We start from the raw sequence: 72,089 nt of genomic DNA, 5'->3' as shown, positions 1-72,089 counted from the left end.
CCATAAAACCATAATTTAACACAATATTTATTTTATTTTTATATATGGATATATAATATTCATATATAAAAATAAATATATATTTTGGTAAATTGACATATACAGTGTGTGTGTGTGTGTGTATATATATATATATATATATATATAGCAATGCTTAACAAAAAAAGATATGTGGCCAAAGACTTCTCGACATGTTTCTCTGCATTCCATGGCTTTGTCAGGGAACTGGGTATCAGACACTAAAGGAAGCCACTGCTCCACTATTACTATATTTATGCTACATAATTTTAATAGTAGCCAATTGAGGTGCATTTCCATATATTGTGCATATTGGCACAACCAACAAATGCAATTCTGGCAATGGAGAGGTGTGTGATACCGGTGGTAGTCATTAAAATGGCACTTTAAATGCTGACACACTTTATAACTACAAAACAATACCGATTACCATTACACAGACAACCAGGAAATATGTACTTACCATATAAGAGACATGCACTGGATCCGTCATCTTCAATGGCATCCAAATGTAAAATGCAACTGAAATAAATATGTACAGTCACAAATGACGTTACTAAAAATGGACACAGTAAAAACGCGACTTTTAAAGTGGCAATGGCTGGCCCCACCGCCTGTATAATGTAATCCACGTGGGGCCAATCATTGCCGCTTTAAATCACTTTACATCACTTATGCCCTGCTATGTTGATCCTTACCAGTACTCCTGCTATTGTTATTTTTACTATAAATATGGGAGTTTTTGCACTGAAGATTTTTCACCTCATCCTTGGACATTGAAAGCATCAGAACACAGTGACCATTGACTCTCAGAACCTTTCAGGGTGTGGGGGTTCCCTGAGTTGTATGTTGGAGTTGATGAATTTACTGAAACCATCTTGCTAGGGCATGATGAGAGGATTCAGACTATGAGTGAAAGAATCAAAATTGATTCTTCTTGTTTGGGAAATTAGTTGATTTAGATATATATTGGACACAGAACTGGCAATTTTGGGGTTCAGACAATTTGTTTTAAAGTCCGCCAAGAACCAATGATTCACTTCTGTATTATGATAAAGGTGCTACCCAGAAAGTGTATAATATCTATTAGGAAATGGACAGAGGTTCATGAGGTCAATAATGAAGGGAATGGAAGGAAAGACAAACATTGTCTGTGAAGTATTCAAATATAGATGGAGCACAGTCATCTAAATAGAATATAAAATACAACTCCCTTAATCTCCTTGTCCTATGAAAATAGTTAAATTATGTTGTATCTTGTGAGAGAGGTATAGTAGCCACATCTGGTAGACTTATGAATAGATGGGGAACTTGCTTTTAGCACGTGTCACCAATAGTCACTAGAAATCACAAAGCTTTTATATTAATCAGGATAAATAAGTACATAATGTACAGGAAGGGGATTGTTGTACAGGGTTACAGTGGTTAGAGAGTAAGAAACAGCTGGTAATAAATACAGCAAGTAACATTCTTGTACTGTAGATTATAGAAGAGAATAAATGCTGTTAGAAACGAAATGCAAAAAAGTTGATGCATAATGAGCGCAATTTGTGTTTGTTTTAAAACGCTTGTAAATCGTCTCTGCTTACTCCAGAGCTCATCAAGGGGTGGATCTGAAGATATGTCTGGTGATGAATACGGTGTAGGTCTGTTCTACTGTACTACAGAAGCCACTGCAGGATACGTCCAACACCTATGTGGGATAAAAATTCTGAAAAGAACAAACAGAGAAAAAAAATTCTATTAAGGTCACTTGGTAATAATATAGGCATTAATGATAAAACATTAAAGTAATAAATAAAACTATAAAATAAACAATTTTTCTTGCAATAAATACATGTATTAGGATGTTTTGTAATGTCTATTGTACATGAAATACATTTTACAGTTGCTACTTATTGCATACACCTGTTATACCATGCATACGCAGCCGTCATCATTAGTAAGTTGCGCTTAGACTTGCCCTGTAACTGGAGCAAGAGATATGGCTGTAAAACGAGCACTTTTGAGATGCCCAAAGCTTGAATCGAATGTGGCTATGTGCACTCGAGCTTGGTATGTACATTGACTATGGCCAAATATCCCTTCCCCTCCCCATTCCCTTCCCGAAATCATAGGCTGTAGCAAGTGTCTTTTGCATTCAAAGATGAACTGAATGTTGCTGCTTCCTGTGGCATATGGTCAGGTTCTGGGCATGCACAGAGTGATTTAGTGCCCGATACGCACAAAATCGGCAGATACATGCCTTGATGAACAATAACAGCAACGTATAATAACATATAATGACGTATAATAACAGCAACATTATACGTTACAGTAAACAACATAAGTAAAACATGCCTCACATACCTGTACATGTCACAAATACCAAACTTAAAACATTTATTTTTTATATGTTTTCTTTTTCTTTTTGGGGTAAGGATTAAGATTATGGGGTTTCCTCTGCTAAAAGTACTAAGGTTCTTATCTGAAATTTATAAATATCTCATCTTTAGTGTTTCCCAATATTCGAATATTGGGACTTGTACTATATAGAGATCGCTCGTGTAGCTTGTAATTATTAACATTTTTTTGTGATTTTCTTCTTAGTTTATGGACTTTAAGCTCTGATTTCAGTAATTTTTATGTTTTGTGTTGGCTGCTGAGCTAGCATAACCAGGATAGAATTTAAGAAAACAAATGAAATAAGTGGGGTAAGAGGAAATCTGAGACTTTTTCAGAATTGGTATCCCTGTACTCCAAACAAATTGTACTCAACTTTCTGCTTGTGGCCTATTGTGCACTGCCCGTCATCGAATGCCATGACTTCACTGATGCATCAGCTACTGTAACTAACAATAAAACACAGACAATTTCTTATACCAAACCCTCTGACCTACAGTTTAGATTTAGTATGATATAAGCTGGCCCAGGAACAGTGGAGACAACACCAAAAACTTTTGTTGACTGTGCAGACATAGGGAAGAAAATTCTTTCTAAGTTTTGCTCTATGTTAGTTGGTATTGTGGCTACCTCCCATGGAGTAGACGCATATGAAGGGAGGATGCATGGCCATTACAGCATACCAGGTCAATACTTCAAGTCAAATGCTGAAAATGCAGAGAAAGTTGTACAAGAGGCAGAAAGGCAATGGTAGCAAAAAAATGGTATCCCATCATAAATGTGTACTGAGTCCTGTGACATTTGAGTAAGCTTTTCATCAGCCCATAAGCCATTAGTTGGCAATGAGCATGAGTGCATCAATTATGTCATTGTTACAGACGGTGACTCTCGAAAGAGAAAAAAAAGGTATTATGTAGCTAAATCTGCAGCCTAGAGCAGTCTCTTGTAAAACTAATGGACACTTTGGAGGTCATTTACGAAGAGCAAAATGATAACTTTGCAGCGCAAATACATCTTTGAACCCGCCGTATACATTTATTGCAAATTCATCAAGACATACGACAAGGTGCGTAGGTTTATTAAAAAAAGATGACTATATGTACTGAGGAACAGAAGGTTGAATATCTAGAGGGGAGGTTTTGGACAGAGGTTTTTTTTACAGATACCATCATATTGATACATTTAGTATTCACCTAAAAAAGGCACATGCTGATCACAAAAAATTGCTTATGTAACTTGTCTTTTGTTTTCAATTCTGCATTTCTACTTGGTAGGTGATGTAATTGTAAAGTATTGTTATTTTCCCTGTAGGCATTGTCTGAATGCTCTATAGAGATCTGTACAACATAAATTCTCAGCTCAATCATCTACCAACAATCCTCTCCCAACAAAATTTGCATCAGGAAACAGTGTATGTAATTCTAACATTGAGTCGTGTTCTATTGGCTTCTATCATCCCATAATATAAAGGGACGTTGTTAAGGTGGGTATTATTACTTTGCTAATTTTGTCTTATGTTTATCATGAACCAGATATGACAAAGAAAAATACATTATGGGCAAAATCTCAGAGAAGAAAACATTGGCCATTTCTTTACATATCTCTACAATTCATTCTCCAAAATGGATACAAAATTAGTAGATATTGTTTTGCTGTAAATTTTTCATGGCAAAAACATAATGTAACTCTCATAGTGGCACACTATATGCAGTCTAATATGAAGCTTTTAAAGTATATTGTGAACAATGATTATTGTTTGTGGCAGTGAAGATATCACTTCATAACTTGGCAGAGACACAACTATTTGCAAACTAGTAATAGTGACTTTGCCCTTGTCTAGTAGGCAATGTTAAGCATCCTCTATACTCACAATCAATTTAGATATGTTACATGTTCAATCTCTACAGCTACCATAACTGTTCTTTCCTGCAGTTCTGTAGTCAATAATTTAAATGTAGACATCCCATGCAGCCATTGTGTAAACAGGAAACAAATTAAATTTAAACTTAAAACTGACAACTAGAATATAATTATGAGATATGATAACTTGTTTACTATTTACAACTAATGATCAATGATTAGTACTGCAAATATATTAAGAAATGTTATATGTCCTAATTTATATTAAAATATATTTTATATATAAATTATATTGTGTGTGCACAATATTGTGGAGAATAAGAGTACTGGAAGTTATGCTAATGCTCATGATGAATTTGTTTTTATATTGAAATGTAACGTATCACCTTTAAGTTGGCTGAAATTTGTGAAAGCTTCAATATTATTGGAATCGTAGAGGACTGGAGGACTAGTCTCAAATAACAATGAGTAATAGAGGATGATGAAAAGAATAGACATTATTTATACTTCGCTATAAGCTTGTATTATACTCCATATACCTTGCAAGAGTCTGAAAGACAATGTATACCTTTGTGTTGTCAAGTCACTACTCTGGAGGTGATATAGAAGACCCAGTGTTCCAAGAGCGGTTACTGCCTTAAACTAGTTAATCATAGTATCAGGATTATATCAGCCATTAAATGAGAGGAGCCTTTGCGCTGCAGTGTTAGAAAGTAAGGGAACAAGAACGATCAGAACACGGTCCAGAGGAGTTATTTGGAGATTAAATCAACCTATTATCACTAGAAGGACAAAGTGAGTGTAGCACCTAATTGAACTTTCACTCAAGTGCAACATTCAGTCCAGATCTTTTGCCCTAGCAGAGCGAATCAGTTCTGTTGTAGATCTATCAGATGACAGTGGGGACTCCAACGTGTAAATGGTTAAGGTTCCTACTGAAAGCATGACATTTGTCCAAAATTAACCCCTTTATCTATGGGTGGTTCTTATTCTGTATTAAAAAAAACTACAAAAAAAAACAATAATCACATGCAATGCTTTTTTTTAGGAATAATACTAACCTCAATACATTTTGTGATTTGCTTTTTGTCAGCAATCAGTACAGTATACCAATTATCATCAGAGCCAAGGCTATTAGGCTCTTAATGCAGCACAGCGTGCCATGGAATAATTCAAACACCATTGTGAACAACACACACTTTGTCATCAGTCTGCATCATCACCTCTAGTTAAAGCCGCAGTGTATCTTATATTATTTATTTGCTTTATATTACTTGTAGTTATAAAAATGACCAGTGGAATAATATTCTCTTTTTAAATTGGACATAAAATTGTAATGGAGAATTGCACTATCAAATATTTTCACATTATGGCATTTTCCAGTAATTCAGAAGATAAACCGTTCATTACCAGTTTATTTTTCTTGTTGTACGTTAGTGGAGTGCTGGTGAATTCTGCTATTATCACAGTGATATATTCAGATCCTCACCTAAACACCCCTTTGTATCTCTTTCTCTGCAATTTGTCTGTTGTAGATATCTGTTATACAACAGTCACTGTCCCCAACCTGTTAGTAATGTTACTATCCGGAAATAACAAAATATCCTTAACACAGTGCTTTACCCAGATGTTTTTCCTTATATTTGTTGCCAGCACAGAGGATATGCTATTGACTGCTATGGCATATGACCGATTTGTTGCTATATGTAACCCTTTACACTATCATCATATTTTGTGTAGGAAAAACTGCACCCTACTCATGATTGGAATATTGGTAACATCATTTTTAAATTCATTATTATTCATAACTTCAGCTTTAAATATGTCCTTCTGTTATTCAAATACAATTCACAAATTTTTCTGTGATCCAAAAGCTCTTACTGAGCTCTCATACGCAGGTACTGAGTTATTTTATATTGTAGTGGTTTTAGAAACAGTGTTTCTGGGGTTTGGTCCATTTCTTTGCAGCTTGATGTCTTATGTAAAAATTATCTCCATTATCTTGTGCATCAAAACTAATGATGGAAGAAAAAAAGCCTTCTCCACCTGTTCATCCCACCTCATTGTCATCACCATGTACTATGGGACATCCGCGTCGGTTTATTTAAAGCCTCCATCGAACCACGCAGATGTCTTAGAGCAGGTCTTTACTGTGATGTATGCTACCATTGCGCCCATGCTAAACCCTCTAATATACAGTCTACAAAATAAAGACATAAAAATAGCACTAAAGAGATTATTTGGGGTTACATCAAGAATGTGAATATTTTGAAATGTTACTATCATTATATATGACTGTATGCCGAGCAGTAATAAAATAAAACTTATAAAGTGATGTATTTAATTATAGATATATATTTTAGTCATTGAGTCTCATGTTAAATATTAAAGTTTTATGAAATCCTTTAAATTTTGTTCACCATGAATCTGATTGATTTTTTTGAACCATTGTGAAATTCATTTAAAAAAACTCTACTAGTAAATTGGTGGTTTTGCTTAGTTATGTTTGTATTTAGAAAAATGTTTTGATTTTTTGTGCCGCCTTAATATGTTCAGTAACTCTTTTTTTGTTGGATTTTGGTAGCTTGTAATTTAAAGTGCATTTATTTTTATATTTATTACATAAGTTCTTATTTTGGGTAAGTGTATTTTTTTATGTATTCATCCAAAGGGAAAGAGAAAACAAAAAAGGAAAAGTAGGGAGAAGCAAAATAAATAGTAGAAAGTCAATTGTTTTTCCATAATGTGATGTGTTGTTGCTCAACTGTATAGAACAGGCAGTAATATATAGGACATGGTATCCCTTGAAGAATGAAAACACACAGGAGCAACTTGATTATAACATAGTAAAACTTTATATAAACAATTGCAAGATCACACTTACAGTGCAAATGCCAGCATTAAACATTGAATAAGAGTAGGTAAGAGGTTGTTATCAGATGAGCAGATATGGATCCAGAAAGTTAATGTCTGTCAGTGTCTGCAAGCAGAGTAGGACCAAGGCTCAAGCGTTTTTCAGAACAAAGACCAAATCTTCAGGCATTGTGAGAGTTAAAAATATGGATGCCTTTAAAATGCTCTCTAATTAATCAGATATCAATAGGAAAGTACATAGTTTTGAATATCCCTAATCAAAATTAATACATATGTAAATAGTAATGTGATTCAATATTATATAATCTTATAAAACATTATACAGTAAATCTACAAAAGTGAAATATTTACTTATAAATATACAAGGAACTTTTATTATATGAAACATTGCAGTAACATAATATTAGAGATTGGCATTGCATTACATCTCCAAGGTTCTTCAATCATTCTAACCAGCAACAACGGTCCTATAGCTCCCATAATCCTTGTATGTTGCTAATAGGAGTCAGACGGGTCCCCAAAGTCACTCAGTTGAGCAATTCAAGCAATTCTAGAAATCCACCAGGGCAGGTAGGGACATGGAAACAAGAAAACTTCTAATAATGTGTAACGTTCTTCAAATTTAAACCACAATCATACAGTAAAATCTTGCTCACCTATAGGCAACCTCATATGTGTGTATCGTGAAATCCTTTTTTGGATTGACGGCAATGCCTTAAAGTTTGGGAAAGAACATGGGCAAATTACAATCTCAGGGTGCAGTACTGTGGTATAATACTTTTATAAACAGAAAAACAAATGAATATAATAAAAATTAATTCAATGAAGCTTCATATGCTTCATATATTTTTTTCACTTGGTACGGAGTCACTTATATATTATTAGAGTATTTATTCTGCTAATATACTATACTAGTAGATACCTTTTCATCTGATTCACAGCACCTGACATACAACAGGTGCATGTGAGGATGACTGCCCCATTATTACACTGACAAGCTAGTGCACTAACTTGCAATTTTATTACACAATTTGTGCTTTAGTATAGCTCCACTACCATATTGCTTGTCTAATGTTAGGCAGACATGGTTATATTAAAAGAGATAAAACCACCAAAACCATATTATGTTAATGTTTTTCTCAAATCCAAACTAACCTATGAGCGAAAGGATTTTCACTGTCCAGATGTCAAAAAATGTAAAGGAAACTGTCATGCTGGAAATCTAAATTACTTATAGAACGTGAAAATTATGGGCAATAACTATTAAATCTGAATTTTGCACTATGTATATTGCAAATATTTCATGTTGTTTTCAATAATGGATTATATTTTATATCTTTTGGAATTTCTTGCAAATTAATGTAGATGCATATTTGAAAAAAATGGTTTTCATAGGTGGTGTATGCATAGAGGTCTTGGTTATGAAGCTAATCTTGTAAGTACCATAATAAAGTAGCATAGTCATACAATATTGTGTTAGAGAAAAAATATTATCTTCTCAAAATTTGCTTTCTTGTAATAACTAATTCTCTGTTTCTTATTGTACCAGAGAAAGGGGTATATTTACTATGTGGCGGTTTTGCAGAACTGCCGATTGATTTTTATAACAGCACTTTTATTAAAGACAAAGCCTATCAGGTTTTGTCTTTAATAAAATTGCCATTATAAAGAAATCACTTTAAAGTGCCGGAAATCGGGGGTTCTATGTAACTGCCGCATAGTCAATATACTCCAAAGGCTCTCAAATATGATAAAAGTACTTTTCCGGGGGCGTGGCTTGGTAGCCATTCTGGACGGACGTCTCCACGTCTAGCTCTCCACTAGAAGAGCCTTTGCCCTAATTTTCTGACCCCATTTGCTCACCTGTTTGCTCTCACCGTCAGTGTAGCCTGCCCCTCTACAACCGGGTGCCTCTCTTGCCCCTTTTACGGCCACGCAGCTCACGAAACGGCAGTGGGGCCTTCCTCTGGCTGGATCCCCGACCAGGGGCAGCGCGCGCCCTCCCCTCACGCGCCTACTTTCGGGGGACATAGAGACAAAAGAAAAGCCTCCCAACCGAAGTGCCTTGCCACCGCTTGACCAGCGATCCACCTGGCCAGCAATCCTGTACCCTTGAAGACCACGAGCTCTGCCGCGGGGTAAAAAGTGAAGTGCTGCTGTGCCGAACTTCCGGTCGGCTACGGAGAAGTCCTCAACGGAGGAGATTGGGGGAGTCAGGTCCCAGCGCTATCTGGAGCTTCCTCTGCCTTCCATCAGCCGCAGGCTGTGCTCCCCTTGTAACATCAGGTCAGTGCACGGGGGTCCGACGCTGAGCGGCCTGGGATACAAGGTGGGAGATAGCTGTTTACCCCTTCACTGCCTCCATAGCCGATAAACCTCTAGGCTGACCGCTGGTGACCCTGCATCTGTAGACCCCATTTGTTTAATGCCTTGAGGCTGCCCCGGCGGTGGATAAATCCGCGGGAACGCCATCTTAATTGCCTCTCTTAGTACCCCTGGAAATCCATCTCCTGATGGCGCCAGAGCCCTCTATGTAAAGAGGTCTGCGGTCTCTCCAAGGGTGGTTCTAGACCCAGAGATAAGAGGATCCAGATATTGGAGATTGATCCAAAAAGAGGGACAGCTCTAGCGGTGCAGAGCTCTGTGAAGACAGAGGACGAGTGCAGTGAGAGCTGCAGCTCTAGCTCAATTCAAGCTAAATAACCCACTTTATTTCCTCGGAGAAAGGATTAAAGATTGACACTTATATCATCAAAACACAGCAGCTTACTAATTCTACTACTTCAGTGTATTCTCTGATACTTAACCTGTGAGTCTCTGTCAATCAATATACCTTATATAAATCTTCTCCTCAGCAAATATAAAGATTTCCAGGGTCACGAGTAAACCAAACTCTATATGTATTTTTATGCAAGAGAAGATCAGCTCTCAATCTCCATCTAGTGGCCGCCTCTAATATTGCATTCCTCTATATTAAGTATACATACTAACAAAATAACTGAAAGTAGTGACTGTTATCCAATTTTAGCGGTGCTACCCTTACAAGATTAAGGAGCATGCAAAATGTGTAATTTACAGTAACAACGGCCCCGTCTTCATAGACATGGCTGAATAACATGACCCCCCCTGGGGTAAGGGGGATCGGGGTGCCTTAGAACCAGGATATCTAGAGCAACTTCTGAATGCAAATGGTAATTTAATGTTGATGTGGGAGGTCTAAATGGGGAAGGATAAGAAAACTCCTTTGAAGAAAAATCAAAAGAAAGTAAACGAACCCACGACACAAGTAGCTTTCCATCAACTTTTTTCTAGTAAAGCCTCTCTAGCTACCTCTCCTGACTCACCTCAACCATCCGCCTCCAACATGTCAGGCCCATCACGTGAGTCTCCTCCTAGACCAGTTTCATCCATCCATGACAAAAATGACCTGGAGGAAATCTTAGCACATTTAAAAACTATGCCTACTAAATCAGATTTCCAGGTATTTGAAAATAAAATCCAAGAAACCCTGCAGTCACAATTGGCCTTATTTAAAGCTGACCTCAACCAGGTGGCTGATAGGATGGTGTCGTTGGAGGAAAGCAAGGAGGCGATGGATTCTCGTATAGACAAACTCCAAGATCTGGTCTTACATCAAGCAAAAGATGCTACTGAGTTTCGTATGAGATTAGATGACATCGACAACAGAGGGAGAAGAAATTATCTTAGAATCAGAGGAGTACCAGAAGATGTACCCCCTCTGGGCATCATAGATGCGCTAACTAAGATCTTCAACGAACTCCTGGAAGCAGATCCAAATGAGCAGATCATCTTTGATAGGGCCCATAGAGCCTTGCGACCAAGAGGTGCACAGTCTGATAAGCCTAGGGACATCATTTGTAGACTCCACTACTACACATTGAAGGAAGCAATATTAAAGAAAGCCCGCGGTCTATCAAGCCTAATGTTCAATGGACATGAGATTCAAATTTTTCAAGACCTGTCGTGGTCCAGCCTGCAACAAAGGCGTCTATTGAAACCCCTAACTGATGAACTCAAGAAATGCTCCATAAGATTTCGATGGGGGTTCCCCTTAAGTATTCAAGTAAATCAAGAAGGTAAAGTCTTCGCTCTTCACAACCATGCGGACTTAGATTCATTTTGTGAAAATCTCAACCTTCCTAAAATATCCATTCCGGACTGGCAGAACCCAGCATCATTACTGCCTTCACTCCCTCCACGTGGTCAAAAAGTCTGGAATAAGGTCACGAGAAATAGAAGGAGATCCCGTCCATCGAACACCTCTGAGGATCAAGAGGGGACTTGAGAGGAGACTATAGCGATAACGCCACTTCTTGCAGCTCATACTCACTACACCACTTGATGTAGTTGCATAAATGTTGGCCTAGTCGTCAAGATAACAAACATAGACCATAACCTTTTTTCTTTCTAGACCACTACATAGATGACCTTAGGTCTATCCCTGAAAGTTACCCTTTTTTTTTGTTATAAGGTTAAGTTCTCTCCTCACATTACATGTTGGTATGGGTTAAACTTTACCTACATGCATCAGGTTAATATTTCTTGAAATGTTATAAATCTAGCCTTTAGCTGGAATAGAGAAAATAATTCTCTCCTTCTCTATACATTTCCTTCCACATTCTCAACTTCCCATATGTGCTTACCTTAGGCACTGGGTATAATTTAGAATTTTACACATAAAGTTGCTCAGTTCACATTGCACAAGCAGAGTGTTGAAATTATTTATCTGAATTTTTCACTTTTTATTCCCTGCTCTTTCAAACACACTCATACCTGGTTGGTGTTGCCCCGACACCCCCCCATACCCCATTTAAATCCGTCCTGTAAAATTTGTCCAGGGGTTCTTCCCCCCTGGTATATGAGACGGCTGTCTACAATTTTGATCAATGCAGATTTTCTGTACTTAATTGTAATTGTAATGATTTATGTGTTCTATATGTGTCATGTCTATCTTTGTTTTTACCCCTCCTTTCCCCTCTTTTCCTCCCCCTCATTCCTCCCCCCTCTACCTATTGAAGCTGTATTTCAGAAACACTATGAAGAAAAAAGATCGTCTTTACGTAGGATCTTCTACCAGAATCCTGGAAAGCATGAATTGATGTTGCTCTTTCCGAAAAGACTCGACAATGGATAAGTTAAAAATTATCTCCAAAAATGTTAGAGGTTTGAATGTCCCGCAGAAAAGATCTACCCTACTACACACTCTACACATAGATAGGGTGGATGTAGCTTTCATACAAGAAACCCATTTCAAAAAAGATATCGCTCCTAAACTATGTAATCACCATTATCCAACAGGGGTCTTTAATAACTATTCCTCCAGTAAGACGAGAGGAGTAGCGATCCTATTTGCTAAACGCCTTAGACTAACAGAACTCTCTAAAACCATTTTAGAAGATGGTAGGGTCCTAATGGTTAAAGTCAAAATCTCCAACCAATTGTTTACCTTCGTTAACATATACGCGCCAAATGATTCTCAGGCTTCCTTCATATCCAGAACCCTGTCGCGAGTCGGGGATCAGCTAGAAGGAGTAGTGGTGTTGGGTGGTGATTTGAATTGGGCTTTGACTCCCCAGATAGACTCGTCTACTGGTGCACCTAACATGTCCCTGAAGGATGCTCGTAGGGTTAGAAGGGAGTTTCATGACCACCAGCTGGCTGATGCTTGGCGTATCCTCCACCCCTCCGATAGGGATTATACCTTTTTCTCTCACCCCCATGCATCATACTCTCGGATTGATTATCTTTTTATCAATCATAAATCTCTCGACTGGGTTGATGACTCTTGGATAGGGCAAGTGACGGACTCTGATCATGCTCCAGTCTATATGACGATCAACATGTCTGTTCCCCCTCCCAGACAATGGATGTGGAAGTTTAACGAATTACTTTTACAAGATAATTATTGTAAAGCCCAATTAGAGTCCTCTCTTGATGAATTTATCTCTATAAATGATAACGGCGAGACCTCTAAATTGGTGGTGTGGGAGGCTCATAAATGCTTCATCCGGGGTAAATGCATACAGCTAGGTACTTTTCTTAAAAAACATAAGGTGGAGGTCAGGGATGCTCTCCTCTTAGACATTAAAAAATTGGAGACTAAACATAAGAAGTCCCTCTCTCCTGAGACTTTAGCGGAGCTACAAAATAAACGATCAACTTTAAATAAATTGTTAAATGACCGGATGAAATTAGCCTGGAGAAAATGTAGGAATAAATACTTCCAATGGGGTGATAAACCGGGACGTCTACTGGCAAGAGCTTTACGAGCCCAAAGATCCCTTACTTATATTCATTCGATCCAGAACACTAAGGGAATCCTGAAGCATACTGACAAAACTATAGCGAGAGCCTTCCGGGAATATTATTCTCATCTATATAACATTCGTTCCGCACACTTGGGAAATAATGAGGAATCTAGGGTAGAAGAGATAAATAAATATTTGAAAGATATTAGTTTCCCCAAGATCTCAAAAGAAATGAGGGATATGCTAGATTCGCCTTTCACGCTTGCGGAACTCTTGGAGGCCATTAAATCCTCTCCTCTAGGGAAAAGCCCTGGCCCAGATGGCTTTTCGATTTCCTACTACAAAGCGTTCATGGGAAAACTTGGCCCCATTCTCTTAAATGCTCTTAATGATGTTTCAAGTGTAAATGGTTTTTCACCCCAGTCATTAGAAGCTCACATCACGGTCATCCCCAAGGAAGGGAAAGATCCCGCCTTGTGCCCTAGCTATCGTCCGATTTCTCTATTAAATATAGATATCAAATTGTTTGCCAAATTAATCTCTAATCGGCTAAAAACACTTCTGCCAAATTTAATTTCCAATGACCAAGTGGGATTTATTCCTGGAAGGGAGGCGAGAGATAACACAACCAAATTAATTGATCTTATACACTTAGCCTCCATCTCCTCGGTCCCCACAGTTCTCTTGTCAACAGATGCCGAAAAAGCATTCGACAGGGTGGACTGGTGTTTCATGAGGGGGATTCTAGAACATATGGGAATGGGCTCCTCATGTTTAAACAGAATTCTAGCTTTATACAATTCTCCTACAGCTAAAGTCAGAATAAACGGTATGTTATCTGATTCCTTTTCAATTTCTAATGGAACTCGTCAGGGTTGTCTATTATCACCTCTAATCTTTGTTTTATGCATGGAGGCTCTGGCGAGGGCGATTAGATGTAATCCAGACATTTCGGGTCTGCAGTTAGGGAAAAAAGAATATCGTTTAGCTCTATTTGCTGATGATTTGCTGGCAATAGTCACCAACCCAGTTATTTCTCTCCCTAATTTGATGTCAGAATTCTTAAGATTTGGCCATCTTTCTAACTTTAAAATTAACTATTCCAAGTCAAATGCACTTAATATTTCAGCTCCAGAACAAATGATTGCAGGTCTTAAGGGAGCATTCCCTTTTAAATGGCAAACATCACACATACGCTACCTAGGAGTTTCCATTGCAAAAAATAATGAACATCTATTCCGATTGAACTACTCCCCGTTATTGTCCAAAATTAAAAGAGAACTAGATTCATGGTCTCTTCCAAAGTTTTCTTGGTTTGGTAGAATGAGTATCGTAAAAATGAACATATTGCCCAAAGTATTATATATTATGCAGGCTCTACCAATTAAGGTCCCGAAGAAATTTATTGATGATCTCCAGAAACTGGTCAGTAAATTTGTCTGGGGAGGGAGGAAACCTAGATTCAAACATTCTATCTTATACAGAAGAAAGCACCAAGGGGGCGTTCAGTTGCCCATGTTTCAAAGTTATCTCCAGGCAGTTTACTTGAGTAGAATTCTGGAGTGGACCAGAGGGGGTGATGCTAAGCAATGGGTAGAATTAGAGGGTAGTAGTAGTGGAAATTACCTGAGTGCTTTACCCTGGTTGTCTAAGATTCCTAGGATTAATCACCCTACGGTTGGTCCCACCTTGTTGGTTTGGAATAGACTTCGCACTTGGAGTAGCGTGGCGGCCTTCCCCTCCCCTTTGACTCCTATCCTGTATAACCCAGATTTTCCTCCTGGCTTGTCTAGAATCTCATTTGTTAGATGGTCTGAAGCTGGGATTCTTGGCCTCGGCCAGCTGGTGGTCAATGGGAAACTTTGCTCCTTCCAGGAACTCCAGTCTACATACTCATTACCTTCAAATGAGTACTGGAGATATTTGCAGGTAGCGCACTATGTCAAGTCAGTGGGAGGTTGCAGATCTTTGACTAGGGAGCCTTCTCCTTTTGAGGCTTTGTGTCTGTCCAGAGATGCACCCTCTCATACCATTTCAGGGATCTACAAAATTCTAATGAACGATATATTTCAAGTGGCTCCATCCTACACAGGTCCCTGGGAGCGAGATTTAGCACCTTATATAACGCAAACCTCGTGGCCTAAGATTTACCAAAATACCCATGGTTGTTCCTTGAGTGCCTCAGTTGTGGAAACTCAATATAAACTTCTAACAAGATGGTATAGATGCCCTTCCACACTACATAAATTCCACCCTCAGATGTCCTCACTATGCTGGAGATGTAATGGGGCCTTTGGATCATTGGTACATATATGGTGGGAATGTCCTCGTATTGCTCCCTTTTGGGAGGAAGTAATCAGGCTATCTAAGATCATCGTGGGTTACGAGGTTCCCAAAGATCCGGGTTTCTGGCTCTTATCTCTGTCTAAAATTCCCTCATCAACATATAAGAAATCACTTTTAAAACACTTAAACAATGCAGCTAGAGCGGTTATTCCAACGCACTGGAGATCCCGTGCTCCCCCTTCAGTCAAGGATTGGTTCACCAGAGTGGAGTTCTATATGTCAATGGACGATATTATTTTCTCTGTGAATGACAAATATTCAGATTACACAGCCATATGGTTTAGATGGTTGGAGTTTAAGGAAACAGAAGAATTTAAGACTCTCTCTTACACTCCCACCCTGGTTGATGGAGGGTCTCACACCTAAAAACTGCTTCCTTGAATTCCAAATTCCATATAAGGTAATGACATGTTTTCTCAGCTACTAGCATTCCCTGCAGAAGTAATTGAAAATAGTCTGAAGAGCTTCTCACACTCTCCCCCTCTTCCTGTTCCTTACCTTTATTACCTTTGTTTTATCCCTTGTCCAGTTTTTGTCTTACCCCTATTCCCCTTCTCTACCTTTGTCAAAGCTTGTTCATTTAGATTTAAAAAAAAAAAAAAAAAAAAAAAGAGGAAACAGTGAGTTTATTTGTTTGCTTTATTATAATTACCAATAGATTGACACTGTGTCATTATATCATTTGTAACGTTATGCTTACACACACTGTATAACTGGTATTATGTACTAATATATTTCCTCTTTCTAACAAATAAAGAATTTAAAAAAAAAAAAAAAGTACTTTTCCATCTTTCTTAGTAAGAATAATTAATGAAACTTGAAATGGGTATAATCATTTAGAATTGCATTTATTTTTATTACATTTGTCCATTCCAGTTAAGATAATTATATGTTGTCATGTCCTTTTCCTGGACTGTTTCCATTGTTTACCCCATATTAATGTGGTAAACAATGGTAATCCAAGTCATCCAATCCAAGTAATCCAAGTCATCGGTTCCATATGGACATATTAATGATAATATTAAGAGCCATTGCTACTAAGTTTTCCATTTTTATTAGGAACCCTGAGACTGCACCATCAATTGCGTTGCTTGTTGCTTGTTGCAATTTCCCTATTCTTTTACCCTTAAAAACCAACATATTGTTAATCTAAAATTGGGAAACCATGATGGTTTCCCACTTTCTGTTTAGCAATGTATTGGTTTTTAATTTTGAATGGAATGAGTGAAGATGAGACTCATTCCATTCACAATAAAATGGCAGTGGGTGTATTATAAAAGAATTGAGTTATGAGGATTCCCGACCACCAGCTTGGTCAGCAAAAATATCCAGCAATTGAGACCATGAAATCCTATAGAAGGTCTTAGACAAGCACAGTATTCAATGAGTAAGAGGTAGATAATAAGGTCACCTCTGCTGTTGTCGAAGTGTGAATTCCCTTAGACAAGTGCATACTGTGTATTAATCATAATTGGTGCAAAGACTTTGGAAGAATTAGCCTAGTAGCAATTAAAGATAATAGTTTGTTATCTTTTTAAACAAAATGTATAGGAAAATGTGATATTGATTCTAGACGTTTACATAGCTTGACAATAAAATAGTATGTGCATCAGCAGTTTGCAGTATTTTATTTTAACTGCCATTGGGTTCATCAGAGACCGAGGATTTATTGTTGTGCAAGTGTTCCCAATGAAACGAATGTTCAAATAATATCAGTGATTTATTAAGTGATTATAAGAAACTTACGATCTATAATAATAACCAACAACTAAGTGATTAAATAGTACATACTTAGCTGCAAACATTTTATTCCAGTCAGTGTGCCCCTCTGTCTCATTTCGGACACCTGATTTCTTTAGAGAGAAGACTTCTGGAGATCAATGAATTCAATCTGGTCCTTCTTGGCCATTCTTTCTTTGATTAACTCACTCTTACATAGATGTTATGTGAATGATATAAGGTAATAATACAAATGTACATATATGATTTTCTTAGCATGGCATGGTTACAGCATTCAAGCTGAAACAATAGCTTAGAGTATACATTGAAAGTATATAGCCACATAAAAAGCAATATTGCTGTTTAACCCTTATAATCCACTGTTGATTTATTTGGACTATTTACCATGTTGATTACATAAGGTGCAATCAGCATATGATCTCACTGTATTAAATGGCAACAACTCTACAAGTTTGATACAACACTTATCAAGAATACAAAAATAAGTTTAATCATAATCCAGATTACAAATATTGCCACTATAATATATTAAATACTGTGTAAAATTCCTCCTAACCATTAAATGAACCAATTGAAAGAGATTAATCAGCTGAACCAACTACCATCTAGATCTTGTTTAGGCTGATTACATTTCTCTTTAAATTCTTCTTTTAATTGTTTAACTTATGTCCTGCAATTAAATCAATAAAATGATCAGGGATCAAATTACAGCAGAAAGGGTCTACTATTTAGCATAAACCCCCTCATGCTGTTGTTAGTTAGTTCAGTACCAAATTAGGGTGGTTTAACACTTTTTCACAGAGTGTCACTTTAAACCTGTGTGATGTCCAACATCTCAGCAGTTACATTATCAAATAATTTGGCAAAAGCTTCTAATTGTTGCATATTTTTCACAGAACCCCAGATATTGACAAAAAGAATCCTATCTTACTATACCAAGGTTAATATATTAAATCATGACTGTGTTGTCATTTAACTGCTCTTTTTCATCATATGGTGTGGCCCAGCTCTTAAATCAATGGAGTCTTGCATCCATGTAGACATAGGCAATTGAGCTAGAGTACCTGTACTTCCTACAGGTAAAAATGGATATGCCTTATGACCACACACATACTAGAACCCTTTGGGTAGCTTATGTTGTCCCCCAAATACTATATCTTTTGTATATCATAATAAGCTTGATATGTTCGATGTCTGCATACCAATTGTACACTGAAGGTTTTGCTTTCATTATATTATGTCCACACCAGATACCATTACTATCAGTAACAGTAATTGTTTGATTAAACAACTTATACCATTAGGATTGTGTGATATTATATGTTAAATCCCACATTAAATCATTACTTTTATGCTGAAAATAAGTACAGGTAACAGATTTCAATTTACCACCCAAATCATTATCAATAATATTTACTCATATGCACTTAGTGGCTGAAGATTCTGTACTGCATGTCTGTACCGGCTAATCAGTTATTAATATGCTGTTTGTTTTCCACCATGAAAGAGCTGTCCAACCAACTACATATATAGACAATTTGGGATTATTAAAATGATTTGATATCAAGTTTGTTGGAAATGTCCTCATGCTCTGGTAATGACAATTTATTCTAGTTTACTGGTGTATCTAGCTGTGATAAAGTTCCTACAGATATTGGTGAATGTGTGCAAATCATCAATTGTTTAGGTTGGTGCCTTCAATCAGCCGATGATGCATTCGGATAAATGAACTATCCCACTCTCCATTCAACTCTTTTAGTTCTCTTGTTCCTCCTATCAGAGTATCATTCTTGGGATTATTCATGGAAGTATCTGAAGTCAGTTCAACAATTAAATATATTAAAGCAGTTAGGACAGGAAAGTGTAACAGAGCCCATAGCTTCTTGTCAGGATTGGTTCCGAACAAGGCACTGAGAAGATTTATCTGTATTCTATCCTTCTCTGGGATACAACCTAGAAGCAGGAACTTATACAGGGTTAGTTTCACCATCAATCAAAACATAATAGGTGTGTCCTAGCCCTGCAGTCACTACTTCCACTTTTTCTGACTGGATACCTCATAAACAACTTATTAAGATGCACTTGCTATGAGGAAGAACACCTTTTTTGTATTCATTTATCCCTTGAAAAACCATTATGGTACAAGTTTTGAAACGGGTGGGGCTAGAACAGCAAGTAGCCTATGAGATAATCATAATATTCACTGCTGCAGGTAATGAGTGTTATGATCTTGTGGACACTTACAATTCTACAAGCTTGTCACCATGCACAAGCAGCTAGGGGATGCTAGTTTTGTGACTTGCAGTTCCACACATATAATAAATGTCTTTCTATGTTTTAACCATTTGCTCATGGTCACCAGAGATATCCCCAGTGCTATTAAGCACAGGGTTGGTGTGCCCTGTGGTGGCTACTTGTTCTTTTGCTGGCACAATTCCCTTAAGGAATTATGGCCAGGCTGAAATTCCTTCCCTTAAGGAATTAGACAGGCGGACCCATGCAGCAGGTCTTTCTGCTGTAGTTTGATCTCCCCAGACTTTCATAACCTGATGATGGTTGCCACATTGCTAGTTGACCATACATTCTTTGTCACTCTGGGTAGCCGGCCCAGTTTATAAGATAAGATGGTGCTAGTTACTCTTTTATGGGGGGATAAATCACATCTTTGCAGCGAAACATCTGACTAAGAACACTCTGACAAACAAGAAGCATGTTTTTTTAGTCATCTATATAATATTATTGCTATTTCCTTTTCCATTCCTGTGAAATTTAATGTTTAATGTAAAAGTTAGCAAATTTGCTTATACAGTGTAAAAGTCATTGTATAAGTAAATCCCTTTCAACCTGCTCATTACAACTTGTTCCAAGTGCCACCATCAGAATAGTCCAATGTCCTGGAAACAGTCTTTGCTCTACCTAAGTCTCTCTGCACATCTTAATACCTTTGTGGTGGTATGACAGTAGGGCTTCTTTACACACACTATCTCTATTAAAATTAACTTTCCATTTTAGTGTCAGCCTGTAGCACTATTTATAAGACTGAGCTTAGTATTCTAATAAGATCACTTTACATAACCAACTAAGCTATTATCGAGTGAGTCTAAGGCAAATACCCATGGAAAGAAGAATGACACTTGATGGCTGAAGAATGTGGCAAATGACGGTTAGCTACAACATGCTACCCTTTCAGACTGGAATGTCCTATTCCTTTCAATTGTCTTCTGGGTGACTACAGATGACTGCAAATAGATTGGCATTAAAGACTACCTACCACCTACATACCTAAACAGACATCATGTGGAGAAACGTCCAGAGAAAAATCCCCCAGGACACTGCTATAGCCAGCAAAGGAGCTGAGATTTCTACTTGTACATAAAAATGCAAAAGTCTCAGTTGCACACATTTGCAAATGTATGTTAAAGCCACCCGCCACTCCACGGTGATTTTGCTAATAGGGTGGTCCTAACTCTAAACAGTAAGAGTCCCATATATTTGGGCCATACATATATGTGTTTTTAAATTGAGAGCTATCCTACCAAGAGGTACCCCAGAAGCCTCCAAATGGCAATACAGCGCCAGCACTCCCCCTCTGTATCATGTAGAATAAATAAGCAGACATTACTATGTATTATACCTCTATAGTTTCTGCAGTAGCCACCTTTTTACATATCTGCAAAAAGTTAGTCATCTTCTGGCCAGATGTATATATTAATGACTATTAATTTGGTAGTGTATTCACTGTGCTACTGAGAAATATTCCACAATATCATCAAACTATAGGAATTCTTCCTGATATCAGCACAAGTGAGTTTTGTACCAGTATTGATAAAGAAAACCGCATGGCAGATATTCTTTAACACTAGAAAGGGTCTATCCCATTTCAATTATCCCACATGTTATAACTATTTCTAAAAGTGATAGTGCTAAATGAAATGTTACATTTTATATAACATTTTATGGAATATACACTTTGTAAATGTTATTTCAAAACCCAAGAACTCAGTGGGGATGATGCAATTCCAAACATTATCATTTCTCAGAGGTAATGTTGTCTGATTATGTGAGTATTGTACAGAGATTAACAGAGTATAAATATTCTACTCAATTGCCTCTCAGTCCTGTAATAAGTAACACAGATGGATGGTGTGCCTTGTTGTAATTGTGCTTTAATTAAGGGAAAAATGTAATTAAATTTCACTTGAATGATATAACTTTATTTTAGTGGGAATTTTTATATCTTGTTGAAAAATTCCTGTTTGAAAATCCAATAATTTTTAAGACTACACTAAGGTAATAAAAATATCTTTCACGTTTTAGCATAGCAATTTTTGCCTTTTGCATAAAAAACTTTTTTTTTATTATGATTACAATGTATAATCAAAATTAGCATCACTATCAGGTTAATATGTATAATTGTCTTGTAACTCATTTAATTGAGCTAAGAGTACCAGTATATTACATTAGATACTAATGAAACACATTTCCTATAAACAGTTAAATGATATTTTGAACTGATAATGAACAATTAGATTTGTGTCAGTAATATTGTCGCTTAATTGAGCAGCAAACATAATGAAAATTAAATATACCAAACTTATGTTTTAACACAATTTGCAAAAGCAGATAGTCTATAGGGATTTTGTTTGGATAACATTTGGAACAGACAGACTCAAATGTAATTCTCATTGTTTGTGTCATTGCTGGACCTGCAGCTTTAATGCAACTTATCTCCCTCTGATATTTTACATATTCTAGGTCTATTTATTATTAGATCTCCAATGTCAGCAATAAGTCTTTTTTTATTATCTCTTATCACTGCACATTTCTGAAGAAATATTACTGTACTGGTATGTGGCAGTCTCTGCAGATGTTCTCATATGCAGTGGAACTGACAGCCCAGATTAAGGCTTTAGTTCCACTAATGCAAAATAATCTGTAATAATGATAAAAAAATAGATACATTTATTTTAAAAATATATATATATTTTTTAAAATATTATTAAATAAAAAAACGTCCTATTGCTGCAATTTACTATTGCTTAATTGCTGGGTCAGCTGAGTGATATTGGTAGGCAATGGTAAGATGACTCTTACCGCTTTTCCATCTAGTCTGGTTTGCTCACCTGGATTTGCTGGTTCGCACATGCAAAATGGAACTGGACTTCAATTTAAATTTAATTTAAAAAAACAAAAACCTTACAAAATACTTAAAAATTTAAAAATAATATTAGGAATATTAAAATAAATGCAAAAGAGAAAAAAAGCTTAATTGAAATAAAAAAGGTTAAATGGTTTGTATGGTAAGCCCTTGATATATGCGAAGAAACCCTAACTCTGTCAAAACAGGTGATAACTAGACACGTAAGTTTGTAAACATATTAATATTTATATCAACTATGTCTTCATCTTATTTCACCACCTTATTATCTTATTAGATGTGTTTTGGTCCATTCCTAATAACATATACTCATTAAGTTGTTCTGACGATCCAAGTTCTGTTAATGTCACTGAATATATTTGATTTAAATCAAGCACTGTATATGCAAACAATAAATGCAAAATAGATCACAAAACAATAACACTGGTTGTTCCTACTTATTTTTACACACACAGATACGTTTCATTGTTCATTTAAAACATCAGCTGTCATCTCAAACTTCTGAAAATTTATTGTGATATATTTATACATATTATATAATATTATTTACATGCTAATATACATACATAATTAAACACTACTGTTTATATATATATGCAAGTGCCAGGGGCAAACATTAGATTTCTAGAGTAGGGTGTGAGTTCCAAATGCTTGAGTTTGGAACAAAGCGGAAAAAACAAACAAAAAAACAACAACAACAAAAACTGCTTTATTAATAATAGTTAGAAAAGTACCTAAATGTATTAATGTAGGTTAAATAAGAGTCTTAAAGTAAGCTGCACATTAATTAGTTAGTTTCATATTAAAAATATCATTCTTTAGATAAATCTATATTGATCATGTTACCAAATTAATATAATAATTTGAAAATTAATGCAGCTCTACAACATTACTGCTAATCTACCATTACATCTAATGATAAAAACAGATTTTGGCCCTTTAGTTCCACTGTCCATGCACAGCCCTCTTAGTCAGCACCCCCTCTTACCGCACAACATTAAAACATTTTTTCAATAAATTGCATCAACAAGAGATTATTTATCACTGCAACCTGAGGGAATGTATGCAATATTAAAAAATAAAAACTCTTTTGGAACAGAAACTGCTACAGGACCTTTCAGTGGCTTTCTCTGTGTAGTATCTAAGGGGAAAAATCAATTAGCCACAAGGTGACATGATGATGTGACTCTGGAACAGTCTGCGGATATACATTGAATCAGAGATCTTGCTAAAATCTCCACTCATTTTCCTTCAGGTTCAATATAGACGCGAGGGAATCTGAGTGGAGATTTCTGACATTGAGGCAGTCTCAGGCATCACCTCGCGGCTAAGTGAATCTGCCACTAAATGTCTATAAACAGAATAAATCAGGATTTGATCTCAAATGTCGAGCTCCACTTTGCATTGGTTTAAAGTTTTGAAATACTAACTGTGGTGAGGTCTCAAAGATGTTGTGGGGAATAGGACGAGGATCGATGACAACTGATGTGGCATGCGACTGGATGCAATCCCGACGAATGAAGAACCTGGCGCAATGTAGCCATGTACAACTTACTTTAGAAAGCGTTGTACATTGTACATGGACACATACTTACATTACCCCCTTAACAGCAGTGAGAACAGCGTTGTGGATGTAAGCGACGTGAACAAGTTGCGCCAGGTTCTTCATTCATCGGGATTGCTTCCAGTCGCATGCCCCATCAGTCGTCATCGAACCTCGTTGGGATCAGGGGCGCACGCAGGATTCCCCCCCACCCAAAAAAAACCAAAAAAAACCGAGAGCAGCTCCATTTCGGCAGCACTGTACTATACAGTAGCCGTGGCGCTGTCAAAAAAGCGTCCGCGGCGGTGCTGTATACAATACAGCACCGCCGCGGATGCTTCTTTGACAGCACCGCGGCTGCTCTATAGGACAGTGCCGCTATGGTGGGCACTAAGTTAGCGCAGGGGGGGAGTTCTGGAGACTCAGAAACCCCCCCTGCGTGCGCCCCTGGGGATGGACCCCTTTGGTAGGATGATGCTGGGGTAAGTATTGTCAGATTAATCAGCATAATTAAATCGTACCTCACCCTACAAGAGCAGGTAGAGCCTCTACAGTAGTGATAGGCAAAATGCAGAAGCTGGAGGGCTGCAAGGACCCTACTTATTTAATTTTATTTACCATTCAATTCAATGAGATTTCCAGTGTACACACAAATTGATAGCTTCAATGTGACATCTGGTTATTGAAAAGGTTACTGCATATAAAAACGGTAATTGAAACTCAATGCCATTAGGAAAAATATTAATGCAATGTGATGTGTTCCTTTAAAACACCACGGTCCATTGCATGAAGTGTATCATGATGTGTGAAGTGTCCCTTTAACAATAGCTACATCTGCAAGTACAGCAGTCTACAGTACAATCATTGTAATATAGCCACCTGAACGCTAGGAACGTTCTGAATTATGATGTTTACTGTATCTATTTTTTTTTACTCCTGGTAAAGGGAAATGCTTTAAGTTTTATGTATTTAACAGTATTTCTTGATTTAAACCATGACCTCTAGGTAGTGTTGCGGTGAAGCATAGATTGGAATAAATAGAAGAAAGAGAAATGTCTGCCCTGCTCAAATGCTAACCAGAGAGGGTCATGATGAGAGAGTGATAACGGTGAAAATAGAAGTAGCCATAAACTATGGGCCTCAGTCATTAAGGAGAGCAAAGCATAAAAAAGGAGTAACATTTGCACCTGGGCAAAACCATGTTGCATTGGAGGGGAGGTAAATTTAAAATGTGGGGACAGATTTATAGTTGGGGCAGGGCATGTCCTAGATCAACTTTAGATTTCAAAGTAATAATAAAGCTATCAAGTATTTGTGTGCTAGATGAAAAAACAGCCAGTATTTAACTTATGTGCAAAATAATAAACTAATTTGCACCCCTTGCATTGTAACATGGTTTGTTCCAGAGAACATTTACTTCTTTTTTGCCTTAATGACTCAGGCCCTATATGTATTACATAGCAAGTGGGATGTACAATATACACTGTGTATATATATATATATATATATATATATATATATATATATTGAAATATCATCTGAAAATCTTTTTTTTCTGGAATGTCAAGGATAAAATAATGAAGAATACGACATCTGTTAAATATTTTCACATTCTGCCATTTTCTAATAATACAATAAGTAAACCATATATTTCCAGTTTATTTTTATCAATATATTTGATTGGAGTACTGATGAATTCTTCTATAATCATGGTAATATCCCTGGAGCCTCATTTACATAAACCAATGTATCTCTTTATCTGCAACTTGGCAATTGTAGACATATTATATACAACAGTCACTGTTCCTAAACTGCTGGACATGTTGTTATCTGGAAATAATATTGTATCTTATGCACAATGCTACAGTCAGTTGTACTTTTTTATTGCAGTGGGCTCTGCGGAACAGATTCTATTATTCGTTATGGCGTATGACCGATATGTTGCTATATGTATCCCATTACACTATCACCGTATCATGAGCAGGAGAAACTGTACCCTGATAACTATTGGAATATGGGTTACTGCATGTTTAAATTCATTATTCTTTACAGTCTCAGTTTTAAATATGACCTCCTGTCATTCTAATATAATTCACGAGTTCTTCTGTGATAGTAAATCTCTGACTAAGATAACCTGCACGAGCACACACATGTTTTATTTAATAGTCATAATAGAAATATTGTTATTTGGACTTTGCCCAATTATATGCAGCGTGTTGTCCTATATAAACATTTTCTCTATTATCTTGAACATTAAATGCAGTGATGGAAGAAGAAAAGCCTTCTCCACCTGCTCATCCCACCTCTCCATCATCACCATGTACTATGCATCAGGATTATCAGTGTTACTGTTACCAATGTACTCTGATGTTCTAGATTTAGTATTCACAATACTCTATACTACAATTATACCCATGTTAAATCCTATCATATACAGTTTACAGAACTCTGATATTAAAATGGCTTTGAAGAGATTAGTGGGAAGAATCTCTATTAGTATTCAACACCTAATTCACCGCTCTTAAAAGTTGTAATAAAGCATTGACCACAAGTATTGTTACAATTAAACCACTCTATTGTGCTATGAACAATCCCTCCTAAACATTCTGATAAACTTTAGAGGACATCAACATTTTATCAGCATGTTAGTAAACAGGTACCACAATACAAAGCAGACATATGCAGCCTATAACTTAGAATACCCACAGCTCCATTAAAATACAGGCAATGGACCTGATTCATCTTGTAATGTAAGTCCCATTGCACATATGCATGTGTGTATCCTGCAGTGTGTTTAGCTAGAATGTACTTATACCCATATTCAAATGAAAATGTTTCTTGAGATCCGATTGTATTTTAAAATGGGCTTACATGTGTGCATGTTATGTGCAACCTTTTTAAATGTAAGTTGCATTCACAATGCGTTAGATGATGAACCAAACACTCAATGTTTTACCAAACGGGCGAATGTGACGATAGCTTTGTTATCTTGTCTTTTTATTTAAATAATGATAATACTTCATTGACAATTAAGAAATTTCCATATAAATGGCTAAGGTTTAATATTTTTTAATATTGCTTTCTCTATGTTTGAACCCTTGCTTGCCTCTGTTGTTATACAATAAATAAACTAATGAACAAGAAGCTGGAGATGAGTGAATCAATCATAATTCAGTTCATGTTTGATCCCGATAATATGACATTCCTATCCAATCATGGGCTGCCCTCTTTGGCCAGGAAGACCATTTTTGTCTTTTAGAATTTTAATGAGTGTGATCAATAAAAAGAAAAAATCTTTGTCCATTCTTTGCATATTAATGTCTGATATCAAAGTTATCAGTGTTGTCTTAAATACAGTCATTGTAGAAGAAAAGTCTTTTCAATTTAATAGCTAGAGGTTGCTCCAACTCCACAATCAGAATGCTCCAAGGTCCTGGAAACTTTATTTACTGTACTCTACCAAGTCTCTCTGCAAATTTTATTACCTTTGTGTCGGTATGGCAGTAGGACTTCTTTACAAACCCCATCTCTATTACAAATAACTGTACATTTTATTGTCAGACTGTAGCATTATTTATAAGACTGAGCTTAGTATTCTTAGAAGATCACTTTGCTTAACCAACTAAGTGAAATCTTCCTATAACTCAATTTGACTATCATGAGAGACTCCATTAGGTCTATCAGGTTCCTGTTCAGTCTAAGGGGGAGAGGGGGGCTTTGTTATGACATACATACATAATAGCGCCATCGTGATTATATAAATTAGTAATCATGCCACCCTCAATATATAAATAATAGTTCCCCCTGGTGATATAAATGAATAATAGTGTCTCATGATGTTATAAATAATGGCACACTGATGGTATAACCAAAATAACAGTGCTCCTTGATATACATTTTGTATATATATATATATATATATATATATATATATATATATATATAGTAACAAAGGAAAGCATTTAGCTGGCAAAATACAAAGAAAATATTCAAGTAGCAATGCACCAAGTTTAAAGTTATAGACTTTGTTGAGCAGGGCAGCACAGTGACCTAGTAGTTAGCACTTTTGCCTCACAGCACTGGGGAATCATGAGTCCGATTCCCGGCCATGGCCTTATCTGTGTGGAGTTTGTATGTTCTCCCCGTGTTTGTGTGGGTTTCACAGCAATCATATGGTGCAGTATTATGATATAATGCTTTCATAAAAACAGAAAAGCATATACATCTGGGTTCGCAGTCACTATACACCTATTTATTAATTAAGTATTTATTGTTATTGTTAATTGTTTATTATTATTAATATACTACATTAGTACCTGACATACAACAGGTGGATATTAGGATGACTGAACCCTTATTACACTACCTGAACTAGTGTACTAATATGTAATTTTATCGCACAATATGTGCTTTAGTGTAGCTCCACTGCCACATCACTTGTCTAATGTTAGGCCTGTTAAAATGCTAAGATGTTTATATGAAAACCCTTCCTCACCATTGATGCCACCAAAACTTTCATCCACTCTCTGATCATTTCCCGCCTTGATTACTGCAACCTCCCCCTTACTGGCCTCCTCCGCCCCTGTCTCGTTCCTATTCTACCATACTCAATACTGCAGTGATCTTCCTTTCTCGCTGGTCTACATCTGCTTTCCCTCTCTGTCAAGCACTGCATTGACTCCCTCTCCATTACAGAATCCTCTTCAAACCTCTTCACCTCCAAAGTCCTCTTTAACTCCACTGCTCCTTAAGTCTCCAACCTCATCTCCATTCATACTTCTTCTCGCCCTCTACAGTCAGCTAACATCCGCCGTCTCACCTCCCATCTGGTTACCATGTCTCATTCCAACTGTCAAAATTTTTCCTATGCTGCCCCCTTCTCTAGAACGATCTACATCCTTCTAGCAAGTTATCCCCTGGAATGCAAAACTTCAAACAATCCCTTAAAACCCACCTGTTCAGGAAAGATTACCCTTCCTTTGCCTAGCCTATCCCCAGCCCTGCACAACCCACTTATAATTTTTGCAGCTGCCCTTGGTCTCCTCTTCTCCTTTGCCTTCAAATCTCCACCACTAGCTCTGATTCTGTTAGTTGCGCCCACACTCCCGGGCACTGGTTCAGTTTTGCTTTAGTTTACTACCCACCTCCCCTCATTCCCTTTTCTTGTTTAAAAGTGATCTAGAATTTATTTATACCTCTTTGCCCAGTGTATCTGCTCTCAGCTGGGTTGATAATTTAACTGCACCTTGCTTTTGTATTGCCCTGTATGGTCTTTTTCGCCCTATGCTCCACATGCTGCACTGCAGACCCTTCTGAGGCCCCATATAAATAAAGATAATAAAAATAAAAATAAAAATAAAAATAAAAATAAAAATAAAAATAATAATAATAATAAAAATAATAATAATAAATGGAATCCACCAAAATGTTAATGTTTTTTAATGTTATTGGATTCTCCCACAACATGCTGATACCTTTTTTCCCTTATGTAAATCTAGTGGCTTTTCATACAAGTTCCTGTTTAAAGCAAGTTTGGCACACCCAACTATAACAGTGTGTTACTGTCCAAACTGTTTCTCAATTCTTAACTAAAACTTTCTCGGAGGAGAAGAACCAGGGCCAAGGTGAGAGCAGTGTGGTCTCCTAGCTCACAAAGCCATGGAGTCACCATGGCCGCTTACCAATTGCCCTAAGGCCTAGCATACCACAACGCAACACCTGCACGGCTCACAGACAGAGAGCAGCAACCATAGAGAGAGGTTCCCTGTTCCCTGCAGCTGAAGGAACCTAATGATATCACAAAACTTTCAGTGTAGAGGAACCAGCAATGATAAGAATCAGGTGAAAAGAAGCTGAAAGGAGCACAAATGGGAATGGGGGTGGTGTCTTAGCAAAAGTTTTTCTAAGGATTTATGATTAAATACTTCATGAGGAAAAATATAGTTATAAAACATAGAAATACATATAGGGCAGGGTTTCCCAAACCCAGTCCTCAGGGCTCCCCAACAGTGCAGGTTTTCCGGATCACATGTGACATAATTAGGGCCACCTGTGGATCTGTTACAATGTGTCAGTCAGTAATGAATACACATGTGCTCCAGCAAGGAGATATGGAAAACCTGCACTGTTAGGGAGCCCTGAGGACTGGGTTTAGTAAACCCTGCATATAGGGCATTGCATGCAAATACAACAGTCAGAAAGAGCAGCCTCTTTTTATTCTAAATTCCTTTGCTTCTGCTATATATTACCCTCAGTTATTATTGCTGCACCCTGGATTGGAGTGTTACTGAGGGCTAAATTTAAAATTCACTGTTTTAATAAAGTTGCAGTAGATTATAGAATTGACCGTATATGTATTGCCTCAATAACAACACGAGAGCTGATCTACAGCTTATGCAGAAGTTCAGACCACAGGTCACATGGGAGGAGCGAGACTCTGGTTATTCTCCATTATGTAGAGTGCTCCCACTAATAGCAGTTTATAATACCCAGTATTGCCACTGGAGTTAACAGGACATGTAAGGAGGTAGCGGACAAAGGCAAAGTTAGCAGGATAAGTCCAAAATAGAGGTCAAAGATCAGCTATACTTAAGGCGGAGCTTCCCAAGTTCTAATAACTATAGGATGTCTGTTGCCATTGCTAGGTCTTAACAGATACACAAATATATGGTATATAATATATTATAAAAAATATTAAAAAATATAAATAATAAATATACAAATATTCTAGCACTTAATTGACAACCTGATGGAAAAAATCAGTAATTTATTCAAGAAGAGATGATGTCTGTATCAAAATCAAAGCCTTTATTAAATGTAGGGGACATTTATATGCTATTAACTTGATAGTGAGCCTGACTGGGAGAAATATACTTTTTTATTTAATGGAAATGCTTTAAATTTAATGTTGGGGCTGGTGGGGGGGACATAGGTCTGCATATTAAATGAAAATGAAAATAATTTAATATCTGGACTGTTGGGAGTGGGAGGTGAAGGACTACATATGAAAATGAATGCTTTAAATTTAATGTTAGGGCTGGTGGGGGGGAGTAGGTCTGCATATTAAATGGAAATGCAAATAATTTAACATCTGGACTGGTAGGGGTGGGTGGTGAACTACTATATATTAAAATTAATGCTTTTAAGCTAATGTTGGGGCTGGTTGGGAGGAAATAGGCATATTTATTTTAAATTGCAATGCTACTACTGTCATTTTAAGGCTGGGGGATGAAAGTCTATTTGTTAAACAATTAACACCATTAATTTAATGTTGAGCTGGTTAAGGGATGGATGGCCTAGATTGTTCATGTATTGCTCTGCTTTCAAGGAGTTGCTTAGGAACAGTCACTTTTTTGCAAACAAGGCCACAATATCTGGCCAAGAAGCAACTGATTTTAAGACACCGGTACCAGCGCCAGGTAGTCAGACAACAGCACAGGGTTGGAGAACAAACTAGCTCTTGTAAAGATCTAGGTGTTGTTGCTGAGAGGCAGCCTCTACTCACACAATACTAATATATGAGTGTTGCCAGCATTCCTTCCTGCCCATTGGACTGAAAGTTCTAGTTATAGCTCTGATCAGAATTGTGTGGTGACTTGGGAAGCACTATCTCGGGGGACTAACTAGAACAGTAGGGGGTTGTTCAAGGAGTCCTGAGACCTGCTGTTATGTGTTCTTAAATTATGGAAGGGCTATTCAATTAAGACTCTGATGGTCAGCTGAGCTTTGTCTCCAATTTACCTCTTTCTAGAGACCTACTATCTTTTGATAAGAACTAATCCAGGAGCTTGTATAATTATTAATTTATTTCTTCTGTCAGTCAAGTGATCTGTATTGTTATGTATCATTTTATTTCTTGAATAGGTATTTAAATGCGCTGCTAGTCTCTATTGATTTACTGTCTTTTGACACATATGTGTCAATAAATTTGTGACTGGATACAGTGCTCTCTTTTTCTTTGTTCTATTTGATTGTACACAAATCCAGAGTCCTGTGTTTGAGAGCTGCGCTGCAGACACTTCTGCAGTTAAGGGATGCTACACTTAATGTCTTTCTATGTTTTAACCATTAGCCGATGGTCCCCAAAAAAATTCCCCAGTGCTACTAAGTACAGGGTTGATGTGCCCTGTAGGGGCCACTTGTTCTTTTGCTTGTACAAATCCCTTAAGATATTCTAACCGGGCTGAAATTCCTTCCCTTAAGGAATTAGACAGGTGTACCCATGCTATAGTTCCCCCTGCTGTAGTTTGATCTTCCCAGGCTTTCATAAGCTGACTTTTGCAAGTGGACCATACATTCCTTGCCTCCTATAGTAGTGGTAGCCAGCCTAGCGTGTAAGATCTGCGCTGGTTACTATTTTCTGGTGAGAAAATCACATATTTGCAGCCCAGCATTTGAATAATGTTCAACTCTAAATAAGGATTCAATAAGGCCTTCTCCTATTCAGTCTAAGATTGGGCTCCTTATCTAGTGAGTCTAAGGCAAATATCAAAACAAGAATGAGAATTGTTGGCTGAACAATCCGACACATAAATGGTTAGCTACCCTAGGCAACCATTTTCAGACTGGAAATTGTCCTCCTCCGTTCAACTGCTTCCGACCGGCCATAATTAAATGCAAATAGTTTGGCATTAAAGACCAGCTACCACCTACACACATGAACAGACATCTGAACAGACATCATGAAGAGTTAATCAGCATACGGCTCTAAAGTTTCTACTGCAACCACCTTTTTACATATGTGTAAGACGTTATCGTCTGGCCAGATTTATATATTAATGACTATTAATAAGTGAACATCTTGGGCCTGATTCATTAAGGAAAGTAAAGCAAAAAAAGGAGTAACTTCACACCTGGGCAAAACCATGTTGCTTTGGGGGGAGGAGGTAACTTTAAAATGTGATGACAGATTTATAGTTGGGGTAGGACATGACCTACATTAACTTTAAATTTCAGTGTAAAAATAAAGCTGTCAAGTATTTGTGTGCTACATGACAAAAGCCAGTATTTAAATTATGTGCAAAATAATAAACTAATTTGCACCCCCTGCATTGTAAAATGGTTTGTCCAGGAGAAAAGTAACTTTTTTTTTTGCTTTACTTTCCTTAATGTATTCACTGTGCTTTTGAGAAACATTCCATGATATCATTAAACCGTAGGAAGTCTGACAGAAGTTAACACATTGGCTGTTGAGTTTTAGAACAATACAATAGTATGTATGTTTCTAACTGTACTTTATAGGTAGACTATTAGTTTGTACTGTAGCAGTAATCATTGTTTACAAAACTGCTTGGTAGGAACTCTTTAAGGCTAGGATTGGTCTATCCCATTTCAAATATCCCACTTGTTATAAATATTTCTAAAACAATACAGTGATAGTACTAAAATCAATTTTTACTGTCATATAACTTATTTTATTAAATACACTTTGCAAACTTTATTTCAAAACTCAAGAATTCTGTAGGGATGATGCAGTCCCAAACATTATCATTTCTCAGAGGTAATTTTGTTTAATTGTCTAAGCGTTATGCAGAGATTAGCAGAGTATAAATAATCTACCCAGTTACCTCTCTGTCCTGTAAGAAGTTACATTAAAGAATGGTGTGTCTTTTTGTAATGGTGAACAAATTAAGGGAAGAATATCATTCAATTTCACTTGAGATATATTAATTTATTTTATTGTGATGGTTTATCTCTTGCTGAAAAATTCCAGATTTAAAATCCAATAATTTTTAAGACTAAACTAAGGTAAGAAAAATATCTTTCACATTTCACACACATGTGTTTCAGTAAAGTGTGATATTCAGTCTAGAAATGTTTGCCTTTTGCATAAATCCATGTTTTTTATTATAATTCAAACTTATTATCAAAATTAGCATCACTATTAGGTTAATTTGTGCAATTGTCTTGTAACTCATTTCAATATTTTTAACAGTAACAGTTTATTACATTAGATACTAGTGAAACACACTTCTTATAAGCATTTAAATAAAATTTTTAAATGATAAAGAATATGTAACTTTGTGTCAGTAATATTGTCATCACCTCAAACAGAAAACATGAATAATTAAAATTAAACAAAATTAAACAATTCTAAACTTATGTTTAAGCACAGTTTTTAAGCAAATAGTCTATAGAGATCTTTTGAGGATAACACTATGAACAGACAGACTCAAATTGCATACACATTGTTTGTGCCATTGCTGAACCTGCAGCTATTTAATGTGAGATCTCCAACAGAAAGAGGTTGAAGAACTTCAGCACAGAACTTGTATGTACAATTCCTTGTGTGAGAAAACCTGCTCATTTGTTAGCAATAATTTACTAATGGTGACATTCTTTTCAATATGCATTAGAAATGCTGCAGGGGGATGCTGCCCCAAAAGAGAAAAACTTGAATTCATAACTTTAAGAGAAGGAAATAGTTTCCTATAATCGGGGGCACTCACTAAATCACAGAAAAAAAAAATTATTTCTTTATTGAAATCCAAAATAATTTATTTCATTATTCAAATTGTAATTCAACTACTACTTACTGAAGTTAATAGACAGCAAAATATTAAAATACAGTGAGATTCAGTGAAAGAAAGAAAGAACATAAAGTGTATTTAAAATATTGTAATTAAACAATAAATGGGAACTCTTTTAGGTGAAAGGTCTGATATTCTTTAATATCTTTTATACATTGTTACATTGTGTCTTTAGAGACGTCTCTTAATCTTAAATCCCCTAGTAGGATCCCAAAATTTGGAAAAATTAGTATAACTATACACATACTAATGTTCGTATTCAGCACAAAATTGAATAGTAATTCAATGGAATAATTATATAACTATTCAGTAAAATTACTGCATATTAATTGGTATTGGTAACAGTTAGAATCATTATATATTCCTTTAACAAGTGTCTTTTTGATCTCCCAAATTAATACCTACCTTAATGGGATTTCTTTATTAAACGATCAAAAAACAGGGTGTTGTGTTCTCACACCACCTCCCAAAAAACAATATATTTCTTTCTTTTAAAATATAAACCATTTTCTCTATGCTAGTGTTTTTCTACCAGTGAATGTCATTTATTTAAGGGGCAGTCAGCGTCATCTTATTTTTGTAAGGGGCAAAACTAGAGATGGGCGGGTCCGGTTCTCCGAGAACCGAACCCACCCGAACTTTGGGTGTCCGAGTACCGAGCTGAGCAGCTCGGTACTCTCCCGCCCATTCCGAATCCAAATCGAGGCCGAACGTCATTGTGACATCGTCGGATCTCGGGGCTCGGTTCTCGCGATACTTCAACTTTATAAATACACGCCTCCACAGCAATCCATCGCCATTTGACAGAGGGAGAGAGCAGGGTGTAGTCATAGGCTAATTAGAGCAGGGACAGAGAATACAATATTGTTCTTGCAATTGCTCTAACCAAAATCGCTAGTACAGAGAGGAGGATAGAGGTTTATTATTTTTTCTTCATATTTGGCACTCCCCAGCGCTTTTGGGGTGTCCCCCATAATTGTGCATTAATATTTCTGGCTGTCAAAAGTCATATCTGTCAGCAGTATCTACTAAATAATTTGTAGCACACCTCAGTGCTTTTGGGGTGTCCTCCCTAATTGTGCATTAATATTTCTGGCTGTCAAAAGTCATATCTGTCAGCAGTATCTACTAAATAATTTTTAGCACTCCTCAGTGTTTTTGGGGTGTCCTCCCTAATTGTGCATTAATATTTCTGGCTGTCAAAAGTCATAACTGTCAGCAGAATCTACTAAATAATTTTTAGCACTCCTCAGTGCTTTTGGGGTGTCCTCCCTAATTGTGCATTAATATTTCTGGCTGTCAAAAGTCATATCTGTCAGCAGTATCTACTAAATAATTTCTAGCACACCTCAGTGCTTTTGGGGTGTCCTCCCTAATTGTGCATTAATATTTCTGGCTGTCAAAAGTCATTTCTGTCAGCAGTATCTACTAAATAATTTGTAGCACTCCTCAGTGCTTTTGGGGTGTCCTCCCTAATTGTGCATTAATATTTCTGGCTGTCAAAAGTCATTTCTGTCAGCAGTATCTACTAAATAATTTGTAGCACTCCTCAGTGCTTTTGGGGTGTCCTCCCTAATTGTGCATTAATATTTCTGGCTGTCAAAAGTCATATCTGTCAGCAGTATCTACTAAATAATTTTTAGCACTCCTCAGTGGTTTGCGCTCAGAATGGATTCAAAGCAGTCCACATATGATCTGAATGAGCAACCAGGTTCTGTCACCAGTCCTGATGTTAGTGTTCCCAGTACGTCATCTGGCCAAGGCGATGTCAAACAACAGAGTGTTTTCAAATTAGTGCAAAAAACAAAAACCAAAAAAAAATTTACTGTATTGAAGCGAAAAAGAAGTGTAACTGAGCAAAAGTTAAGTGACGATAAAAAAAAAATTGCAAGCATGCCATTCTACACACGCAGTGGCAAAGAGAGAATGAGGCCTTCACCTTTGGCTATTAGTGGCAGATCCCAAAAAGTTACCCAGCCTACAATTGGTGCACAACTACTGTTACGCGTCAAAGCCGAGCTGCAAGATAACAGTGAGGCATTACAGGAGAATATTTGCTCTGATTCACAAATGACAACAATCCCTGTGGCGAGTCCATCCAACAGTGGGATGTCTAATCGTGAGCATTCTGCTGATGTGTGCCTTAATAGCCCGAGTGTAGCCGGTGATACCCAAATTGAGGATGCCACTTTGGAATTAGAAGAGGATGAGGGGGAGATTTGTGTAGGCGACGAGGGCGCTAATGATGATGTTGATGATTATGATGCAGACAGATACCAAATTGCCTTTCTCAATTTCTATTTATATTCTAGATTATATAACGGCTGAATAGTTTTCTATTTTACTCCTAGTGGAGAGAGGATCTGATGCAGACAGATACCAAACTGCCTTTGTCCATTTCAATTTATATTGTACAGTATATAACGGCTGAATTTATTAGTATTTTATACAAGTGGAGGGGGGCCTAGAGAGACAGAAACCAAACTGGCTTTCTCCATGTCAATTAATATTGTACAGTCTATAACGGCTGGATTTTTTGGTATTTTATACAAGTGGAGGGGGGCCTAGAGAGACAGAAACCAAACTGGCTTTCTCCATGTCAATTAATATTGTACAGTCTATAATGGCTGAATTTTTTGTTTTTTTAAAAAAGTGGAGGGGGCCTATAGAGACAGAAAGCAAACTGTCTTTTTCCATTTCTTTACATATTTAACTATAAGTGTAGGGTGTAATATAGATTCAAAGACGATGGCTGCATTGCCAATATGCATAGATGGAGAGGAAGACAATCTGTTTTGTGTGTAGAATAAATGAAGGCCTACCAACGAAGAATTAAACAGTTTTTTTGGATGATTTATTACCTCAACAATTAGATTACTTATCTCTAAAACAGTTGGAGCACTAAATTGGGTTATTTTAGGCACAAAAACATGTATTTTCCAACAAAATAGCAAAACAAAACCAAACAAAAACAAAACCAAAACCAAAACACGCAATGGCGGTTTTGCAAAACCAAAACCAAAACCAAAACACGACGGTAATCCAGATCCAAAACCGAATCCAAAACCAAAACACGGGGGTCAGTGACCATCTCTAGGCAAAACCTAAGGTGTTAGTGGAGTGTGCACAGCAGCACCCACCAAAAAACACATATAACATTTTTTTCAAATAAATAATTGTATAAATTTCAATTATATCATGGTGGAGCAGTGTCAAAAGAATTGTAAGGTAATTTCCTCCTATCTCATTGGACTTTCATCTGTTGTGGTGGTAACTACAAGTAGCTCCAAAGGCAAGTAGCATTAATCCTCTTTTCAATGCAAACATGGATTATGGAGAATCCCAGTACTATTTCTGGCAGTTGCAGTACATTTTCAACCTCTACTTGTAAAAAAGAACATACGGAAACAAAATGTAAGAAAGCTTATTCCAAATTCAAAAATGTTTTTTCAACCTCAAAGAAATCTTCAGCTCCTGATGTAAGGAAGATTATATCAGAGAGAATTGTTTGATCAATGTAGTGATTTGCCAAGAAAAGGAAAATAGCTAACATTCCATACACCTTGGCAAGACAAGGCTCAGACCATGGCCACTTTTTGCTAGTAATATCATCAATCATGCCACCAATTGAAGCAAGAGGTAGTAACAAGGTGGAATTCCACATTTTACATGCTTCAGCGACTAGAGCAACAGCAACAAGCCCTCAAGAGCTACACATCAAGCCATGAGATAGGGAGAGGAGGAACATGTTGCCTTAACACTGAAGAATTCATATTGTTTTATTCAGGCTACTCAAACCATTTCAAAATTGAACAAATTAAGTGAGTTCAAACACTGCCAGCCTGAGTCAAGTCATACCCCTAATCAAGCTATTGGAAAAGCAGATGGAGAAGCTGAAGGAGGAGATTAAATTTAGTAATTCTGTTAAGCTCCTGTCGCACATTACACGGCTCCTGCTTCAGCTTCTCCTAAAAATAATATTACCAGAAAAAGCTTCCTTTTCTAAGTGTCACACTGATGATGAGTCAACACAGCACACCAATGTGAAAGGTTATGACATCTAGTCGGGCTTAAAAAAAATGCCCAAAATATACTGACAACTCTAAGATGTCCCAATCTGATACACCTTGTATTAGTAAAATGGTGAAGGATTACTTTAATGAAAATGTAGAAATCTCAGACAGTCCGTTTGATTCCACAAGGCATGCTGTCTAACATTTATTGCTTGCATAGTCTTTCAACATTTTTATTATGGGTTCATTCCAATTTCCAATAAATTTACTTGCCTAAATGTCTTATGATGTTGCTGTGAGTTTAATGACCACTTCTTCAGGGCTTGTAGCCTCTGTGTCCAGTATGGATGCTCTCTAACGTTCAAAATTTATTGTGTGCATGGTCTTTCAACATTTTCATTATGGGTGCAGCCCACCTTCATCTATCTACTTATCAAAATGTCTACTTCATCATCATCATCATCATCATCATCATCATCATCATCATCATCATTTATTTATATAGCACCACTAATTCCGCAGCGCTGTACTTATGCCACTATTCATAGAATAACTCTTCATTTATTACTCATGACAATTTGTTGGAAAAACTCAGTAATGTCATTTGCAGCATTTATGGACTGCATCTAGATAATTCATGCACACTGCTGTCCCACTATGTTGCATCGGGATTGTATCTTGTATTAACCTGCCATGTTTTTTTACCACTACTCTGTCACTAATTTTAGCCAGCCAGCTCGCTGCAGACTTTGGCCAAAGTTGGTGAAAATTTGGACAGTGGTGAAGAGATCATTAGAAAACAGAGTTGAAATGAATGCTATAAATAGTAATATAGGAGCAAAAACAGCTCAACATCACATGATTTTGCCTATTTTTCACAATTATGAATTAAATCCAGATCCCAAACCAAAACCAAAACCTTTCAGGATTTTTGGACAAAACCAGAAATAAAACCAAAACGCGAAGACGTTTTAGAACCAAAATCAAAACCAAAACACGTGGGTCTGCACACATCTCTACTATATAAAGTAATTAACTAATACATAAGATACTGCAGTATAAAGCTGCAATTTCAGACATTTAAATTAATAGCAAACAAAGTATACTTGTGTCAAATATGTGGCTACCATATAATTTACTACATATTCACTAATTAAGCTGGAGCATTGGAAAAATCAGTTGATAGCAGCTGCAACACACTGAGCAGAGACTGGAAATGTTACATTTCATAGCAATCAAAACACAGTGCTCATTGATGCCTAAATGTGTTAGATGATCATTTTAATCCATGAATTGAAGGAATTATAGACAGTGTTGAGAGCGGAACATTGATCTTTGATTTTTTTATAGCTCTCTTAAAAGTACAGCTTTAAGAGTCTGGCACTGGTTCCACAATGGTGACTAAGGGCTAGATTTACTAAGCTGTGGGTTTGAAAAAGTGGGGATGTTGCCTATAGCAACCAATCAGATTCTAGCTTTCATTTATTTAGTATCTTCTACAAAATGATAGAATCTGATTGGTTGCTATAGGCAACATCCCCACTTTTTCGAACCCGCAGCTTAGTAAATCTAGCCCTTAGAGTGGCAACCACAAGGACATTCTTTAATTTTAAAATACCAATTTTTTGAAACTCTACTGTGTATGATTATACCAATTTTTTGAAACTCTACTGTGTATGATTATGAAGTTCAGATACATATAAAATCATATAGTATCAAGAACACTACATTTGATAATTGGTTTTGTGTTGGTCCAGTGTCATAAAATTCCATTAATGTTGACCTTTCAGGTCCTTATTAGAATATTTGCCCACTGAACACTTAATATAGAACAATTAATTTAGAAATATTCGCTTTTAACTATTGAAACATTTTATGGGTACATAATACAAGTTACATTTCATGTTATTTTATTTTTATGTCAACTGTCTTTGATGGTAATATATTTATTTAGTCTTAAGAGGATCTATACCCCAAATCATAGGCGCGGCCTGTAATATCTAATATGTGTGGAAAAAAAAGAAACAACATCCTTAGATACAAGATGAATTTAAGATTGTGCTAAACGGAGCTGTAGGGAACAATTTACAAGTGGGTGTGTTTGGTAACAGTTGCAGGGAAATGACAGTGATTTGCACAGTTAGAAAAGCAGGTAGAGCTTCTACAGCAGTGAGGGGCAACGTGAAGTAGCTGGAGGACCCCAGGGGGCACAATACCCTTTGAATTTAATCTTTTTTTACTTACTAATACCATTTAATTCAATGACGATTCCAGTGTGCACACAAATTGATGACTTCAAAATGACATATCATATGACAATCTTTTTTTTCTAGAATATCAAGAACAAATAATGAAGAATACAACGTCTGTTAAATATTTTCGCATTCTGCCATTTTCTAATAATACAAAAAATAAACCATATATTTCCAGTTTATTTTTAGCAATATATGTGATTGGAGTGCTGGTGAATTTTTCTATAATCTTGGTAATAAGTCTGGAATCACAGTTACATAAACCAATGTATCTCTTTATCTGCAACTTGTCAATTGTAGACATATTATATACAACAGTCACTGTTCCTAAACTGCTGGACATGTTGTTATCAGGGAATAATATTATATCTTACACACAATGCTACAGCCAGTTCTACTTTATTATTGCAGTGGGCTCTGCGGAGCAGATTCTGTTATTCATTATGGCGTATGACCGATATGTTGCTATATGTATCCCCTTATATTATCATCGTATCATGAGCAGGAGAAACTGTACTCTGATGACTATGGGAATATGGGTGACTGCATGTTTAAATTCATTATTACTGATAGTCTCAGTTTTAAATATGTCCTCCTGTCATTCTAATATAATTCACCAGTTCTTCTGTGATACTAAATCTCTGACTAAGGTCACCTGCACGAGCACACACATGTTTTATTTAATAGTCATAATAGAAATATTTTTATTTGTACTTTGCCCAATTTTATGCAGCATGTTGTCCTATATAAACATTTTCTCTATCATCTTGAGCATTCAATCCAGTGATGGAAGAAGAAAAGCCTTCTCCACCTGCTCATCTCACCTCTCCGTCATCACCATGTACTATGCATCAGGATTATCAGTATTACTGTTACCAATGTACTCTGATGTTGTAGATTTAGTATTCACCGTACTTTACAATACAATTACCCCCATGTTAAATCCCATCATATACAGTTTACAGAACTCTGATATAAAAATGGCTCTGCAGAGATCAGTGGGAAGAATCTCTATTAGTATTCAACATCTAATTCTCCATTCTTAAAAGTTGTAACAAAGCATTGACCACAAGTATTGTTACAACTGACCCACTGTATTGTGCTATGAACAATCCCTCCTAAACATTCTGATAAACTTTACAGAACATCAACATTATATCAGCATGTTAGTAAAAAGGTACCAAAATACAAAGCAGACATATGCAGCCTATAACTTAGAATACTCACAGCTCCATTAAAATACAGGCAATGATTCATCTTGTAATGTAAGTCCCATTGTGTGCCGTATTTTGCAGAAAAAATGCTCTGCGCATGCTCCGAAACAGTCTTTATCCCAGTGAACGCAATTGCATCCAGTTCATGTCCAAATGTAGATGAAACTTCCGATTGGCTACGACTTAAATGGTGGAATGGGAAGCTGAAGGACAATGTACTGTAAGGACATTCCGAGGTCTAGGGGATGCACATTCATAAGAATTAACATCTGGGCATCTCTTCAGGGCATGTTTTTTATCCACATTACTTGCACCTTTGCACCAGTTACAGGTCAGGCGTAAGTAAGATTGATAGTGATGACAGACAGGTATGTATGCCAGAACATGTGCTTGCAATTAAGAGCAATTGTAAAAATACATTTAAAGTACAGTACATATTAAGAACATCCAGAATTATGTTTTTAATAGAAAACAGCAATTTTTCATATATACATTTTACATATAATTTTATTAATTAATTATAGTATTAATAGTTGTAAATTAATTTTATGAATTCTTTTGCTTACATCATGATGGACTTTGCAATTGCACATATGCATGTGTGTATCCTGCAGCCTGTTTAGCTAGAGCATACTTATACCCATATTCAAATGAAAATGTGTCTTGAGATCTTAGGGCTTACGTGCGTGCATGTTATGTCCAATCTTTTTCAATGTAAGTTGCATTCACATTGCATTAGAAGATGAGAAGTTTGCTTTGCTATCCTGTCTTATTATTTAAATAATGATTATATTTCATTCTTTATACAATTAAGAAATGTGCATACAAACTGCATATGTATTTTAACATTGCATTCTCTATGTGTGAACCTTTTCTTGCCTCTGATGTTATACAATAAATTTACTAACAAAGAAGAAGCTGCAGTGACTGAAGATGAGTGAATCAATCATGGGCTGCCCTCTTTGGCAAGGAAGACCTTTAAATTGGATATTTGTGTTTTAGCATTTAATAGGTGTGATCAATAAAAAAAACTCTTTGTCCATTGCTCTGCAATTTAATGTCTCATATAAAAGTTATCAGTGTTGTCTTAAAAACAGTCATTGTAGAAGAAAAGTTGCTCCCACTCCACCATCAGAACACTCCAATGTCCTGAAAACTGTATTTACTGTACTCTACCAAGTCTATCTGGAAATTGTAATACCTTTGTGTTGGTATGGCAGTAGGGCTTCTTTACACACTCCATCTCTATTAAAAATAACCTTTTATTTTATTGCCAGCCTACAGCACTATTTATAAGACTGAGCATAGTATTCTTAGAAGATCACTTTGCTTAACCAAGTAAGTGAACAAAGGAGTCTCATCTTCCTATTACTCAATTTGACGATCATGAGAGATTCCATTAGGTCTATTAGGATTCTGTTCAGCCTAAGTGGTGGGGGGGGGGGCATATCTAGTGAATCACAGGCAAATAATCATGAAAAGTAGACTTACACTGGTTGGCTGAAGAATGTGATACATGACCTGTGTTACAGCTCTAAAGTTTCTGCATATCTACGAGAAGTTCATCATCATCTGGCCAGATGTATATATTAATGACCATTAATTAGGTAGTGAACATCCTATGTATTCAATGCCATGATACAGTGCCGGACTAGGACATGAAGGGTCCACTGGGGATATACAATGGTAGGGACCCACGAAATAGTGTGTGCTTCAGGTGGCACACTGATGAAGTGACGTGGTCAACCTCCATGAAAAATGTATATGGGCACCAGTTTATACAGTCACTTGTAGTGCCAAAACTGTGCACTACCAAGTGTTGCCCCCATAATGGATGTCAAGGCCTGTTATTATATAAATAAATAATAGGGCCTTTGTTATGACAAATATAAATAATATTGCCTCAGTGATGCAATATTAGTAATTGTGCCACCCTGATTATATAATAAAAGTTCCCCCTTGTGATATAAATGAATAACAGTGTCTCCTGATGATATAAATAAACATTAGTGTCCATTAATGACATAAATAAATAAAAGTGCACCAAATGATATAAATAAATAGTAGTACCACCCTGAAGGTATAACCAAAATAACAGTGCTCCTTGATATAAATTAACACTAGCACCCCAATTATTATATAAGCTAGTAAAAGTCCCCCTCTGAAATTTTAATTTAATAATAATTGCCCCTGTGATTATATGATTTAATAATAGTGCCCCGTGAATATATAAATAAGTAGCAGTGCTCCCATGATTATATGAATAAATAAATATGAAAATATAATAGTGCCCCAGTGATTATGTAAATAATTAATTGTGCCCCCACTATTAAATAAATAAATATTAGTGCCCAAATGATTACACGATTAAATTATAGTGCCACTGTTATTAAATACTAGTATACTTAGGGCTTCTCTCTTCTTTTTCTATCTTCTTCTCTCTACCCACACTGAAAGCAGAGTGGCTCATCCCATTTAATTGTCGCGGACGTGATATAAAAAACTGAGACACTTAATGAAGCTGGGACCTCTCTGATTCATCTTTTCTGGGAACAGGAGTCACCCCGGAAAGATAAGACAGAGGCTACAAGTAGCAGGACCTTCAGACAGTGGAGCCCACCAGTGGTTTTTCCCGGTACCGGGTGGGCCAGTGTGAAACCAAACTGTAGAAGTCTGCCAGATTACGGAAAATTGACTCTTGCGTTGCATAACTTATTTCCCCTACAATAGTAGGTGTGTTTCTAACTGTACATTATAAGTGGGCTTTTACTCAGACAGTACCAATAATAATAGAGTTTTCAAAGCTGTATAGCAGGTACACTTTAAGGCAAGGAAGGGCTTATCACATTTCAGTTACCCCACGTGTTATAAATATATCTAAGCCAATAAAGTAATAGTACTAAAACAAATGTTAACTGTCATATAACTTATTATCTAATATACACTTCACAAAGTTTGTTTCAAAACCCAAGAATTCAGTAGGGGTGATGCAGTCCCAAACATTATCTTTTCTCAGCGGTAATTTTGCTTAATTGTGTGAACATTATACAGAGATTAACAGAGTATAAATAATCTGCTCACTTCCCTCTATGTCCTGTAAGAAGTTACATTAAATGATGGTGTGCCTCTTTCACAATGGTGATTTCATTAAGGGAACAATGTGATGCTGAGTCGTTTGAATGATATTTCTTTTATTGGGATCGTTTATGTCTTGCTGAGAATTTACTGTTTGTAAATATTTTATTTTTTAAGTCTAAACAAAGGTAAGAAAAACATATTTCACGTTTCACGCACATGTGTTTCCGTAAAATGTTATATTCAGTATAGTCATTTTTTACTTTTGCAGAAATCCATTTTTTTTATTATGATTAAGATGTATAAACAAAATTAGCACAACTATCAGGTTAATCTGTGTAATTCTATTGTAACTCATTTAATTATTTCATCACTAACAGTCTGTTGCATTACATACTAATGAAACAGACGTCTTAGAAACATTGAACTCATATTTTGAACTGATAAAGAACAATTAGATGTCAGTAATACTCTCCCCTAATTAAACGGAAAATATAAACAAAATTAAATATACTAAACTTATGTTCAAGCACAATTTGTAAAAGCTAATGGTCTAAAATGATTTTGTGTGGATAACATTTGGAACAGACAGACTCAGATGTAATTGTCATTGTTGTTGTCATTGCTGGACCTGCAGCTGTTTAAAGTGACTTCTCTCCCTCTGAGATTTTACATTATGCTGTAAAAAATATGCTCTAAGTATTATCACTAAGGGTCTATTTATAATTAGAACTATAATCAGATTTCTGGTTTCCTAACCTGGCTTTGTTGGTTCACACATGGAGTCTGATTCATTAAGGAACTTAAATGAAGAAGTTTCTTATTTAAGTCTCCTGGACAAAACCATGTTACAATGCAAGGGGTGAAAATTAGTTTTCTGTTTTGCACATAAGTTAAATAATGACTGTTTTTTTGTGTAGCAAACAAATATCAACTTTAAATTTCAGTGTACAAATAAGCTATCAAGTATTTGTGTGTTACATGAAAAAACAGTCAGTATTTAACTTATGTGCAAAACAGAAAACTAATATGCACCCCTTGTATTATAACATGGTTTTGTCCAGGAGATTTAAATAAGAAACTTTTTAATTTAAGTTCCTTAATGAATCAGGCCCCATGGAGTCTGGGCTAGGACTTTCAGTTCTACTTTAATTAAAAGAAAAAAGACAAAATAATATAAAATTAAAAAAATAGGAATGTTAAAATAAATGCAAAAGTGAAAAAAAAATGTTTCCGATAGACTGCAGCAGCTTAGCTGCAGCTGTGATAGGTGGGGAGTGGAGAACACATATTTATGATTTTTTCCTATTGCTCCTTAGTCCCCCCCCATACCCCTGCTATCACCATTATGTGAAGGTGATAGTGATAATCGGGTGCTGGTGGTAGATGTACCACTTGGATCCTTCCTAAACAAACACCCCTCAAAATGATATGCACGGTATTCCCTTGATGTAAGCAGAGAAGCCCCAACTCTGGCAAAAATGGGAGTATAAAGGGGCGATCTCCCATTGATAACTAGACACCTAAGTTTGTAAACATAATAATATTTATATCAACTATGTCTTCTCCTTATTTCACCACCTTATTATCTTATTAAATGTGTTTTGGTCCAGTCATAATAACATATACACATCAAGTTGTACTGACGAACCAAGTATTATATATGCAAACAATAAATGCAAAATAGATCAAAAAACAATAACACTGGTTGTTCCTACTTATTTTTACACAAACAGATTTGTTTCTTTGTTCATTTGAATTATCAGCTGTCATCTCAAACAATTGAAAAATGTATTTTGATAATATTTTTACATACTACATATTAATATTTGAATTCTATTTATTATATATACATTATTAACCACTATTGTTACATATATGCAACTGTCAGGGGCAAACGCTGGGTTTCTAAGGGGTTTAGAAAAGTAAATAAATGTATCAATGTATGTTAAAAAATGGCTTAAAGTAAGTTGCATATTAATTAGTTAGCCCCACATTAATATTATCATTCCTCAAAAAAATCTATATTGACCATCTTACCAAATTATTATTAACAAATTAACCCGTGCATGATACTCATGTATTCTAGTCAAATCAAGCTAATTAAGGTGTTAAAAACTCCCCACTGTCACCGCCAGCAACCACCAACCACTCCCAACTGTCACTTCTCCTTCAAGAAATTTATAGGTCAGTGTATAACTCTGCCCAGCAGGTGGCGCTGCAGCTTGGTTTTTTTTTTTACACATACGCCACTAGGCATTTATATAGTAGATACTGATAAACTAACACAGCTTTACTACTAATCTACCATCTCATCTAATTGAAAAGCCCAAATTTGGTCTTTTAGTTCTACTGTACATGCACAAGCCTGCTACCCAGCTCCCACATCTGCAGAAACTGGCCCAGTGAAGGGGAATATTAATGCTTATCGCGTAGGGCCAGTAATGTTGCGGCAAAGTTTTTGTATACTGTATATAATATATATATATATATATATATATATATATATATATATATATATATATTTATACAGTATATTGGAACAGAAACTGCCTCAGGACATATCAGTCGCTTTCTTTGTGTAATATATAAGGGGTAGATACAATTAGTAATAAGCTGACATGAGGTGTCTCTGGAGCAGTCCGCAGAGACACATAGGGGTATATTTACTAAACAGCGGGTTTGAAAAAGTGGGGATGTTGCCTATAGCAACCAATCATATTCTAGCTATCATTTATTTAGTGCATTCTACAAAATAAAAGGTAGAATCTGATTGGTTGCTATAGGCAACATCTCCACTTCTTCAAACCCGCAGTTTAGTAAATCTAGCCCATAGAGTTTTTCCTAAAATCTCCACTCATTTATCCTCCCATCACATAGAGATATGAGGGAAAGTGAACAGAGATTTCTGTACCGTATTTGTTGGCAAGGTGCGCAGTCGGACATTGAGGCAATGTCTGGCGTCACCTCGTGGCTAATTGAATCTGCCAGTAAATGTCTGCAAGCAGATTAAATCAAGATGTGGCCTCAATTGTCAAGCTCCTATCTGCATTGGTTTAAAATTTGAATTATTGCCTCTGATGAAGATTGGAAGGTATTGTGAGAAACAGGACAATGGCTACTGGAGTCCAGCAGTGCCATAAGGAAAATTGTCTTAAACATTCAAATCCAGTCAAATAAAATGGCCTACTTTGATGGCTGACACAATAGGTCTAACTGTGACATGGGGAATACAACTTCAGTGTTTTTCAACAAACGTGTTATTGATGCATTGTTTTTCAGTCTTCTCAGTGTTAGCTGACTCACAATACAGAATAGCAAGATATTCATGTACAAGGATGACTACTGAATGCAATTGATCAGCAGGCTGGAGATAGGAAACAACTTCAGACAACTATAGAAGGAAAGGTTCAGCATTCAGGTATCATGAACAACACTTTTAATTTGCACATGATGGGCCTGATTCAGAGTTAGACGTACATCTTTTTTGCATAGCATAACTTTGCATTAATTCACACTGTGCGTGCTCAGAAAGTGTACATATGCATCTGCTGCCAATCAGACCTGAGAATTTTTGCTTCTTATGACCCCTTACACCTGAAGAGGCATGACAGGGGAGTAAAGGAGTGTTGTAACATAGACAATGTACAGTAAGGATGTGTTTGAGCATTGCATACAGATTCAGACTAGGACATAGTTTTATTTGTGGGTAGTTAGGGGCAGGTGTTAGCAGAGGATTATGATGATGACAAATATCTGAACTAGCAAATACTTTTAATTAGAAGTTTGCAAATGCTACTTAAGACTTTAGTAGTTATTGGTCCATAGATTAGGATTTGCTGAGCATGATTTAGCACAGAATAAAAAAATTGTTAGTGAGTTGGTAAGTTGTCCCTGCTGTACTAGTTTGATTACTCAAGTTTAAATCATGTTTCATAGCAATTGTGCTCCTAACATATAAAATAAAAAGTGAGGTCATTTTTGTGCTTAAAAGACAGCTACAGAGCACAGCAAATTGGCATTCACTACCCAGTGATAGCTAAGGTCAGGCCGGCGTTGAGATATATAGATCTCTGCCCCTGTCAGGAAAGGGACAATCAATCCCTGGAGTACTGCCGTTGCCCAATCTACCTCTCCAGGTCTTGGGGAGCTGTGTTTCTGCCGAAAGCAGAGTGACAGTGACTTAGGGCCACTATGTTTGCTGGTAGTCTTTAAGGAGAGAGGGAAAAAGCTTGGATTGATAGACAGCAGTCCCTGAAAGTGACAAGGATACTGGTGAGGTGTTTTCATTGTACCCTGTATGTTGTCTGTGCCAGACTGTAGTGTTTCAAGTTATTATTTAAATATGTTTATTGCTGTTTGTTGCTACCATTTTGTTAAATAAACTTTTCTTGTTTTATTTCAGATATTTGCCTGGGTGATTTTAAACCTTGGATAGGTACCGGGTAGGTCAGCTGTGCGGCCCAGAAGGTTACGCTAAACCCGGTATCCTCACAGTGTATGTTAGGGAATTTAGACGGTATACTCTCTCTGTCTCTGTCTGTCTGTGTGTGCGTGTGTATGTGTCTGTTAGGGAACTTAGACTGTAAGCTCCAATGGGGCAGGGACTGATGTGAATGAGTTCTCTGTACACTGCTGCGGAATTAGTGGCGCTATATAAATAACTGATAATAATAATAATAATAATAATAATAATAGTGTAATAGATAAGTGATGAATATCTGTCATTCACGTGCCCTGATAACATGGAACCCTGGCCCTAGAGTGGAGTCCACGAGATTCATGTCCATATAATAAGACATTATTTCCTCCTCAGCACATGGCAATATTGGCTAAATAGGCAAATAATTTGCAACTAAACTCCAGTGAATAGCTAACTAAACATGTAAGTGAGCAAATGTGATGTATAAAACAGGTCTTTCTTATCAGATTTCTAGACATATGCCCTGTAAAATATATTAAACAACATACTCAGATACAAGATGAATTAAATATTGTGTTAAAAGGAGCTGTGGGAAACACAATACATGTGGTTGCACAGCTACAAGCGTGGTAGAGCCCCTGCAGCAGTTTGGGGCAACATGAAGTAGCGGTAGGGCCGCTGGAAGAACAATACCCAGTATATTTAATATTTGTATTTACTAATTAGAAAGCCTTCCCATACAGTTCAATGAGGTTACCAGTGTAATAGCTTCAGTATGACATCTGGCTATATAAAACGGGTACTGTATGTAAAAAAAGTAAGTTTACATTGAGTTCTATTTGGGGAAATATCAACGTAATATGATGTGTTTACTTAAAACGCCTATTGCGTTAAGTGTAACTATGGCTGCGTCAGTTTAGTGTCCTGGCCACCTCACATGTGCGTCGGCTATCTTTAAATGTCCTTCGGCAACGGGAGGGTCATTACCCGGCGCAGGAGAGGTTAAATAACTGGCGCTAGGCGCTGCAAGTTAAGAGAGTGCTTTAAATGTGTTTACTTAAATAAAAGTGTATTTTAAAATGTGCGCTGCGGTGCCGAACAGGTAATACCCAGCACCGCAGCATTGAATAGGTTAATCCCTGGCAACTGTATAAATGTATATTACTGAAATAAATGAATTAAAATACTTAATGTAAAGGCACTGCAGTGTCGTTAAGTAACCGGCATGCTGCAGCTCCAGTTCCTATCCATGTGACCAGAGCAATGTGGTGGCCATGGGGGTCCCCCAATCCTTGGTGGTTCAGCATGGGCTGCAAGAGCAGCCCAGGTCCAGCGGTGGCCAAGGGGGCCACCACAGATTTGATCCCCCTGTCAGCCAGGTTGCAGTGGCTTCCGGAATGTTTTGCCAAGTAGCTCCCTGGATTCAAATGAATCTAGGAGATGCAGGGCCTCTTGGAGTTTCAAGCAGACTATGCCACATACTGGAGCTCAAAGAGCTCAAGGTAGCTGCAACTGAAGACTGTTGCTCTGGAATCTGGTTGCCTTCCTCCTGGGGGGAGAGCTAGACCCTGAGGCAGAGTTTCTGGAAGAGTTCCTCAGACAGTCTAGCTCCCTGGCAGCTTGTGGACAGGAGAGAACTACATTTTTCCCTGCCAATAGCTAGAATGTAAAAAGATGTTAACCCCTCCATTCTGATTCACGTGCAGCAATTGGGATACAGAAAAGGGACGCTGGCAAGGCATCCCAGCTGGTCCCCAGCTACATGGACAGGGTGGCATAGGAGGTCCATCATCTCACAGTAACATGAAAGGAAGTGTCCCTTTAATACCTGCTACATCTGTAACTACAGTAATCTAGAGTACCTTCATTGTAAGGTAGCACTAGGGAAGTCCGAAATCTGTTGTTTACTCTATTTGTTTTTTTAGCTCATGGCAAAGGGGAAATACTTTGAGTTTTATGTATATTACAGTTTATCTTGATTTAAACCATTGTTTCTAGGAAGTATTGCAGTGTCTTACTGTCAGAAGCCTTTAGCATAAGCTTTTAAAGCAAAGAAAAAAGATAAATGTCTGTTTTGCTGAAATGCTAATCTGAGAGGGAAATGATGAGAGAGTGAAAATCTTTCTTCTTTCTAGAATAGCAAAAATTAAATAATGAAGAATACAACGTCTGTTAAATATTTTCTCATTCTGCCATTTTCTGGTGCTATAAAAAATAAACCATATATTTCCAGTTTATTTTTATCAATATATTTGATTGGAGTATTGATGAATTCTTCCATAATCACGGTAATAAGTCTGGAACCACAGTTACATAGACCAATGTTTCTCTTTATCTGCAATTTGTCAATTGTAGACATAATATATACAACAGTCACTGTCCCTAAACTGCTGGACATGTTGTTTTCTGGAAATAATATTGTATCGTACACACAATGTTACAGCCAGTTGTACTTTTAAATTGCAGTGACCTCTGCGGAACAGATTCTGTTATTCGTTATGGCGTATGACCGATATGTTGCTATATGTCTCCCCTTATACTATCATCGAATCATGAGCAGGAGAAACTGTACCCTGATGACTAGTGGAATATGTGCAACTGCATGTTTAAATTCATTATTACTCACAGTCTCAGTTTTAAATATGACCTCCTGTCATTCTAATATAATTCACGAGTTCTTCTGTGATACTAAATCTCTGAGTAAGATCACCTGCACAAGCACAGACATGTTTTATTTAATATTCAGTATAGAAATATTGTTATTTGGACTTTGCCCAATTGTATGCAGCGTCATCTCCTATATAAACATTTTATTTACTATCTTAAACTTTAAATCCAATAATGTAAGAAGAAAAGCCTTCTCCACCTGCTCATCTCACCTCTCCGTCATCACTATGTACAATGTAACAGGTTTATCAGTGTTACTGCTACCAATGTACTCTGATGTGCTGGATTTAGTATTCACTGTACTCTATACTACTATTACACCCATGTTAAATCCCATCATTTACAGTTTACAGAACTCTGATATTAAAATGGCTCTGCAGAGATTAGTGGGAAGAATCTCTGTTAGTATTCAACACCTAATTCATCACTCTTAAAACTTGTAACAACAAAGCATTGATCACAAGTATTGTTACAACTCAACCACTCTACTGTGCTATGAAGGATTCCGCCTAAACATTCTGATAAACTTTACAGAACATCAACTTTCTATTAGTAAGTTAGTAAAAAGATACCAAAATACAAAGCAGACATATGCAGCATATAGCTTAGAATGCCTGAAGCTTTATTAAAATACAGGCTTATATTTGAACATAAGTCCCATTGTGTGTCACATCTAGCGGAAAAATGCTCTGCACATGCTCTGAAAAACCTTTACCCCAGTGAGCGCAATTGCATCCAATTAATGTCGAAATGTAAATGATACTTAAGATTGCCTACGACTTGAGGGGTGGATTGGGCAGGTGAAGGACAATGTACAGTGAGGTCGTGCCAAGGTCTAGTGGATGCATCTGGGCATCTCTCAGGTACATGTTTTTTATCCGCATCACTTGCACCGGTTACAGGACAGGAGTAATTGCTGATTGATAGTGATGACTGACAGGTATGTATGCCAGAACATGTGCTTGCAATTAAGAGCAATTGTTAAAATGCATTTTAAGTAAAGTACCCATTTAGAACATCCAGAATTATGTTTTTAATGTAATTTTTTTTTTAAATATACATTTTACGTATATTTTTATTAATGATTATAGTATTAATAGTTGTAAATTAAATTTATGAATTCCTTTATTTTGCTTGCATTCAGGTGGGCCTTGCTATTGCACATAGCATGTGTGTATTCTGCAGCCTGTTTAGCTAGAGCATAATTATGCTTATATTCAAATGAAAATGTGTCTTGAGGTCCGATTACGTGTGTGCATGTTATATCCAATATTATTAAACGTAAGTTGCATTCACATTGCATTATAAGATGAACCAGTCCCTATATGTTTTGCAACATGTGTGAATGTGAAGATAGCTTTCCTATCCTGTGTTTTTATTTAAATAATGATAATACTTTGTTCTTTGAACAATTATGAAATGTGCATATAAATTGATATGACTAAATGTTTCTAAAAATATATTTTAACATTGGATTCTCTATGTTTGAGTCCTTTTTTTGCTTATGTTGTTATACAATAAATAAACTAGCAAAAAAGAAGCTGCAATGCCGGAAGATGAATCATCATCATAATCATTTATTTATATAGCACCACAAATTTCGCAGCGCTGTACAGAGAACTCACTCACATCAGTCCCTGCCCTATGGGAGCTTACAGTCTAAATTCCCTAACATTCACACAGACTAGGGTTAATGTGTTAGCAGACAATTAACCTACCAGTATGTTTTTGGAGTGTTGGAGGAAACCGGAGAATCTGGAGGAAACCCACGCAAACAAGGGGAGAACATGCAAACTCCACACAGATAAGGCCATGAATGGGAATTGAACTGATGACCCCAGTGATGTAAGGCAGAAGTGATAACCACTTAGCCACCATGCTGCCCAAGATGAATGAATAAATGAATCATAATTCATTTCATAATTGATCCTGATCACATGACATTCCTATCCAATCATGGGCTGCCCTCTTTGGCCAGCAAGATCTTTAAATTTGATATTTGTGATTTAGCATTTCAGTAAGTGTGAGCAATTAAAATAAAAAAATTCATGTCCATTGCTCTGCAATTTAATGTCTTATATAAAAGTTATCAGTGTTGTCTTAAATACAGTCATTGTAGAAGAAAGGTTGCTCCCACTCCACCATCAGAACACTTCAATGTCCTGGAAACTGTATTTACTATATTTACTGCATTCTATCAAGTCCCTTTGCAATTTGTCATAACTTTGTGTTAGCATGGCAGTAGGGCTTCTTTATTTTCTCTCTATTAAAAATAACTTTGCATCTTATTGCCAGCCTGTAGCACTATTTATAAGACTGAGCTTAGTATTCTTAGTCTATCTCTTTCTTAAACCAACTAAGTGAAAATAGGAGTCTCATCTACCTATGACTCAATTTGACTATCGTGAGAGATTCCATTAGGCCAGTTCCTATTCAGTCTAAGGTGGGTGGGGGGCGCTGATCTAGAGAAACACAGGCAAATAACCATGGAAAGAAGACATACACTGATTGGCTGAAGAATGTGACACATGACCTGTGTTACAGCTCTAAAGTTTCTGGATATCTGCGAGAAGTTCGTCATCGTCTGGCCAGATGTATATATTAATGACTATTAATTAGGTAGTGAAGCCCCAATGTATTAATTGTGCTGCTTAGAAACATTACATGAAACAGTGCTGGATTGGGACATGAAGGGTCCACTGGGGATTTGCAATGGAAGGGACCCATGAAATAGTGTGTGCTTTGGGTGGCACGCTGATGAAGTGACGTGGCCAGCCTCCAGGAGGCTTGGCCAGACCACAGAGGTCATGACATGACATTATGCAGCCTCAGATTCACAGATGCACTAGTTTCTGTATATTGAAGACCCACTGCACCACACAAGACAACATACACAAGCCAAGATATACACACTGTCTAAACAGTAGGTTGTCCTGGAAGCAGCTGAGCTGACTCACTCACTATTTAAAACTCACCTCTTACAATCAGACCCTGCTGGATCATTGCAGTTTATTACAGTTAGTTGTGTGTGTTTTCAGCTTTCGCTTTGCAGTTTCTGTTCCACAGTTTCCTAGAGTTTGACCATGGCTTCAGTACGACATCTGGTTACATAAAAAGGGTTCAGTATGTAAGAGTAGAGCATTGAAATTAAATGCTATTAGAGAAAAATCAACGTAAATGCGATGTGTGTTCTTAAAACGCCAATTACACAAAGGGTAACTGTAAATTTCAATTTCCTTCTCTTACATACATATATAACCAGATGTCATACTGAATATATCAATTTGTGTATACACTAGTAACCTCATTGAATTGTATGTGAATGATTTAAAATGAGTAAATAAAAAATATTTAATATACAGGGTATTGTGTATACCGCGGCCCACCCGCTACTTCATGTTGCCCCTCACTGCTGTAAGTAACTGGCATGCAGCGCTGAAGGGTTAAACCCCCGGTGCCAAGAGTGCAAATACATGGAAATAGTATAAAAATGTATAAGATATGTATGTATTAAAATGTATTAATATAGGTATCAAATAAAACTGTGCCTACTGACTCTGCCTGCTAGACCCTCAGCGCCTCCTGGGGGTCCCAGCAGGCTAAGCCACTTACTGGAGCTCAGGGTAAGAGTTCAATCATGGTAAGGAATTGCTAGAGAAGTCTTATATCTGTCATTTATTGTATTTGATTTTTATTAATTCCTGGCAAATGGGAAATGCTTCGAGTTTTATGTATATTACACTTGATCTTGATGTAAACCATTATCTTTAGGTAGTATTGCAGTGTCTTACTGTCAGGAACCTTTAACATAGATTGGAATAAACAGAAGAAGCATAAATGTCTATCCTGCTGAAATGCTATCAGAGAGATCATGATTTTAAATGATTTTAAGGGTGAAAAAAGAAGGAGCTGCATAATATATGTATTACTGCATAATATAATATATTATTATTGTAGTAATATATTATTATTGTAGTAAGAATTAAATATTTTCGCATTCTGACATTTTCTGGCAATACAAAAAATCAAAAATAAACCATATATTTCAAGTCTATTTTTATCAATATATTTGATTGCCTTACTAATTCATATATAATTGTGGTAATATGTCTGGAATCACATTTACACAAACCAATGGATATTTGTATCTGCAACTTGTCAATTGTAGAGATATTATATACAGCAGTCACTGTTCCAAAACTGCTGGACATGTTGTTATCAGAAAATAATATTGTATCTGTCTCACAATGCTACAGCCAGTTGTATTTTTTATTGCAGTGGTCTCTACAGAGGAGATTCTGTTATTCATTATGGCGTATGACCGATATGTTGCTATATGTCTCCCATTATACTATAACAGTATCATGAGTCGGAGAAACTGCAACCTGATAACTATAGGAATATGGGCGGCAGCATGTTAAAATGCATTGCTATTTACAGTCTTGGTTTTAAATTTGACCTTATGTCATTCTAATACAATTCACCAGTTCTTCTGTGATATTAAATCTCTGACTAAGATCACCTGCACAAGCACAGACATGATTTATTTAATACTTGGGGCTAGATTTACTAAGCTGCGGGTTTGAAAAAGTGGGGATGTTGCCTATAGCAACCAATCAGATTCTAGCTGTCATTTTGTACAAGGTACTAAGTAAATGAAAGCTAGAATCTGATTGGTTGCTATAGGCAACATCCCCACTTTTTCAAACCCGCCACTTAGTAAATCTAGCCCTTGGTATAGAAACATTGCTATTTGGACTTTGTACAATTTTATGCAGTGTCTTCTCCTATATAAACATTTAATTTACTCTCTTAAACATTAAATATAATGATTGAAGAAGAAAAGCCCTCTCCACCTGCTCATCTCATCTCTCCATCATCACCATGTACTATGCATCAGGTATATCAGTGGCACTGCTACCAATGTACTCTGATGTGCTGGATTTAGTATTCACCGTACTCTACACTACAATTACACCCATGTTAAATCCTATCATATAGAGTTTACAGAACTCTGATATAAAAATGGCTTTGAAGAGATTAGTGGGGAGAATCTCTGTTCGTATTCAACACCTAATTTACTGCTCTTAAAAGTTGTAACAATAAAACATTGACCACAAGTATTTACAGAACATCAACATTATATTATCAAGTGAGCATAAAGGTACCAAAATGCAAAGCAGACATATGCAGCCTATAACTTAGATTACTCACAGCTCCTTTAAAATACAGGGAATGGGCCTGATTGATATTGTAACGTAAGTCCCATATTGTGCCGTATCTTGCCGGAAAATGCTCTGCACATGCTCCGAAACAGCCTTTACTCCAGTGAATGCAGTTGCATCTTTTCCATGTCCAAATGTAAATGACACTTCCGATTGCCTACAACTTGAAGGGTGGAATAGACAGGTGAAAGACAATGTACAGTAAGGACAAGCTGAGGTCTAGTGGATGCACATTTGTAAGATTCAAGATCTGGGCATCTCTCAGGTACATGTTTTTATCCGCATTACTTGCACCAGTTACAGAACAGGCGTAAGTGCTGATTAATAGTGATGACAGACAGGAATGCATGCCAGAACATGTGTTTGCAATTAAGAGCAACTGTAAAAATGCATTTTAAGTACATTAAGTACAATAAGATCATAAAGATTTATGTATTTAATGTAAAAAAAAAAATCAAATATACATTTTGACATATATTTTTATTAATAATTATAGCATTAATAGTTGTAAATTAATTGTATTAAATCTTTATTTTTGCTTGCATTCTGGTGGGCCTTCTATTGCACATATGCATGTGTATATCCTGCAGTCTGTTTAGCTAGAGCATACTTATACCCATATTCAAATGAAAATGTTTCTTGAGATCTGATTCCGTGCGTGCATGTTATATCCAATCTTATTAAACGTAAGTTGCATTCACATTGCATTAGAAGATGAACCAGTCCCTATATGTTTTGCGAAATGTGTGAATGTGAAGATCGCTTTGCTGTCCTGTCTTTTTATTTAAATAATAATAATACTTTGTTCTTTGAACAATTATGAAATGTGCATATAAATGGATAAGTTTCAATGTTTCTCAAAATATATTTTAACATTGCTTTTTCTATGTTTGAAGCCTTTCTTGCTTCTATTGTTATACAATAAAAAAAACTAAGGAACAAGACGATGCAGTGACTGGAGATGAGTGAATCAATCATAATTCAATTCATGATTGATCCTGATCATGTGACATTAATATCCAATCGTGGGCTGCCTTCTTTGGCCAGGAAGATCTTTATATTGGATATTTGTGTTTTAGCATTTTAATGAGAGTGATCAATAATAAAAAATATCTTTGTCCATTCTCTTCAATTTAATATCTGACATAAAAGTATAAAATATCAGTGTTCTCTTAAATACAGTCAATGTAGAAGAAAAGCCTTTTCAATCTGATCGCTAAAAGCTGCTCCCACTCCACCATCAGAACACTCCAATCTCCTGGAAACTGTATTTACTGTACTCTACCAAGTCTCTCTGCAAATTGTAATACCTATGTTTTGGCATGGCAGTAGGGCTTTTTTACACACCCCACCACTATTCTAAATAACTTTCCATTTTATTGTCAGCCTGTAGCACTATTTATAACACTGAGCTTAGTATTCTTAGAAGATCACTTTCTTTAACCAAATCCACCATCTTCCTATGACTCAATTTGGGCATCATGAGAGATTCTATTAGGCCAGTTTCTATTCAATCTATGGTGGGAGAGGCAGTAATTTAGTGGATCAAAGGCAAATAACATTGGAAAGAAGACTTACACTGGTTGGCTGAAGAAAGTGACACATGACCTGTGTTACAGGTCTAACGTTTCTGCATATCTGCGAGAACATCATCATCATCTGGTCAAATGTATGTATTAATGACAATTAATTAGGTAGTGAACCCCCAATGAATTAATTGTGCTGCTTAGAAATATCCCATGATACAGTGCTGGAAGGGGCATTATGGGTCCACTGGAGATTTGCAATGGTAGGGACCCATGAAATTGTATGTGCTTTGAGTGGCACACTGATGAAGTGACATAGCCAGCCTCCAGAGGGGGCCTGGCCAGTCCACAGAGGTCATGGCATGACACTGTCCAGCCTCAGATTCACCAATGCACTAGCTTCTGTATATATTCAAGACCCACTACACCAAACAACACCACTTACAAAAGCCAATATATACACACTGTTCAAACAGTAGGTTAACTTACGATTGGTTAGTCAAGCTGGTGAAAAGGTATTAAAACTGTGACTCTAGTAAGAGGCTTTGGAGTGTGGGTTCGATCTGTGTGGAGTTTGTATGTTCTTCACATGTTTGTGTGGGTTTCTTCTGAGTGTTCCGACTTCCTCCCATAGTATAAAAACATATTGGTTGGATAATTAGCCTCAAATGAAAATTCTGGTGAGTGTGTGTGTTGATGTGGTACGGAGTACATATTGTTTGCTCCAGCGGGGCAGGGACTAATGTGAATAAATAATATTCCCTAATAGGTGCTTCAAAATGGATATGCTTTATATAAATAAAGGCTAATAAATTAATTCTAAAGGCACATTTCAAGTATAATAACATTATTACAACTGGGATTGACCAGATTACAGTTAAAATGATGCAAGTTATTGGAACAAGGTCATGAAATATTAAACCCTATGGATGAAACACTTATTATTGTCATATATATGCAAACATATCTAAGGCCAAAACTGAGGACTACCAAGTGTTGCCCCCATAAAAAATAGGGCCTGTGTTATGACATACATAAATAATAGTACCTATGTGATGATATAAATTAACAATAGTACCCCAAATATAATATAAACTAGTAATAGTGCTGCTGTGATTATACAGAATAATAATAATATTGCCCCAATGATGCTGTGAACTAATAAGAGTGCCCCCTGATTATATAAATATTTAATATTGTCCCCATGATTATATAAATAAATAATAATGCCCCAGTGATTATATGAATATATAATATTGCCCCAGTGATTCTATGAATTAATAATAGTGCCCCCATGATTATATAAATAAATAATAGTGCCCCTGTCATTACATACTTAGTATACTTAGAGCTTCTCTCTTCTTTTTCTATGTTTTTCTCTTTACCACTCTGACAGCAGAGTGGCTCCCGACTCCTTTAAGCATCATGGACATGATGTAAAAAACTGATACACTGAAAGAAGCCAGGGACTCTCTGAAACGTTCCGTCTGGGAACAGAAATCGCCTGGATAGGTAATACAGAGGCAACAAGTGGCAGGGCCTTCAGGCAGCGGAGCTCACCGAAGGCCAGTCTGACACTGCCATGAGTTTTAGAACTTATTTCCCCTACAACAGTAGGTGTGATTCTAACTGTACATTATAAGTGGGCTTTTACTCAGGCTGTACCAAAATTAATAGTTTTCAAAGCTGTATAGAGGGTACACTTTAAGGCTAGGAAGGGTTTATTTTATTTTAGTTATCCCACGTGTTATAAATATTTCTAAACCAATAAAGTAGTAGTACTAAAACAAATGCCAACCTTTTATATATCTTATTATCTAATATACATTTCATAAACTTTGTTTCAAAACCTAAGAATTCAGTAGGGATGATACAATCCCAAACATTGTCATTTCTCAGAGGTAATTTTGCTTAATTGTGTGAGCATTATGCAGAGATTAACAGAGTATAAATAGTCTACACAGTTCCCTCTCTGTCTTGTAAGAAGTTACATTAACAGTTTGTGTACCTTGTTATAGTGGTGATTTATTTAAGGCATAATAAAATTCAATTTCATTTTAGAGATATTACTTTAGTGGGATGGTTTGTGTCTTGCTGAAAAAATCCTGTTTGAAAATATTTTAATTTTTAAGACCAAACAAAGGTAAGAAAATATCTTTTTATTAGGATTAAAATGTATAATCAAAATTAGCATCACTATAAAGTTAATCTGTTTAATTCACTTTTTATAATGGTGATGTTTTAAGGGATGAATGTCATTCAGTTTGAATTATATTAACGTATTTTATTGGGATGGTTTATGTGTTGCTGAGAAATTCCTGTTTGAAAATATTTTAATTTTTAAGACTAAACAATGGTAAGAAAATATCTTTCACATTTCACACACACATGTTTCAGTAAAATTTAGTATTTGGTAAAGTCATTTTTTCCTTTTGCAGAAATCCATTTTTTTATTATGATTAAAATGTATAAACAAATATATCATCACTATCAGGTATAATTGTCTTGTAACTCATTTAAATATTTTAACAATAACAGTATAGTACATTACATACTAATGAAACACATTTCTTATGAACATCGAACTCATATTTTGAATTGATAAATAACAATTAGATTTGTGTCAGTAATATTGTCACTTAATTAAACAGAAAATATGATCAACATTAAGCATTCTAAACTTATTTTTAAACATAATTTGTAAAAGCAAATAGTCTATCAGGATGTTGTATTGATAACATTTAGAACAGACAGACTCAGATTTAATTTTCACTGTTTATGTCATTGCTGGACCTGCAGCTGTTTAATGTGAGATCTCTCCCTCTGACATTCTACATTATGCTGTAAATCATATGCTCTAAGTATTATCACTATGGGTCACTTTATTATTAGATCCCTGATATCGGTAATAAATATAATTTTTTTAATCTCCGCTTATCGCAGCAATTATTAGTATCTTATCACTGCAACTTTGTGAAGCAATATTGCTGTACTGACATGTGGCGGTCTATGCAGATGTTCTCATTTGCAGTGGAACTGAAACCCCAGATTTGAGCATTTAGTTCCACTGATACAAAATGCTGTTTTAGTAATATGTAAAACAAAAATTGTAAAAATAAAAAAATATTATTGAATAAAAACTTCCTATCACTGCAATTTACCATTGCTTATTTGCTGACCATACTGGTTGGCTGGTAAAAGGGCTCTTTCCATTTTTCTAGCTAGTCTGGTTTCCACTGCACAGCCCAGCTGCAGGTGTGGGAGGTGGGGATTGGAGAATACATATATATATGATATCTTCCTATTTCTCCTTGTTGTCCCCCGCTGTCGTCATTCTGAGTTGGCAAGAGTGATAAGAGGTTTGTACAGTTAATAGAGCAGGTAGAGCCTGTACAGCATTGAGGGCATCATGAAGTAGCTGGAGGACCTCAGATGGCACAAAACCCTTTTTATTTGCTAAATACCTTTTAATTCAATGAGGTTTCCAGTGTGCACACAAATTGATAGCTTTAATATGATATTTGGGTATAGGAAAATGGTACTGCATGTAAGAATAAGGTAATTGAAACTCAATGCTATTAGGGAAAAAAATACAATGTAATGTGTTTCCTTAAAACACCACTGTGCATTACATGAAGGGGGTCATGATGCGTGAAGTGTCCATTTAACTCTTGCTACATCTGTAACAATAGTAGTCTACAGTATATTCATTGTAAGATATCGGCCTGAATGCTAAGAACGTCTGAAATTTGCTGCTTATGGTATCTGTAGTACTGAAAATGTGAAATGTTTTGAGTTCTATATATATTACAGTTTATCTTGAGGTAAACCATGACCTCTAGGTAGTGTTGCAGTGTCTCATGCTCACGAACCTTTAGTGTAGAATGGAAATAACGTAAGGAAGAAAATGTCTGTCTTGCTCAAATGCTAATCAGAGAGGGTAGTGATGAGAAAGTGATCAGGGTGAGAAATGAAGGAGCTGTACAAAATATGTATTAAATAATAAATAGCACATAAAATACATATAGGAAATAAAATATCATCTTAAAATCTTTTTTGTTCTAGAAAGTCAAGAATAAAATAATGGAGAATACAACGTCTGTTAAATATTTTCTCATTCTGCCATTTTCTGATAATGCAAAAAATAAACCAATTGTTTCCAGTTTATTTCTATTGATATATTTGATTGGAGTATTGATGAATTCATCTATAATCACAGTAATATCCCTGGAGCCACAGTTACATAAACCAATGTATCTCTTTATCTGCAACTTGTCAATTGTAGACATGTTATATACAACAGTCACTGTTCCTAATCTGCTGGGCATGTTGTTTTCTGGAAATAATATTGTATCTTATGCACAATGCTATAGCCAGTTGTACTTTTTTATTGCAGCAGCCTCTGCAGAGGATATTGTGTTATTCATTATGGCGTATGACCGTTATGTTGCTATATGTCTCCCCTTATACTATCATCGTATTATGAGTAGGAGAAACTGCACCCTGATGACTATTGGAATATGGGTGACTACTTGTTTAAATTCATTACTATTTACAGTCTCAGTTATATATATGTCCTCCTGTCAGTCTAGCAAAATTCACCAGTTCTTCTGTGATGTTAAATCTCTGACTAAAATAACTTGCACAAGCACAGACATGTTTTATTTAATACTCGGTATAGAAACATTGTTATTTGGACTTGGACCAATTTTATGCAGTGTCTTCTCCTATATAAACATTTTCTCTATTATCTTGAAAATTAAGTCCAGTGATGGAAGAAGAAAAGCCTTCTCCACCTGCTCATCCCACGTCTCTGTCATCACCATGTACTATGCATCAGGATTATCAGTGGTACTTCTACCAAGGTACTCTGATGTTCTAGATATAGTATTCACTGTTCTCTACACTACAATTACGCCCATGCTAAATCCTATCATATACAGTTTACAGAACTCTGATTTAAAAATGGCTCTGCAGAGATCAGTGGGAAGAAACTCATTTAGCATTTAACACCTAAATCATCACTCTCAATAAAACATTGATTGATACAAATGAACCATTGTATTGTGCTATGAACAATTACACCTAAATATTCTGGTAAATTTTACAGGGCATCAACATTTGCATCACGCTGCGAGCCATATCTTGTGAGAAATTACTCTGGGCATGCTTAGAAACTACCCTTTTACCAGTAAATGCAATTGCATGTAATTTATGTCCAAATTTAAGTGACACTTCCCATTGCCTAGAAATTGAAGGGTGTAACGAGGGCGGGATGGATCAAATGCATATAGACAATATGACGCTGTAACTGTAAGGACGCAGAGTTCGAGTTCACTCACAATTATCAAATTAAAGTCCTTTTGTTCTCTTAGGAACATGTTTTTTAACCATATCACTTGCACCAGCTACAGTGCCGGTGTAAGTGCCAACTTACAGTGATGACTGACACTTATTCATGCCATGACATGTGTTTAGAAGTAAGATAGACTTTAAAAATGCATTTTATGTACAGTACGCATTAAGAACTTATTTAATTATGTATTTCTTTTTTGCATGCACTCTGATAGGACTTGATATTGCACATACACATTTGCATATTCTGCATTGTGTTCTCTCTGTCAGCATACGATAAGTAACAAGAAGTCAGATTGTACTTATATACATATTAAAATGAAAACATTTCTTGAGGTCCTACTTGAATATGGGCGTAAGTGCGTGCAAGTTATGTCCAGTTTTTTTAAACGTAAGTTGCGTTCACATTCGGAGATGAATCAGGTCCTATATATTTTACCATATGGGTGATTATAAAGATTGATTTGCTACCCTGTGTTTTTCTTTAAATAATTATTATGATTCATTGTTTGGACAGTTCAGAAAATAACATGTAATTTTAATTTTACATTCTCTTCATTTTATTCTTATTTCCGCCTTTGTTGTTATACAATATTTAACTAAGGAACAAGTAGCTGCAGTGACTGGAGATGAGTGAATCAATCATAATTAAATTCATGATCGTTCCTGATCACATGACTCTCCGATCCAATCATGGGCAGCCCTCTTTGGCCAGGAAGACCTTTAAATTGGATTTTTTTGTGTTTTACACGTTTAATGAGTGTGATCAATAAAATATTATATAAGCAAATCAAAACCTTTAGACTGGATAGAATTATAGCAAACATTTGTGAAGTAGGTATTGCTTTTTTTTTAAAATATTTTATATCTGCTAAAATAACATTTTCACTTTTTTAGACTGGCTCTACAATGTTGAAGGCTTAGTATAAAGCCTTGTATAGCCTGAGCCTGCTTTCATTACCCCTTTAACAGCATAATTAGTAGTACGGCTGTTAAAAGTGACGTCCATTCGGCTGCCGGGATGTTAAACCGCCGCAATTGTTCCACATCAGTTTTGTAAACAGTCACAATCAAGACTTTATCGCAAAAAATGACATCTTTGGAATTAAGAGTAAGTAGAGAATATCAGTTTTGCTATTCCACTGACAGTGTAAGTAGTGTCGGGGTTTACTTCATCGGGATTACGTACCCAACCCGGTAAAACAGAGAAGTAAATATCTCTTAGTTTAGCAAGGGTTAATAAATTAAATTATTTCCATAACATTCTTAAATAAAAGTAAAACCAAGGGATGGTTATGCCTCCAATATTACTTATAATATACTAAATAATATCTAAAACTTATTTAAACCTAAAATACACAATATTTTAATTTGGAAATATTTCCGATTCTGTGGAATATGTGGTCGTACCAATATAAATGTCTTGTCTAACTCATTATTTCCTGTATCACATTGTAGTAAGTGAGAATGCAATTTTCTATTGTCCTAATGGGTACATTCTATTCACAACTTTTACCGAACTGCTTTCTGCTCAAAATTCCTGAGACTGTGCAAACTTGTCGTATTAATGCACAATCTGAAATGTAATTTTATATATTTATATATTTATGTATGCTTGTAGAAGATACTTTATATAAGGCATCTATGTTTTAAGTCTTTTTTTAATTGCCATAAATTACAAAAGACTCAAATATCCAATGTACTTAATTATTAATTATGCATATTGTGGCCTATTGTGGAAGAAATTAAGATCTGGAGGCTTCTATACTGAGAATGATATGACTCACAAATTTATAGAAATAAGATATGCACCTGGGAGAATATTCACACTAACATAGATTCACCATGTAAGTTATGTAGCATCTTTTCTGCTAAATTATACTGGTAGAGCTTGAATATGGAGGTATATTCTCTGTTTTGTACACATAAAATCACATATTTAATAAAGCACAATCTCTTAGGCTGGGTACACACTACAGTGCTTTCAGTTGATCATCAGGCCAATCAAACAATAAACAACTATTCAGGCCGATAGCGCATTAATGTGCAGGAAGCAGCAATAAACGATTATTGTTGCAAAACACATCATATAGTTTTAATTGATTTTTAAACCGGACCAAAAATGTTGTTCAATGATAGAACAATATGGTTCCAATTCTGCAGTGTGTATGCTCTCACAACCAGCAGTGTCCATAGATCTCTATGGTGTGTGCAGAGTCAAGATCTTTTCAGCTGATGACAGATGAAGAGCACAGATCTGAAGGTAAATCATGTAAAACATGTATAGTGTGTACACATGCATCTTCATGCTGATCGGGACTTTTTTGTTTTGTGAAGTTGGTAAAATCGTTAAAAGATGCCGCATAGGGAGAAATGTTCTGTAGTGTGTACCAAGCAATAGGCAGTTATAGAGTTTTGTACAGTAGCATGTGCCAATGTTATTATCACACTTACAGCCATTGTTTCTCCATTTGTTTTTCTAAAACATTGTTATTCACATACAGAAATGCATTTAAATAGCCAAACTCCATGAATCATCTTCATGATATTCTTCTTTCCAATATGCTCATCAGGATCAAATATGTCTTGTGAGTTATAAAGAATAAGGACAAAGCATTCCAATCTAATTATGTCCCATACTGCCCTTTTACTGGCCAACATAAAGTTAGACATAAAGTCTAACACCATTCTGTTCTGTAGGGTTACACTTCTAATTCCCCAGTGATCCTTTGTGATCCACCTGTGTGATGACATGGGGTGTCAGAATATTGTGCCTAGGGGTTTAGCCTGATGAACACCCCTTTTTGTCTAAAACCATGTTTAACATTGCCTGTATTGTATTGTGTTAACATGTATGTATAGATTTTATTTACATTATACAGTCCTTAAATGATGCCAAGTGGGTTCATAAATATAACATTGTCTTTACTATTAGTATCTTGTACTGCAGTATTTGTATTCAGAGAGTTCATACTTGTCATACAATTTTCTTCTAACTTCTCAAGGTAATACTGCATTTAGGTCCTAGTTAATATCAGCCCTATTTGGATTCTGATCTGATGTCTATCCTACTTGTATCTGTTATATTTTACATTTATAATTTTTTAAGTTTGTATTATTCTGTTAAGTTCAACTTATACATATAGAATCCATACTTGCTTTTTGTTACTTGACGTATTTGTTTAGATGTATTTGTACCACACACCTTGTTATTATGGTTACTTTGCAATAATGTATTTGAATGTTGACTGTCTGGCACTGCGATTTGTGGTGCCATACAAATAAATGATGATGATGATAAGACAAAAAGGATTAATCCATATGTCACTAGTCTAGATTTTACTGCAGAAAATTGATAGAAAAATAGCTTAAAACCTAAGACACCTGGACATGCAGGTTTTTGGAATTTGGTCCCAGGGACTATCCTATGTAAAGTGATGTGATTGCAGTCCCTAAATTGGGACTCTAGAGTATCTATGTATGATTTCAAGTCCCTTCATTCAGCTCAGGTTCCTAATATAGTAAAAGCATTCTTAATTGACCTTTAATACTAAGAAAACATATTTTCAAAAAAGGCTAAATGTACTTGTTACTGATTCATGGGGTTTCACTGAGTTTCCTCAGTTCAAATCAATTCACACAACCATTCATCTACCACTTCCTCTTCTATATCTCTGTAGTACTACACTGTGTGACAGCAATCATCAATACATGCTAAGACAATACCAACAATTCCTATCAGAAATACTTATGAGTCAAGTATTAGAATCCATAAATTCTTACCTCAGTTTGAGTCTGGACAGGCACGACAAGCAAAGGTCAGATATTATTAGCTCTGACAGTAAGAGGCAATTGCTGTTCAGCCACTAGATTCTTTTAAAAAATTGGATTTCGAATGGTCCTTTACCTAATTTTTTGGCATAGGGACTACATATAGGAATAGCCCAGCTCTACGTCTCTGTCCTTCTCCAGGTAGCTACATTCCACTTTTGAGACCACATCATTCCAAAAGAAATCACAATCTGGGGGCTTCTATAAAGTGAGAATGCTTAGAAAGACATTTATGTAGAAATCAGTTACTCACCTGCGAGAGTAATCACACTAGCTTATATCCACCATGCAAGTTACAGAGCATTCTTCAACTTCTGTGGAATTATACTGTATTTATAACATAGAACTATGAAAAGAGGGAAACAATAACATTTCACACATGCACAGTACACAATAAGATTTTGCTGAGAAAAGAGTTTTCAATACACATTCCTTTTTTCTTGGCAATTACACAAGCCCCATATATGTCATGAGTAGACTTAACTTGGCCATTATGATAATTGTGGCCTATTCTATTATTTCTACACATAAGACTATGTATCTACTTAAATTCCAACATTTGGATGACTACATAATTTCTTACAGGAATAATTACCAATGATATCATTACACTTACACAGTCCATTTCTACTCCATTTCATGCTATATTATCTTCTGAAAGTCTGGCTCTTAAGGCCTGCTTCAACACCACATATATTCATATATATATCGGATAAATGAGGACTTCAGGAATTTGCTTTTATTTTCTAATTAATATTCACATATCATCCCATTCATATAACGTATATACATTATTCTTTTAAGGATTTTCATCTATCAAATCTAAATGCATGTGAGACATTTAACCCAGAACTATGAAACAGAAATGTGAACTAACACACTGTGTGGCTGTTATGGAGTCATGTTGAAATGAGAATCTTGACTGGGATATAGATATATTGGGATTTACTTTACTTAGGAAGGGCAGAGTGTGAAGCATCGGTGGATGGTTAGCAATGTATGTGAAAAAAAAGCATAAATAGTACTTTAATAGAAAGTATTGAAGAAAAAATAGATGACCTTTGGGTGGCCATATAAATGAGAGAGAAGGCTATTCTTTATACTGGGGTGATCTATAGACGATGAAGTAAGGAGCAGGAACTGGACAAGATCCTATTGCAGAACATCACTAAAATGGCATTATAAGGCGAGGTTATAATTATGACTCTCCTATCCAATTATGGGCTGCTTCTTTGGCCAGGAAGACCTTTAAATTGGATATTTGTGTTTTAGAATTTTAATGAGTGTGATCAATAATAAAACAATATCTTTGTCCATTATCTGCAATTTAATGTCCGATATAAAAGTTATCAGTATTGTCTTAAATACAGTCATTGTAGAAGAAAAGCCTTTTCAATCTGATCGCTAAAAGCTGCTCCCACTCCACCAACACTCCAATGTCCTGGAAACTGTATTTACTGTACTCTACCAAGTCTCTCTGCAAACTGTAATACCTTTGTGTTGTTATGGCAGTAGGGCTTCTTTACACACCCCACCTCTATTAAACAAAACTTTCCATTTTATTGATAGCCTATAGCACTATTTATAAGACTGAGCTTAGTATTCTTAGAAGATCAATTTCCTTAACCAAATAAGTGAAAAATGAGTCTCATCTTACTTTGACTCAATTTGGGCATCATGAGAGATTCCATTAGGCCAGTTCCTATTCAATCTAAGGTGGGTGGGGGATGACACTAATCTAGTGAATCACAGGCAAATAACCATGGAAAGAAGACTTACACTGGTTGGCTGAAGAATGTGACACATGACCTGTGTTACAGCTCTAAAGTTTCTGGATATTTGCGAGAAGTTTGTCATTGTCTGCCCAGATGTATATATTAATGACTATTAATTAGGTACTGAACCCCCATGTATTAATTGTGCTTCTAAGAAATATTCCATGATACATTGAGCTATCCTAAGGGACATTATGGGCCCACTGGAAATATGCAATGGTAGGGAACCATGAAATTGCCCAAGTGTTGCCCCCATAATAAATGTCAATGTCTATTATTATATAAATAAAATATATAATAGTTAGTCTGTGATGATATATATAAGCAATAGTACCCCAATTATTAGAGTCAGATTCAATTAGCCGCAAACTAATAATAGTGCTGCTGTGCTTATACAAGTTAATAATAATATTGCCCCAGTGATGCTGTGAATTAATAATAGTGCCCCATGATTATATAAATAAATAATAGTGCCCCCCATGATTATATAAATAAATTATAGTGCCGCTGTGAATACATACTTAGTATACTTAGAGCTTCTTTCTTCTTTTTCTATGTTCTTCTCTTTACCCACACCGAATGCAGAGTGACTCCTGGCTCCTTTAAGCACCATGGACATGTTGTAATAAAACTGAGACACTTAAAGAAGTCGGGGCCTCTCTGAAAGGTCCCGTCTGGGAACAGGAGTCGCCTGGATAGGTAATCCAGAGGCAATAAGTAGCAGGGCCTTTAGGCAGTGGAGCTCACTGAAGTCCAGCCAGTCACTGCCATGGTATCATCAAACTGTAAGAAGTCTACCAGATTACAGCACATTGGCTCTTGAGTTTTAGAACTTATTTCCCCTACAATAGTAGGTATGATTCTAACTGTACATTATACCTGGGCTTTTACTCAGTCTGTGCCAGTAATAATAGAGTTTTCAAAGCTGCATAGCGGGTATACTTTAAGGCTAGGAAGGGCTTATCCCATTTCAGATATCCCACGTGTTATAAATTTTTCTAAACCAATAAAGTAATTGTACTAAAACAAATGTTAAATGTTATATAACTTATTATCTAGTATACACTTCATAAACTTTGTTTCAAAACTTAGGAATTCAGTAGGGATGATGCTATCCCAAACATTATTATTTCTCAGAGGTAATTTTGCCTAATTGTCTGAGCGTAATGAAGAGATTAGCAGAGTATAAATAATCTACTCAGTTCCCTCTCAGTCCTGTAAGAACTTACATTAATGGTTGGTGTACCTTTTTATAATAGTGATTAATTTAAGGAATAATATAATTCAATTTTATTTGAGAGATATTACTTTAGTTGAATGGTTTGTGTCTTGCTGAAAATTTCCTGTTTGAAAATATTTACATTTTTAAGACTAATCAAAGGTAAGAAAAATACCTCTCAGGTTTCACACACATGTGTTTCATTACAGTGAAACATTCAGTATAGTAGATTTTGCCTTTTGCATAAATCCATGTTTTTTTTATTATGATTAAAATGTATAATCAAAATTAGCACCACTATCAGGTTAATATGTTCTCTTGTTATATTGGTGATTTAATTAAGTGAAGAATGTCATTCAGTTTGAATTATATTAATTTTTTTTATTGGGATGGTTTATGTCTTGCTGTGAAATTCCTGTTTGAAAATATTTTAAATCATAAGAATAAACGAAAAGGTAAGAAATTATTTATCATGTTTCACGCACATGTGTTTCAGTAAAATGTATTATTCGGTAAAGTATTTTTTTTCTTTTTGCAGAAATTCATTTTTTTTACTATGATTACTAAGTATAATCTAAATTGACACCACTATCGGGTTAATATGTATAATTATCTTGTAACTCATTTAATTATTTTTAACAGTAATAGTATATTACATTACATACTAATGAAACACATTTATTATAAACATTGAACTCATATTTTGAATTGATAAATAACAATTAGATTTGTGTCAGTAATATTGTCACTTTATTAAAAAGAAAACATGATCAAAATTAATTATTCTAAACTTAT

Source organism: Mixophyes fleayi, chromosome 7 (assembly GCF_038048845.1).
Source record: "Mixophyes fleayi isolate aMixFle1 chromosome 7, aMixFle1.hap1, whole genome shotgun sequence".
NCBI lineage: Eukaryota > Metazoa > Chordata > Amphibia > Anura > Limnodynastidae > Mixophyes > Mixophyes fleayi.
Note: the sequence above shows the minus strand (reverse complement) of the source record.